This window comes from Xenopus laevis, chromosome 8S (genome assembly GCF_017654675.1).
Source record: "Xenopus laevis strain J_2021 chromosome 8S, Xenopus_laevis_v10.1, whole genome shotgun sequence".
NCBI classification, from domain to species: domain Eukaryota; kingdom Metazoa; phylum Chordata; class Amphibia; order Anura; family Pipidae; genus Xenopus; species Xenopus laevis.
This window is the reverse complement of record NC_054386.1, coordinates 8712000-8784088: the sequence shown is the minus strand read 5'-3', so window position 1 is coordinate 8784088 and position 72089 is coordinate 8712000. Positions and strand designations below refer to the sequence as shown.

The following is a 72089-nucleotide window of genomic DNA, read 5'->3' as shown; positions in this document are numbered from 1 at the left end:
ATATCACTGTACTCCTCAAATTCCCCCTTCCCTCCTCAGGTTCTATAATTGCGTAGGGCACTGCACATGGGCAATAGGTCCCCCATTCTGTTGCATACACAAGATTCTGGGGTGATACACAATTTGTTTTAATAACAGCATCCATAAAATGGCTTCAGCCTGCTTGCTGTAATTGTGTCATTCCAAGACTAAAGGAAACAAAATGTAAATAATAAATAAAGTGTAAGTAAAAGTGTTAGGCACCCCAAGTGATTGTATTGACTTACCTGAAACCCCGGGCCGGTGCTCCTATCAGCAGAAAATTGCAACGGCCCGGGGTTATACCAGTGAGCACCACGGAGCAATCCTCTTCCGGCTTCTTCTTTCTTCAAATTTCCCAGGGCAGACGCATGAGCAGTAGAATGAAATAGCGACTTTTTAGTTAAAGTTCGGCTCTTCACTCTAATGCGCATGTGCAGCCGCCAGAAGAAAGAGGAAGACTCACTGGTATAACCCCGGGCCGGTGCAGTTTTCTGCTGATAGGAGCACTGGCCCGGGGGTTTCAGGTAAGTAAATACACTTACCTGAAACTTGGGCGTGCCTAACATTTAGGGATGCACCGAAACCAGGATTTGGTTCGGGATTCGCCAAGGATTCGGCCGAATCCTTGTGCCTGGCCGAACTGAATCTGAATCCTAATTTGCATATGTAAATTAGGGGCGGGTAGGAAAATCCCATGACTTTTCGTCACAAAAGAAGGATTTTTTCCACTTTTTCCTTTCCTAACCCTAATTTACATATGCAAATTAGGGTTCGGATTCGGTTCGGTATTCGGCAGAATCTTTCACGAAGGATTCAGCCGAATCCCAAATAGTGGATTCGGTGCATCCCTACTAACATTTGCAACCCTCAAGCAGGTCCAGGCTGAGAATTAAAATAGGCCCTGGAATTTCAGGTACACAGAGGCCCAAACAGCCCAACCAGCCCACTAAAAACTCACTTTCTATGGCACCTTATAGCAGCCCCTCTGGCATTTGCCAGAACCCAGAGATTGCCAGTCCGGGCCTGCCCCCAAGCGCAAGACGACTTTCCTTCTCCTTTAACAAATGTGGGATTCCTTCAGGCCAACGTTGCAGGGCCAAACCAGTGCAGGTTTGAGCAACAGACGTCCACAAACCCGAAATCCAAAGTAGCTGTTTAATTTAATGTAGGATAATATCTCACAATCACCGAATTGGAAGGTCAAATTAAAGGGATACTGTCATGGGAAAAATCATTTTTTTCAAAATGAATCAGTTAAAAGTGCTGCTCCAGCAGAATTCTGCACTGAAATCCATTTCTCAAAAGAGCAAACAGATTTTTTTATATTCAATTTTGAAATCTGACATGGGGCTAGACATATTGTCAATTTCCCAGCTGCCCCTGGTCATGTGACTTGTGCCTGCACTTTAGGAGAGAAATGTTTTCTGGCAGGCTGCTGTTTTTCCTTCTCAATGTAACTGAATGTGTCTCAGTGGGACATGGGTTTTTACTATTGAGTGTTGTTCTTAGATCTACCAGGCAGCTGTTATCTTGTGTTAGGGAGCTGCTATCTGGTTACCTTCCCATTGTTCTGTTGTTAGGCTGCTGGGGGGAAAAGGGAGGGGGTTGATATCACTCCAACTTGCAGTACAGCAGTAAAGAGTGACTGAAGTTTATCAGAGCACAAGTCACATGACTTGGGGCAGCTGGGAAATTGACAACATTTTCCCATGACAGTATCCCTTTAAGGATTTTTCCACAGCACTCTTGCGAATGTGTTCCTAAAATCCAATTCAGGGAATGAGAAACTAGTTGAAATACCAACCCGAAGACCAGATTTTTTGCACAGACAGACCTACTGTGATTAAATGATATTCCAAGATGGCCTCTAGAAAAACCCAACGTTATCTCTATCTACATTTAATTTTTACTTTGGCAAGTACAAAAGAAATAGTCAGCCAACAGCCAGTGAACAAGCAATAAACCACAATCTTACAGAACCTTGAGACTCACTAGAATACAACACGTGTAATTTATTGTTTTACAGAAAGCCAGTTGGATGGTTTCCAGTGCTGTAACCTGTAACCATCCTTATTATAAAACATTGTCTCGCTATCTTCATCTCTGCTCAGCCTAACCTCCCAATCTTTCTTCCCTATGTTTCCTTCAAGAAAGGTCACCCATGGAACTCCTAATAATGTAATATTTGATCACTTCCCTTCCATTAATTTCCTTACTATATCAATTCAATCTCTATCAGCAGGGCAGGAAGATGCCTTGTATTCCCCAGACCAGATAAAGATCAAACTTCCCTGCCAAAGTGACATTAAAGGTCACAGATAATGATTGAGTCTCTGTAGTAGCTTGTGTCAAGTGTATCACTAATGAACCTCAGGCATGTGGGAGTGCCGCTAATTCTATGAGAATTCAAACACTAAAATTCACTTTGCTTTTATCCAATTATGCTGAAACAGCCTGATGTGGCCGGGCTGCGTGAATACGTTCAAAAAAAAAAAAAAACTTTACTACTCAACTGCTGCAGTCTATATAGGCCTGTCAAAAAGGGCCAAGTGCTGGAATAAAGCCCCCAACTCCAAAGGGCACTCAATTCAAAAATTCAAAGATATATTTCCAGTCAATTCTCAAAGTTAAAAAATCACTTTTTATTCATCATAAGTATTAAAAAAGTAGGCATACAGACCAACCGATACTTCCGCCCTACGCGTTTCGCACCCACAGGCACTTATTCATAGGCATAGGGCACTTATTCATAGGGCATGCCTATGAATAAGTGCCTGTGGGTGCGAAACGCGTAGGGCGGAAGTATCGGTTGGTCTGTATGCCTACTTTTTTAATATTTATGATGAATAAAAAGTGATTTTTTAACTTTGAGAATTGACTGGAAATATATCTTTGAATTTTTGCATGAATACGTTTCCAAATCCTAAAGTGAACGATGCTGCATGTTTTACATAAGCAAATTGCACTACCCATATGCTTTCTATAATTCTGTTGACCACGTCATAAAGCAAGAAACATTATTAAATGTATTTCTAGTAGGGATGCACCGAATCCACTTTTTTGGATTCGGCCGAACCCCCCGAATCCTTCGTGGAAGATTCGGCCGAATACCGAACCGAATCCGACCCCTAATTTGCATATGCAAATTAAGGGGGGAAGGGGAAAACATTTTTTACTTCCTTGTTCTCTGACAAAAAGTCACGCAATTTCCCTCCCCGCTCCTGATTTGCATTTGCAAATTAGGATTCGGATTCGGTTCGGCCGGGTAGAAGGATTCGGCCGAATCCGAATCCTGCTGAAAAAACTTCGAATCAAATTCGATCGAAAACCTATTCAATCGAAAACTGACCCATTCGGACAAAAAAAACCTTTGATTTAATTTTGGCTGGTCTTTTTGAATTTTGGAGTTTTTCAAATTCGAAATTCGACCCTTGATAAATCTGCCCTTTAGGTAGGCAGGACTTACAGGCTATTTACCCAAGAGAATATTTCTGAAACAAATAAAAAGATAATCAGGGTTTCAGACAAAACCTTTTATTTTATAACAGCCAATAACAGCTGTCATATGCAATATTTTGATCACAATAAATGTAAAATTGTGTTAAGAAACCAGAGTAATTCAGTTCTGGGAAATAAATCTGCAGTTTAAAACAAAGTTAATGAAAGCTGCCAAGCTGTGAACTTGGATATAGGGAAAAGCACTGCAAAATGTCTGTGACTAAATAAATAAAGAATCTGAATCATTAATGGTAACCTCATGAAACAGAATTTAAGTCATTCTTAGGGGCAGATTTATCAAAGGTTGAAGTGAAAATTCGAATGGAAAAAAATTGATTTTCGAGTACTTCGACTAGGGAATAGTCCAAATTTGATTTGAAAAAAATGCGAAGATTCGAATTTCGAAATTGATCATGTACTGTCTCTTTAAAAATTCGACTTTGACCAGTCACCATGTCAAACCTGTACAATTCGAACATGTTTTCCCATGAGAGTATCCCTTTAACCAATCTATCAACAAGTATTAGGTTTCTGCACTCGTTTGGGTATAAATACAGTAAAGGCGTGGCAGGAAACACGTAATTCGCTCCTGCTCATTCATAGTAAGTTTCCATGGTAGAAAAGCTTTCATTTTCAGACATTGTTCAAAGCTCTGACGTCAAACTGCTCATATTCCCCAGACTGGAGCATTGTGCAGTTCTAGCTATTCCAGATGGCATAAATAATTATTAATAATAGCCGTTACCTCTTCCTTTACAGCAAAAGAAACCCCCCCTAAGAGACATACGCGAAGATTCGGGGAGATTTAGTTGCCCGGCGACAAATAGCCTCTTCTTTGGGCGACTAATCTCCCTGAAAAGCCTTCACGCCGGCTAGAATCGAAATTGCCGGCGGGATGGCATTTGGAGCACTTTGTTTTCCGAAGTCGCCTCACGAGGAAACTTCGGAAAATGAAGCGCTCCGAGTGCCATCCCGCCGGCGATTAAGATTCTAGCTGGCCATTTTTGAAAACTTAATAAAAAAATCTATTATACAAAAAAAAAAGATTCTGGCGAGCTGGCGAGATTAGTTGCCAGGCGACTAAATCTCCGCAAATCTTTGTGTGTGTCTCTGCCCTTAGTCGCCCGGTGACAAATCGCCTCTTTGGGCGGCAAATACATAAGTAAAATCAGAAAAAATCTTGAAAATCAGGTTTTTTCCCGTAAGGCTAATTTTCGGGAAAATGTAATAAATAAGCATAAAAAACCTGAGTGGGCCTCCCACAAAAAGGCTGAAAGGGATACTGTCATGGGAAAAAAAAATTTTCAAAATGAATCAGTTAATAGTGCTGCTCCAGCAGAATTCTGCACTGAAATCCATTTCTCAAAAGAGCAAACAGATTTTTTTATATTCAATTTTGAAATCTGACATGCGGCTAGACATATTGTCAATTTCCCAGCTGCCCCTGGTCATGTGACTTGTGCTCTGATAAACTTCAATCACTCTTTACTGCTGTACTGCAAGTTGGAGTGATATCACCCCCTCCCTTCCCCCCCCAGCAGCCAAACAAAAGAACAATGGGAAGGTAACCAGATAGCAGCTCCCTAACACAAGATAACAGCTGCCTGGTAGATCTAAGAACAACACTCAATAGTAAAAAACCATGTCCCACTGAGACACATTCAGTTACATTGACAAGGAAAAACAGAAGCCTGCCAGAAAGCATTTCTCTCCTAAAGTGCAGGCACAAGTCACATGACTGGGGGCAGCTGGGAAATTGACAAAATGTCTAGCCCCATGTCAGATTTTAAAATTAAATATAAAAAAATCTGTGTGCTCTTTTGAGAAATGGATTTCAGCGCAGAATTCTGCTGGAGCAGCACTATTAACTGATTCATTTTGAAAATTTTTTTTTTTCCCATGACAGTATCCCTTTAAAGATGAACCACTCCTTTAATGCAAGATGTAGTTGGCAGGTCTGTGTGAACAGGAAAGCAGGAGCTGGGTGGAGAACTGTGTGGAGTCCAGAGAACAATGCTTGTGTTCTGCTGAGTGCTTTCTGCTGTGATGTCGAGGAAATAAACACAACTCTAATGGTTACCGCTCTAATGCCACAATCAGGAACAGACTGGAACTGGACTGTGTTTTCTCGTGGAATTATCGGCCACACCAGTCTAAGCCGCGCATCTCATTTTTAATGCTCTACCTCATTAGTTTAACATCACAGACCAAAGCTTCCGAGCCAAACCAGTCTTGGAAAGGTGGGTCAGATTGGAATCATTTGCACAGAAGCTTCGCTGTTAAACACGGAGAACAAGCAGACGTCTCACAGAAAGGCTTTTGTCTGAGGTTTACCACAAACTCTGCACAAAACACTTCCATTGAGGCTGAAGATACAGGCAGGGCTTCCAACCACGTTTTCAAAAAACGATTGCACAATAAACGCTCTGTGGGCTGACATATCCGCAACATCTGATCCCAACAACAAACAAAAAACGTCAACCAGGCTCCATACTGATCAAGTTATTTTATCTTTTACATTTATTGTTTAAAAGGAAGCTATTTTCGCACAATTGGCAAAGCACATTTTTAAACCCCTACAGCAATTACGATTTAAGAAACAGCAAGATTGTTTTCCTCAAGCACTGGTACTTTTCAGAATTCAAATTGCTAAAAACGTTCATACCCTTCACATACCTCCCAACTGTCCAGTTTTTAGAGGGACAGTCCCGCTTTTGACAGCTCAACCCGCAGTCCCTCGTTTGTACTGGAAAGTCCCGATTTTCTCTGCGCTGAACAGCCAGAAAAAGAAACAATGTTTCTAACTTAATTGGCTTTTGGCAGAGAGCCCAGAACAGCCACAGCTGCAGATAATATACTTTTTTAACAATTTCGAGATAAGCATACAAGTAATTGTAACAATATAACACAAAAGGTCTCTTGGGAGAAGTTAGACTGACAGCTTAAATTCACCTTCATTAGCAAAACTGTAATAACTGAAAACAAACCCACAGAAATATGTTCAAACTTTTATAACCTGGCAAATTTTGTAAAATGAACATGGTACTTAGAGGATGTGATCACAAAAAAATAGGCATGGTCAAAAAAAATTCACCGCACTGCGCGCAGCAACTTTTTTATCCATCTTTTTATTTCTAAAATGTTGGGAGGTATGGGAAGGCTGCTATTAGATATGAATGAAGTAAACTCTGGCGTGAAAAGTCACCTGGAGATAAGAGTGCGAGCGAACGATATCGGCGGTCTCATTCGCTAGAGAATTGTCGCCAACAACTGTTGGTGAATTGCCGATGTCCCTGCGAATGGGATTCCTGGCGAATTTACGCTATCGTTGGCCAGGAAGTGCTGTCATTGTAAACTGGAAGTGACGAAGCAACACTGGTTGGTATCCCTGTATGTATATATATATATTTAATCCTTATTTAGCCCAAAAATATAGGTAGAGGTCTGACAAAGTCAGATGACAAAATGTTAATATTGTTTAAGAAAAAAGAAACCCCACCAAATAGAGGGTTACTATATCTATACAAAGAAGACTCAAAACAAAAATTACAAAACCAAAATAATCAATGAGGATAATAATTCATTCATAAAGGTGCCGATTAATAAATTAGGTAAAGTGCTAGTGCAATTAATTAAAGTGAGAACGATCAGTCTAAGGACTGATAAAAATGGATTATTCCTGAATCAAAAAGGTGTGTTACCCCACCAGTAGATTCCAATAACACCCCTTAATAAATAAGTTCATTCATTGATTAATATATAGAGTATCCTGAGTAGTGTGTAATAAATAAATTAATTAATTAATAAAATGGTTAAATTCATTCATACAATCTCAGAATAAAACGGGTCTGTCTGGGTAAAACCCACAAGCGTCACTGATGGGAGTGCACTTGTGGGCGTCGTCCTCGTTGTAGGGAGGTCCTGGTTGAGGATTAAATGGTTGGAATAAACTGGAAGTGACATCATTAGAAGTAGGTGTGATCAGAAAAAAAGGAGTAAAACAGGAAGTGCTGTCATTGTAAACTGGAAGTGACATCATTAGAAGTAGGCGTGATCAGAAAAAAAGGAGTAAAACAGGAAGTGCTGTCATTGTAAACTGGAAGTGACATCATTAGAAGTAGGTGTGATCAGAAAAAAAGGAGTAAAACTCGCTATTGAGAAGACCCGACCCGCAACCCGAAGAACCACCGACCCGCATCTATACCCTCTCCCGAAACTTCTACCTGCAACTGGCAGGGTACCGCAGGTTTTGCAGGACTTTACCTGGTCCAACCATTCAGGAGCAGATTCATCCCCCCGCTGCAGTCTGAGGCTGCTTGTGGGGCGTGTAAATCAACAGTTTTCCAGGTGCAAACCACTTTTGTCTCATATAAATACTGTATATACCCAGAAGCACTACCTGCCTGCCATATTGTCTGTGCAGCGGTATAATGTATTGGAAGAAAGTGAGGCCTGAAAACCAGAGAGATATATTTTCCATCTTCTCACAAATTCATTTTCTCACTATCTGCCAGTGTGCAATTATTAATGCTGAGCCAGTGGAATCCGCTCCTGCTGCAGTCTACTTTACATTCAGCTCATGGAAGCACTCGTACCATTTGCATTTAAACTATATAGATTTCCAAGTTTATGCAAGACTAAAAGGATGGCTTGTAGGCTCATTTATACTAGAGACGAAGTTCACCCAAAATCTTCAGTATTTTCTGTTCTTCTGTTCTCCATACATTGCTTAGTCTAGCAACAAACCCTTTGCCTGAATTTAAAGGGCTACGGTCATGAGAAAAAATGTTTTTTTTTTTCAAAATGCATCAGTTAATAGTGCTGCTCCAGCAGAATTCTGCACTGAAATCCATTTCTCAAAAGAGCAAACAGATTTTTTTATATTCAATTTTGAAATCTGACATGAAGCTAGAGATATTGTCAGTTTCCCAGCTGCCCCAGTCATGTGACTTGTGCTCTGACATTCTTTACTGCTGTATTGCAAGATGGAGTGATGTCACTCCCCTCCCTTTCCCCCCCAGCAGAACAATGGGAAGGTTAACAGATAGCAGCTCCCTAGATAACAGCTGCCTGGTAGATCTAAGAACAACACTCAATAGTAAAACTCCAGGTCTCACTGAGACACATTCAGTTACAATGAGTAGGAGAAACAACAGCCTGTCAGAGAGCAGTTCCATTCTAAAGTGCTGGCTCTTTCTGAAAGCACATGACCAGGCAAAATGACCTGAGATGCACCTACACACCAATATTACAACTAAATAAAATACACTTACTGGTTCAGGAATGAAATTTTATATGGTAGAGTGAATTATTTGCAGTGTAAACTGTGTAAAACTGCCCGATTTTATGAATTAACTTAGCAACTATAAAGCATTAAAAATGTCACTTAGGGACATGGCACAGGGGAAAATGTGTCACCTGCATTTAGTTCTTCTATACCACAAATGACAAATCTTAATATTGCTTTCCCACCCGCTATAATGTAAACGTCCGTAGGGAAAATATACAAGTTGGTTCGGCTTTCTGAATTTGCCTCCTAAGGAAACTTCAGGTGACCTCAGAAAACAAAGTGACCCGTTTCCCAATGGTGATTTACATTATAGCCACCGAGAAAGCATTTTCGGGAGAATGGTCACCCACGGTACCGCATTTTTACTGCAGGTCACGAATCTCCCTGTGTGCCATCAGTTATAAAGATACTCAGAAAAACCAACAAGCTATAGAATCCGGCAGTTTCGGGAAGGGCAATTTCTCTACAAATACGTAGGAAATCTAGTGACTTTGATAGCCAGCAGAGTTTCAGATCAGTGCTTGCCAAACAGCGGGAAAATTTAATTATAATTAATTCAATTAATTAAATTCAATCAAACATTGTTGGGGTAGCGGTTTCTCCCTGACTCTGCACGTTTAATATCCGCATGTTTTCATACTGTTTTAATAATTAAAAAATACAGGTTTGGGACCGGTTATCCAAAATGCTCGGGACCTGGGTTTTCCGGATAACGGATCTTTGCGTAATTTGGATCTTCATACCTTAAGTCTACTAGAAAATAGTAAATAAACCCAATAGGCTAATTTTGCTTCCAATAAGGATTAATTGTATCTTAGTTGGGATCAAGTACAAGTGCCTGTTTTAATATTACAGCGAAAAAAGGAAATTTACTTTTAAAATTTTGGATTATTTGGATAAAATGGAGTCTATGGAAGACGGCCTTTCTGTAATTCGGAACATTCTGGATAACGGGTTTCGGGATAACTGATCCCATAAGCTGCTCAATGTTTCCAACATCCTGGTTCTAGCAAAGAATCGGATCGGATCACCATTGTACACATAACCCACTGCATAATGGATTTGAGCTTTTCTGTAAGCCAAAGTAGTCACAAAAATGGGTGGGGGGGGGGGGTTGGTTATGCATTATTTGTCATCTCTAGTTACAGGAGAAAGAAAGGCATTTTTACTTGGGGGAGGCAAATGTTAGGCACACCCAAGTGATTATAGTGACTTACATGAAAACCCAGACCGGTGCTCCTTTCAGCAGAAAACTACACCAATCTGGGTTTATTCCAGTGAGCACCACGGAGTGATCGTCTTCCGGCTTCTTCTTTCTTTGCGCGGCTGCACATGCGCATTAGAATGAAAAAGCTGAACTTTAAAAAGTCGCTATTTCATTCTACTGCGCATGTGTCTTCCCCCGGGAAATTTGAAGAAAGAAGAAGCCGGAAGAGGATCGCTCCGTGGTGCTCACTGGTATAACCCCGGGCCGGTGCAGTTTTCTGCTGATCGGAGCACAGTCCCGGGGTTTCAGGTAAGTAAATACAATCACTTGGGGGTGCCTTCTCCCAAACGACTTTCCTTCTCCTTTAAGCAAATTGGTCTAATGTAAGATATACGTGTAAATGAGAGCAATGCTGTAACCAATTATAAATAAACAAATTATGGATATTTTTTAAATCACAAGTAGAATGTATTTTCATTTAAAGTTCTATTTATTTTCAGATATTGAAAGTAGGTATATATGGCCAATTAACGACTGGACTGGAATGTTGGGACCTCTCCGCCTTGCCCATCACTGTGAATGGCATAAAAGAAAATCCATCAGCTCAAGTGAACAATTTTCGCTTATACTGTATGTATAAACAGACACTCGGGGCCGGATTTCATGAAGCAGCCGCCCCAAGGCCGCATGTTCCCAGCGTCGGCTTTTCTTGCATGTCACCCCCCAGGCCGCCGTGCTGCACTAGTGCTGGCCCCTAGGTATACCACCCAACCCACGCGAGCAAGTGCTCGCTCTCAAGCACTGGTGAACTCAGGGGGTTATTTACTAAACTCCGAATTAGGGATGCACCGAATCCAGGATTCGGTTCGGGATTCGGCCAGGATTTGGATTCAGCCGAGTCCTCCTGCCCGGCCGAACCGAATCCGAATCCTAATTTGTATATGTAAATTAGGGGTGGGGAGGGAAATCGCGTGACTTTTTGTCACAAAACAAGGAAGTAAAAAAATATTTCCCCTTCCAACCCCTAATTTGCATGTGCAAATTAGGGTTCGGATTCAGTTCAGTATTCGGCCAAACCTTTCGCGAAGGATTCGGGGGTTCGGCCGAATCAAAAATTTTTTTTTTAAATAAAATTAGACTTAAAAAAATCACACATTTTTTGGGAATTTATTAAACCCTGACGATGGAAAAGTCAGAATCTGAAAATCCAGCATCTTAGACCTGTCAAAGTTGCATATAAGTCAATGGAAGAAGTTCCAAAGTTTTTTTGATGTGTGCTGGGTTTCGTGCAATACCCCAAAGTTTTTCGGGTGAAATCGTGAAAATCGGGAGGGAAAAATTTGAAAAAATTGTGAAAATCGGATTTTTCCCGCAAAGCAAATTTTCGGGATAAAGTAATAATAAATAAGCGGATTTGATCGGAGTTTGTAGCAGAAAATATTGAGATAAATTCGGACTTTGATAAATAACCACCCAAGAGTCCCCAGTACTCCTTAGGGATGCGGATGGGCGTCAGGCCGCCTCTAAAATCTTGCCGCCCTACGCCAGGGCCTTGCCACATATTCCCAGTAGCAAATTAATAATTTTCAGTAGCAAAGTTCTTCAACGTCACAGGCTAAATATGCACAGTCTGTACTTACAGTGTAAAGTACTGCATTAACAATTATCAAGAGCCTTAATAAAGTAAAACAATACTCTGCGGGACTTGAAAAGAACATAATAAGTTATTATTAGAAACATCGTATTTTTCCACCTTGAAAAAACATTTTGGATGGGAAGGAAAGCAGCAGAGTTTCTAAATTCAATCATACAAAAGAAGCAGAAATGACTTGCAGAATTCGCTTGGCTGTGCCCCAAAGGCCTTCAAGATCGCCTCACTAAAGCCTCCAGAATAACCTTTCTACTCTGGCTAATGCACCACCTACATAACAAAGGCAGAACAACATAAGCAAAGACTTTGGCACTTACTGGAAAATCCCAGCGAGGGCAAAATAGTTGTGATGCTCTGAATACTCCCTGTCTCCATACAGAAATATCTATTGTGCATGTCGAGCATTAGTTGTACAAAAAAAGAGAACAAAGAACATCAGTTCCTCAAGTTATGAATAACACATTAGAAATTGCATTAATCTACGCATCATGGAAAGACTATGACTTAGTCAGCAAATCAACTATTTGATTAGGAATGCAAAAATTTACTGGTGCCACTGCTAGCTGGTGTGTTTGCTTTAGAAAAACAACAATCATTTATATAAAAAGCTGCTGGGCAGCCATTCAAGCACAGGATACACAGTAGATAACAGATAAGTACTACTATAGTTTATATAAACAAGCTGCTGTGTAGCCATGGGGGCAGCCATTCAAGCACAGGATACACAGTAGATAACAGATAAGTACTACTATAGTTTATATAAACAAGCTGCTGTGTAGCCATGGGGGCAGCCATTCAAGCACAGGATACACAGTAGATAACCGATAAGTACTACTATAGTTTATATAAACAAGCTGCTGTGTAGCCATGGAGGCAGCCATTCAAGCACAGGATACACAGTAGATAACCGATAAGTACTACTATAGTTTATATAAACAAGCTGCTGTGTAGCCATGGGGACAGCCATTCAAGCACAGGATACACAGTAGATAACAGATAAGTACTACTATAGTTTATATAAACAAACTGCTGTGTAGCCATGGGGGCAGCCATTCAAGCACAGGATACACAGTAGATAACAGATAAGTACTACTATAGTTTATATAAATAGGCTGCTGTGTAGCCATGGGGGCAGCCATTCAAGCACAGGATACACAGTAGATAACAGATAAGTACTACTATAGTTTATATAAACAATCTGCTGTGTAGCCATGGGGGCAGCCATTCAAGCACAGGATACACAGTAGATAACAGATAAGTACTACTATAGTTTATATAAATAGGCTGCTGTGTAGCCATGGGGCAGCCATTCAAGCACAGGATACACAGTAGATAACAGATAAGTACTACTATAGTTTATATAAACAAGCTGCTGTGTAGCCATGGGGGCAGCCATTCAAGCACAGGATACACAGTAGATAACCGATAAGTACTACTATAGTTTATATAAACAAGCTCCTGTGTAGCCATGGGGGCAGCCATTCAAGCACAGGATACACAGTAGATAACAGATAAGTACTACTATAGTTTATATAAACAAGCTGCTGTGTAGCCATGGGGGCAGCCATTCAAGCACAGGATACACAGTAGATAAAGGTAAGTACTACTATAGTTTATATAAACAAACTGCTGTGTAGCCATGGGGGCAGCCATTCAAGCACAGGATACACAGTAGATAACCGATAAATACTACTATAGTTTATATAAATAAGCTGCTGTGTAGCCATGGGGGTAGCCATTTAAGCACAGGATACACAGTAGATAACAGATAAGTACTACTATAGTTTATATAAACAAGCTGCTGTGTAGCCATGGGGGCAGCCATTTTCGGGTGGAAACATTTGTGCAATTTGTTTTTTTTCATGGTTTTTTCCCGCAAACAAAAGGGAAGGAGATAAGGAGTAAGCCTATGAAACCAATGTCTTGGTCTTGGCAACCTCATCCATATAAAAGCTAATGGCATTGGAGAGTATCAAGCTGGAGTCCAGGGAACCAATTTTTAGACCCAACCTTCTGACCTGAACCGCAATCTGCACGTTTACCTGCTTTGATCCGCTAACTTTGACGCCGTCGTCGGAAACCGCCACCAGCATCAAAATTTATTTGGCGCCGGAGAATTTTTGCCAGCGAATTTTCACTGCAAATTCGCAAATTTATTCACTATCCCTTATTAACTGATGCGTTTTGAAAATAAAACATTTTTCCCATGACAGTTATCCCTTTAACGCTGCTAAAGCCCTCCACCATCATTGATACTTTATCTAAAGGTCTTCCATTGTTTACACTGACACCAATGTCTAAAATATTTGTTACACATTGTTCACAGTTTACGGAGCCTAACTTATTTGAGATTATACAAAGAATGCACAAGGGAAGGGCACACATAGGTTGGGCTTTATGTGTTTATACAACATGGGTGGTATCCAACTGGTTTGCTATGTTTTCTGTATCGTTTCAAAATTACATCAGATATAATAATTTCTATGATTTATTATATAATAATATATAGCCATAATAAGGGGTCAAACATCCCACGAGGAGATAGTGTGACTTCAGGTATTGTTCGGTGTGCCAGGCATCATCTCTCTTTCTAGAGTAGTCAATGACGTTAGTTATAGACCATTAAACTATTCAACCACAAATCCTGACCTAACCTCATAACCAGTGATTTGTCTGAATGTAAATATGGTCAATTAAATCACATGTCCATCAAATGATATCTGGCAATGGATATCAAAGAGACGCCAGTGTAAACTACTCTGACAAACCACTTTTGCCAAAAAAACTTTTTTGTTTCAGGAAAGAACTACTAAACCTTCGGTCTGGCTAAGGCTTTAGACCAGTGATCCCCAACCAGTAGCTCGTGAGTAACATGTTGCTCCCCAATCCCTTGGATGTTGCTCCCAGTGGCCTCAAAGCAGGAGCTTATTTTTGAATCCCAGGCTTAAAGTCAAGTTTTAATTGGATAAAAATAAAGTATAGTGCCAAGTAGAGCCTCCTGTAGGCTGCCAGTCCACATAAGGACTACCAAATAGCCAATCACAACCCTTATTTGGCACCCCAAGGGACTTTTTCATGCCTGTGTTGCTCCCCAACACTTTTTACATTAGACTAAAATCTCTAGAGACTGTAAACCCTTCCTAAGGAGATTCTCTGGATGCCTTGCAAATATTCGCTCATCTGACTGAACATAATTATGAGCAATGCCACTCAAAACCCTTGCAATGCTGGATACTGGATTCAGTTCCCATCAGGGTTGTGTATGTCTGTCTATGTAAAGCACATTGAAGGCTCACTCTAATTTTAAAACAGAATTATGCTTAGTACATATGAATACCTATATTAACAAAATGTTATGGCACTATTCTTTACAGTCTATAAGAAAAACAAAAGAGGTGTTCCTATTATGGAGAGGTCCTTGCACAAAAATATTTGGGGAGATTTAGTTGCCCAGCTACAAATCGCCTCTTCTTCTGGCGACTAATCTCCCAAAAAGCCTTCCTGCTGGCTAGAATCTAAATCGCCGGCGGGATGGTACTCGGAACGCTTCATTTTCCAAAGTCGGCCAAAGTTTCCTTGTATGGCAACTTCGGAAAACGTAGTTTTCCAAGTACCATCCCGCCGCCGATTTACACTCTTGCCCGTCGGGGAGGCAGTTCAGGGAGATTAGTCGCCCGAAGAAAGACCGATTTGTCACTGGGAGACTAATCCCCCAAGTAGCTTGTGTGTGTGCCTGCCTTTCTGGTTCAGAATGATTAACTCTGCCAATACAGTGTCACACTAATGGACTGAGAAGTCAGGAATAGGAAAAGGGCGTTTTAATCACCATTTGCTCATACATTGGTCAACCTTCAGACGATCTAATCCTTTTAGTCAGGTATTAATGGTTACAGCAATTGCATCACTAGAACAATGAATCTGTTTCCTGATTCCAAGCTTGAAAACTGACTCAGTGCAAATGCAGACAGAGTGCATTAGTTAACCAAATTTCAATTAGTCCGTTTTGTACTTGTCCTCCATCCAGGGGGCAAATTCACTAAGACGCGAAGCGCTGAACGCTAGCGTTAATTCGCTAGCGTTTGGCATTTTCGCTACTGCGCAAATTCACTAACGAACGCTGGCATAGTTTCGCTAGTGTTACTTCGCAAGCTTACGCCAGGCGAATCTTCGCTAGCGACGAAACTACGCAAATTCACTAACTTGCGCAGTGTACTGAACGCTACCTTTTACGCTAGACTTCCTTCGCCACCTCAGACCTGGCGAAGCGCAATAGAGTAGATAGGGATTGTTTCAAAAAAAGTCAATTTTTTTTCTAAGTCCCAAAAAACGCTGGCGTGTTTTCTACATGATGGCTGATAGGCTGAAAAAGATCGAAAAAATTTTGGGGCTCCCCTCCTTCCCCCCTACATTTCCTGACTCATGGCACCTTACCTAGACAGTGGGCACATGTGTAGGGCAAAATAAAATTTTTATTTGCAGATTTGAAGGTTTTCTAGGCATTTGTAGTGCAGATACGTGTTCCTCCATTGAAATTTGAATTTCGCGCCGTATGCAAATTAGCCTTCGCTAGCGCAACTTCGCTTTATATAGCGAATCAACGCTAGCGCAACTTCGCGACCTTACGCTACCCCTGTGCGCAACTTCGGATTTTAGTGAATTTGCGGAGCGCTGGCGAAACTACGCCTGGCGAAGAGTGGCGAAGTGTGGCGAAGTGCGGCGAAGTTGCGCCTGGCGCAACTTCGCATCTTAGTGAATTTGCCCCCTGTGTTTCGAAATTTGGTTGACCAATTGAAAAAAATCGAAACAACAAAGACACACTTTGGCTTAAAGCAGTGATCCCCAACCAGTAGCTCGTGAGCAACATGTTGCTCTCCAACCCTTTGTATGTTGCTCCCAGTGGCCTCAAAGCAGGTGCTGGTTTTTGAATTCCAGGCTTGGAGGCAAGTTTTGGTTGTAGAAAACCCAGGTGCACTGCCAAACAGAGCCTCAATGTAGGTTGACAATCCACATAGGGGCTACCAAATGGCCAATCACGGAACTTATATGGCACCCCAAGAACATTTTTCATGCTTGTGTTGCTCCCCAACTCCTTTTACGTCTAAATGTTGCTCACGGGTTCAAAAGGTTGGGGATCCCTGGCTTAAAGAGTAAAAGTAAGGACAATAAAGAAATCCTCCGGACTCATTAAAGCAGAAACTTGACTCATGTGTATAATATCCGTCTCTACGTTATCGAACTAGACAGTTTGCCACATTAGTCTTTATTAGCTTCATTAGTCTGATCCAACTGAAAATATGAACTAATTGTAGCACATCCCCACTTTTAAGGTGGTCATACACGGGCAGATTCAAGCTGATGATTCAGGCCCCTTGGACCCCAGCCGACTGATACATAGTTGCAAATTGGGTAAATGTCGATTGGGCAGGATTGATCAGACCGTCAAACAGTAGTTGATGCGGCCCTTGCTCTGACGACTCGTAGAGGGACAAAAAAAAAAATTCCCGCATGTAGCGCAGCAATTTTTTGGACCACACCCCTTTCTGTGGCCACACCCCCTAATTACCATGTTTGTTTTACAAAATTTGGCAGGTTATGAAAGTTTGAAAATATTTCTCCTTATCTAAACTGTGTTTTTGTGTCTCAAAATTGTTACAAAGTATCTTATTTGCACCTGTTAGCTGTTCTGGGCTCTCTGCTAAAAGCCAATTAAGTAAGAAACTTTGTTTCTTTTTCTGGCTGTTCAGTGCAGAGAAAAGAGGGACTTTCCAGTACAAATGAGGGACTGCGGGTTGAGCTGTCAAAAGAGGGACTGTCCCTCTGAAAAAGGGACAGTTGGGAGATATGGGGTAAGACCTGCTCATTTAGTGACCTTGCCAAACAAGTGGAGCTTAGTGATGTCGCTTTAGTACAATGCACTGACTGGACTCATGAAAATGCCCCCATTCTACTACATAGTGCGTCTAGAAAATTTTGCCAATGGCCCTTGTGATATTAAGTGATATTTCTTGAAATGCAGAAAGCCTTAAACAAAGTTAATAATTATACCATGTGTCAGACTGATTGAAAATAATCTGACTCAGACTATACAATATATCTGCATCACAAACGGGGCCAAATAATGCAAGTAAAGAAGAAAAAAAAGAACTGAAACACTAAATTAGTCTTGTGTAAATACAGGAGTGGACTCCAGCTCTCAAAGAGAACAATAGGTCGAGATATAACCTTTCTTTAAGGGGAAATACACAGTTTAAGGGCAGAGACACACGCTCAGATTGGAGGAGACTAGTCGCCCCAACAACAAATCTCCTCTTCTTTGTGCAACTAATTTCCCTGAACTGTCTTCCGCTGCCTGTAAATCTACAGCAGGATGGCGGTTCATTTTCCAAAGTCACCCGAAGATTCCTAGTGAGGCAACTTCAGGCGACTTCGGAAAACAAAGCGCTCAGAGTGTCATCCCGTTGGCGATTTATATTCTAGCGCCATCGATTTACATTCTAGCAAGCGGGATGGCAGGGGAAGGCAGTTCGGGGAGATTAGTCGCCCGAAGGCTTGTCGGTGAACTACAGCGATCAAAATGTACGCCATATGTTATCTGTATTAAGTAGATATCACTAATGAACCTAGAAGCCAGCAACTTATCCACTAACGCATTTCCACCAACAGAGAAAACACCTTATTTGGTTTTAGCCAAAGGAGGCCTAGTTGTGGCAATATAAATAGATGCTTAGTACATATAAACTAGATATATAATGGACATCTCAACTTCAAATAAAATAAAAAAATTAAGAAAAGACTTTAAAAGCTTGTGTATAATAATAAATTGTATTTAAATAATACATTTATTTATAGAGTACTTACATATTCCACAGTGCTTTACAGAGATGATATTATTTTACAACGGGGTCATTTTGTAATGAAATGTGAACTTGTCAAAGACTTTAGGACTGTTGTTGAGCACCTATCAATCAAAAAATTCTAAAATCTTTAACTAAATCAGAGGTGCGGTCACAGAAATTACATTGGCAAAGCGAGTCATGCCTTATGCCAGTTGGGCAGTAAAAGCCAGTCGTGCCAATCCCTCTACCCCAATGTAGCTAAAGGCACTTAGTGCCAAGAGTTAGATGGGTAAGGTTTCCCTCTCTATGGCTATAATTCAGAATATCCGCAGGGTTGAGAGCAGTCAGAGTGAAATAACTACCACCCACACATCTCCAACAGCAAGAGTCTTTCCAGATTACCACTGAAGCTCAGAAGAAAAAAAAGGAGGGGGTATATTAAAAATAATACAGGGGCCAGAATCAACAGGTATTGTTTGTTAAGTGGATTCTAGCCAATGTTAATTTAACACATAGTACGCAGAGACAAGCATTGTGTAGAATGAAAACACAGTTAAAGGGATCCTGTCATCGGAAAACATGTTTTTTTTTCAAAACACATCAGTTAATAGTGCTGCTCCAGCAGAATTCTGCACTGAAATCCATTTCTCAAAAAAACAAACAAATTTTTTTATATTCAATTTTGAAATCTGACATGGGGCTAGACATTTTGTCAATTTCCCAGCTGCCCCTGGTCATGTGACTTGTGCCTGCACTTTAGGAGAGAAATGCTTTCTGGCAGGCTGCTGTTTTTCCTACTCAATGTAACTGAATGTGTCTCAGTGGGACATGGGTTTTTACTATTGAGTGTTGTTCTTAGATCTACCAGGCAGCTGTTATCTTGTGTTAGGGAGCTGCTATCTGGTTACCTTCCATTGTTCTTTTGTTTGGCTGCTGGGGGGAAAAGGGAGGGGGGTGATATCACTCCAACTTGCAGTACAGCAGTAAAGAGTGACTGAAGTTTATCAGAGCACAAGTCACATGACTTGGGGCAGCTGGGAAATTGACAAGTACAAGTACAAGCAGGCAGCTATGACGTGGCTCATCTTCCTGCCACGGGTAAGGTGCTTGCTGACAGCCATTTTAAAGAAGTTGAAGGCAGTAAGCTTAGCTTCTCAACAGCTGCTCAGAGCCCTCGGAGCATGTGAGTGTCACAGACACTTTCCAAGATGGTGACCCCCCTGTGACAAGTTTGAAGTCCTGGATCATTGCTGCTATTGACAAGCTGAAACTTTGGGCTGGTGCAATAAGTTCAGTAAATAAAATATGGTATTTTTAGCCATATTCATTTTTAGGGTTTAGTTCTACTTTAACAGCTTTGGCAGCTGTCAGCCATATATAATGCTGGGCTCCTCAAACCATCTGAAAGCAGACTCTGCACAATGTTACCCTGCAACCCTAGTCCAGTATCCAGTGCAGATCTGGCAAACAGAATGTTGGGGTTTCTTGCAAATCAAGTACTTTATTCTGAAGTATTCGTTGAAAGCAGGTGATGTTCTTCCCCAAGTCTTTCCTGTAAAATGGGTTCTTCATACAGAGTCAGGTACTGCCAAACCATCCACTCTTTTACAAATCAGCAACAGTATCACTCTGGAGATTCACATACTTCAAAAAGTCATCTTTTTATTTTTTTTATGGTGAAGTGCACTTTACACTAAAAAAGATGACTTACGTGGTTCTCCAGTACGTGGTTCTCCAAAGTGATATTGTTGCTGATTTGTACAGACATTTTTCCATGCTCCAGGCTCATGTTAGGAGATGTTCAATAGAGAGTTGAGGTCCAAGTGGGACAAGAGAGAATATGATTTTTACTTGTCAGGAGAGAGAAGAGTTGTAAATGCCTATTTAGGCAGGTCATCCTCAATTTACAAAGGTGAACACTCATAGCTGGTATTCCCATACCAGAATATTCTGATCTGCAACTCCGCTGCTGGCTGATCTAATGACATGTCTAATTACTGTTTTGCAATCACAAAGAATCTAATTGGAGATTGTGACAATTCAACATAACCTAATTATATTGAAGACTTGCAGGGCAGTTAGCTCAGTGCAATTGGCAAGACAAAATCACACAAAATCTGAGGCAAACTGTAAGCTTAATGTTTTGTGAATGAAACGTGCCACCAAAGTATCTCTACCCCTGCAATACTCTGGGCATTCAGTTAAAGGGGAAGTAAAGTCTAAAATAGAATAAGGCTAGAAATGCTGTATTTTGTATACTAAACATAAACATGAACTTACTGCACCACAAGCCTAATCAAACAAATGATTTATGCTTTCAAAGTTGGCCACAGGGGGTCATCATCTTGTAACTTTGTTATACATCTTTGCAAGACCAAGATTGTGCACATGCTCAGTGTGGTCTGGGCTGCTTAGGGATCGTCATAAATCATCAAAACAGCACAAGTCAAATAATATCTGCTATAGAAGTCGATACAGCAAGACTGATTAATAATCAGAATATACAGACTGCACTGGGTCCTGTGTTGTCATGTAATCTAATGTGGATTTTATAATTTTTGTATTGTTTAATACAAACTTTCTCCAACTCTGCAGAACCAGTGGCTGCAGCAAAATAATCCTCCAAATAGAATCCCAATTTATCTGTTTAAATCTGGCTCCATGATCTTTGTCCCTGCAGCTGGAGTTGGAAACAGTAAAGGGGATGTAAAGGCAAACATAGAATCCAATACAAATCTCTACACAGTCGCCGACTGCTCTACAGGGAAACAAACAAAGCTGCTTGAATTCTGCATGGCTGGGAAGTAAGGCAGAGGCTCCCCCTGCTGTTCATATGTATGATTGTTTCCCTGCAGAGCAGTTAGGGACCGTCTGACAATTCCTATCCACAGCAGTAAATGAAGGGAGAATTTCACTGCATACAGTCAGGTTTCTTATAAAAACGGTACACATTTTTTAATTAAAGTATATTAGAGATAAGTTAATTTTTCATTAAAGAAAGTAAAACTTGGATTTTGTTTTTTTTTTTGCCTGTACATGCCCTTTAAGGACCCATATGAAGGTTGACACACAGAGAAGCACTAGAGAGCTAAAAAAAAAAAACCTGTGTATATATAAGCAGGATATTTCAGTTACAGATTCCAGACAATTGTCTGCACGACCTATTATCACACTAAAGTGACGTCTTTGCATTGAACCTTGCGTTTACCTGTGAGGACATAGTAAATAAAAGAAAATGTTGGCTTAGGCAAAGCTTCAAAAATGAAGTATTTTGAGAGTGCAGGGCAAAACAAAGTATTAGAGGTGCTAGAATTGAAGCGACCAGACACAATGGTGTAGCATAGAGCCTGATGGGAATTCTTGCCCTGAGGCCAAGTGTCAGAGGTTAAAAGGTTCTTAGAAAATGTGACACCAACTATTTGCTACAATCTCTAAGGGTTTGGTCTGTCTGTCCAGATAAACATCTTTATACCATTTACTACACTATATGAGGCATCTTTCAATTAGATTGGTCATGACAGCAACACTGTGTTGCTTTGACTCCCTGTAGCCTCTATAATCCTACACCCACGAGGCAGGAATATATGTGTGCATGGAAGCTTCGCATATTAGCAGCAGACATATAAAGGTTTGGGAAACTGCAAATCCTACATAGATAATTATGATCTCTTATTTGTATAGTTCATTTATATAGCACTTTAATTATACTGTTCATCATTCACATCAATTGTACACTGACCCCAATTAGTAAAATAGTTCCGTTATTGTGGTTACCCTTGAAAAAGTCCAGTTTTTTTTTTTCAAACTACAAGGCAATAATATTTAAATTCAAATATTTTGTAATAACAAAATGCTATGGCTATTTGGGACTCCTGGCTAACTTCTGTAGGGGTACATCTTCTGGTGGCAGACGGGGAGATTAGTCGCCCATCTCTACTGCGGGCGACTAATCTCTCTGAAATGCCTTCTCGCCAGCAAGAATTAGAATCGCCGGCGGGATGGCATATGTATCGCTTCGGAATTCTGAAGTCACCCTAAGTTTCCTTGTGAGGCAACTTTGGAAAACAAATTACGTATGCCATCCCGCTGGCGACTGGGTGGTCAACTAATCTCGCTGGGCGACTAATCCCGTCTGTCACCACCCTTAAAGGGGTTGCTAACCTTTGAGATGACTTTTAGGGGTAAATTTATCAGAGTGAAGTTCCGCCACTAGAGTGAAATTCCGCAGCTCTCAATTCATTTCTATGGGATTTTGAAAGGCGTATTTATCAATGGGTGAAAGTGAAAGTTCACCCTTTGATAAATACGCCTATAAAATCCCATAGAAATGAATGGAGAGTGGCGGAATTTCACTTTAGTGGCAGAACTTCACTATTAACTTCACTCTTTGATAAATATACCCCACTGTATGATGTAGAGAGAGAAATTCTGAGACAATTTGCAATTGGTTTTCATTTTTATTTATTTAAGATTTTTGAGTTATATAGCTTTTTATTCATTAGTTCTTCTATTTGCATTTTAAGCAATCTGGCCCAAATTCCTCTAGCAACCATGCACTGAGTTGTATAAGAGACTGGAATATGAATGGGAGAGGCCCCGAATAGAAAGATGAGTAATAAAAAGTATCAATAGCAATAAATGTGTAACCTGTAGAAGGGGTCAGCGACCCATTTGAAAGCTGCAAAAGTCAGAAGAAAAAGGCAAATAACTATAAAAAGTAAATAATGAACAAATTGAAAAGTTGCTTAGAATTGGCAGTTCTGTAACATACTAAAAGTTACCATAAAGGTGAACCATCCCTTTAATGTTAGAATACACAGCTGCAGTTGCTGCCAATATTGCTCAGACTAACGCCAGACTAATGGTGGCCATACACGGGCAGATTAAAGCCGCCGTGCACCAATTCGGCATTTTATCTGCCCGTGTATGGGAGGCTTCCGACGGGTCTTCCCGATCAATATCTGGTCACGATATCAATCAGGAAGGTTTAATTTTTCAGGCGATCGACCCGTCAGAGCCCAGGGTCCTAGGGCTGAATGTTCGGATGTAGCCCTGCCATTGGTGGGCATATCTGGGAAAGAGCCGCTCGTTTGGCAATGTAGACAAATTAGTGGATTTTATAGTGTATGGCCATCTTAAGGGTCAGGGCACACGATCAGATTCGGGGAGATTAGTCACCCGGCGACAAATCTCCTCTTCTTTGGTGCAACTAATCTCCCCGAACTGCCTCCCCTGCTTCCTGCCGGCTAGAATGTAAGTTGCTAGCGGGATGGCACTCAAAGCGCTTCGTTTTCCGAAGTTGCCTGAAATTGCCTCACAAGGAAACTTCAGACGACTTCGGAAAATTAAACGCATCCGAGTGCCTTCCTGACGGCTATTTACATTGTAGCAGGTGAGAGGCAGTTCGGGGAGATTAGTAGCCCTGAAGAAGAGGAGATTTGTCGCTGGGCGACTAATCTCCCCAAATCTGAGCACGTGCCTTGACCCTGACCATTTATATGGTTTAGTTAGCACTTTGATTTGGACTCCATATGAGTGTTTAAATTGTCTCCCACTTGCTGTGTCAAATAAAGCATAAATCCTCTTACAGGGATACTTCAAGAGTGAGACTCTGTACAGCAATCAATCATGCTAATGCATTAAGTACTGCATCACTGGTTTTTCTTGCAAAATCTTAGATAAAAAACTAACTAGAATCACAGAATGATGGGGAATGTAAAGATTATTTTGATAACAAAAAGGTGTTGGCAGCGAGAAATGTTGGTTCTCAGCTTCTTGTTTTATCAACTCAACAAATAGGCATTCTTACAGAATGGAAAAAAAACATTGCCGTTAAATAACAAATTCAGTTCGGGGAACTTGTGATGACAATTTTTAGAATGCGCTTCACAGAGTTCCTAAGATGAACAATTTGCTAAGGGAAAAAGGCAACTGCAAGTGTAAAGCTAAAAAAGGATCTGAATTTAAAAGAATCTATTTTTAAGCCACAACAACTGGATATATCTCAGCATTCTTGAATGTACTCCCTGACTCTGCCAAGCACATGAGTAATCCACAGAAGGATAAAGAAAATTCCTCTTTGCTTGGTTAGGCTCCCCAAAGTGGCCATTGTATTATAGAATTCTTGCAAAACTTTATTTTATTATACATTGAAAACATAGTTAACTTACTAAACTGTGCAGATGCCATTGCAACAAGTCAGCAATTCGTTTTTAATCAGTTCACTCAAATCTCCTCTTCTTCGGTGCGACTAATCTCCCCGAACTGCCTCCCACCGGCTAAAATGTAAATCGCCGGCGGGATGGCACTCGGATCGCTTCGTTTTCCAAAGTCGCCCGAAGTTTCCTCGTGAGGCTTCGGGAAACGAAGCGCACCGATTGCAATCCTGCCACCGATTTACATTCTAGCTGGAGGGAGGCAGTTCGGGGAGATTAGTCGCCCCGAAGAAGAGATTTGTCACCGGGCGACTAATCTCCCCGAATCTGAGCGTGTGCCCTGACCCTTAGGCTAAGGGCACACTAGGCGATAGCGCCGCGATTTGACTCGCAATCGCTGTGGAAACTTTTGCGCTGGCGTCTATGGGGAATCGCGAGCGTAAAAACACACGCGGCGATCTTTTTTCTATTGTCGCTCGAAATCGCCTCGCTAGGCGATTTCGAGCGACAATAGAAAAAAGATCGCCGCGTGTGTTTTTACGCTGGTGATTTGACGCGATTCCCCATAGACGCCAGCGCCAAAGTTTCCCCAGCGATTGCGGATTAAAAGTCGCGGCGAAAAGTCGCCGCGAGTCAAATCGCGGCGCTATCGCCTAGTGTGCCCTTAGCCTAAAACATCAGAAAAGATCTAATTGGCTGCTATGGTCAACTGCACTAGTGAACTTAACACCTCTGAATGCAAATCAGTCCTAGTACGTATGATTTTGATCTAAACTATAGTATAAGGGTTAAACTCCACAAGAGAATTTGATTTTGTGGGTCAGATTTTATCGGATCTTGTCATTCAACACCACGAGATTTTGTAGGATCCTACAAAATCGGATCCCCACAGTTGTAATGTTAAGTCAGATCAGATAAAGTCGGCTATGTCCCTTTTTTAAATGCATATATTAAAACAGTTATGATCACCTGTTTAACATAGTATTGTAGAGTATACAGTATCCAATACAGGTCCGGTAAAGGATCTGTTATCTGGAAACCCATTATCCATAAAGCTATCCAAATTTTTAAAAATTATTTTCCTTTTTCATTGAAGTATTAAAACAGTAGCTTAAACTTGATCCAAACTAAGATATAATTAATCCTTATTGGAAGCAAAACAAGCCTATTGGGGTTATTTAATGTTATCATGATTTTTTGGTAGACTAAAAGTATGAAGATCCAAATAACGGAAAGATCCTTTATACAGAAAACCCCAGGTTCTGAGCATTCTGGATAACAGGTTCCATACTGTCCAGATTACCAGTCTGATCAGAATAAATAACACACCAAGAAGACTAAGTAGACCCTGGGCAGGCAAGGGTCTATATAGATTTGGGATGCTCGGGACCTGGGGTTTTCCGGATATGGGATCTTTCTGTAATTTGGATTTCCGTACCATAAATCTGACACAAATAATCCAAACATTAAATAAACCAGATTCCATTTAGGAATAATCATATCTTAGCTAGGATCAAGTAAAACATACTGTTTTGCTATTACAGAGAAAAAGGAAATGTGTTTTAATATTTAATAATATTAGATTAAAATTAAGTCTTAAGTCTATAGGAGACAACATTCCCACAATTCAGAACTTTCTGGATAATGGGTTTCCAGATAACGGATCCTATACCTGCAATACTGACAATGGCTTCAAAGAGAAATTATTTCATTTGCAATGATTAAACTTTTTATTTTATTTAATTTAGAAAAAGTGAGAGGCATGTTTGTATTTATTTGTACCCAATCCTGCTTGCTTTCTTCCTGTGCTTTTATTCTACTTCATTGTCACTTCAATTGTCACTTGTCTGAGGTCACTTTGTTCCCTTCACAACAAAGCAGCATCATGATTTAGGGTAAGGCCACACTGGGCGTTTTGGGGAGATTTGGTCGCCTGGCGAATAATCGGCTCGTCTTTGCGGTGACCAATCTTCCCAAACGCCTTCCCGCACTCTGCGCCGGCTAAACTGAAAAAAAACGCCGGCGCTAATCACACGCGGCGATTCGTTTTCCAAAGTCGCCCAAAGTTTCCTTGTGAGGCAAAGGAAAAGCAGGTGAGATAAGAGTAAAAACAATCACATTATTACAGTATCCTTCCACCTTTTCTTTGGTCTTAAATCAGTATTTGTTTATATAGCTAAACACTGATAAACCCAATTTGCTGCTAAACAGAGAGCAAGAATTCCCTTACTAGAAAAAGTGTCTGTATCTGTTAAAAAATATAGATAATAATAAGATTGGTGTTGTTGAAATGAACATTAAGCTTTATTTTCAGAGATAACTTTTATTTCCCCAGATGATCGTTTCTCTTTAAAGGGGAACTAAATTATAAAATAGAATAATGCTAAAAATGCTGTTGTATTTTGTATACTAAACATAAACATAAACTTACTGCACCACAAGCCTAATCAAACAAATGATTTATGCTTTCAAAGTTGGCCACAGGGGGTCACCATCTTGTAACTTTGTTAAACATCTTTGTAAGACCAAGACTGTGCACATGCTCAGTATGGTCTGGGCTGCTTAGGGATCATCATAAATTATCAAAACAGCACAAATCAAATAATATCTGCCAAAGAAGCAGATAGAGCAGAATATGCAGACTGCACTGGGTCCTTTGTTGTCATGTAATCTAATGCGGATTTTATTGTTTTTGTATTGTTTTAATACAAACTTTCTCCAACTCTGCAGAACCAGTGGCTGCAGCAAAATAACCCTTCAATGAGAATCCCAGTTTTTCTGTTTAAATCTGGCTGCATGATCTTTGTCCCTGCAGCTGTAATTGGAAACAGTAAAGGGAAAAATAGAATCCAATACAAATCTCTACACAGTCGCCGACTGCTCTACAGGGAAACAAACAAAGCTGCTTGCGTTCTGCATGGTTGGGAAATAAGGTGGGGGCTCCCCCTGCTGTTTGAAAGTATAATTGTTTCCCTGCAGAGCAGTTAGGGACCGTCTCAGCAGTCAGAGCAAGTAAATGAAGAGGGAATTTCACTGCATAGTCAGGTTTCTTATAAAAACTATACACATTTTTTAAATAAAGTATATTGGAGATACGTTTCTTTTTCATTAAAGTAAAAATGGGATTTTATTTTTTTTGCTTTTATACCCTCTTTAAGGATCAGTTCTGGTCCTGCAGAATGTCAGCACAGCATCGCAACTATTTGTTTATAAAGAATGAACAGATGATATATACATGCCGTTGGCTCCTACACAAAGGCGTGTGCCCTTTTATAACAACTACAAAGGCTTAGGTCATTTTCCATGCAGTTTGTATTATTGGAAACTACAGAGAGCTTTCTCTTCCTATGGCACAACAGTAGGTTTATATCTGATACTAACTGACATTTCTGCATAGCTTCAAGCGAGCAGAGCTCATTTTCATTCAGTAGTTTAAAACCCTGGATTGCTGGGCTTCCCGGTGTGTCACACCCAATTAGCAGGATACAAGTGCAATTATTCAGCTGCTGCGTCTGCTGAAGAAAACATTTTGCTGAGTCTACAGTCATCTGGGGATGACAAAATGCTGAAAGCATGTCAGGATCTGCCCAAACACTTAGAAAAAAGAAATTATTTGAATGCAGCACCTACAAGCTCTATAACTGGGGAGGAAAACAACCAGAAATGGCATTTTCTTAATTGAAATACTATACATTAATGCTCGTTTTAGACTGCAACATATTTGTGACAAAATAAATGGAAACTATTTTTTCAGTTTGAAGCCGGATTGATTAACTAAAAAAGCATATTAACTTTTTATGGCCAACAAGAAGCAAAACCAATGTATAGTGTACACACACACAAACAGGACCTGTTATCCGGAAACTGGTTATCCAGAAACCCGTTATTCAGAAAGCTCCGAATTACGGAATGGCTGTCTCTCACAGACTCCATTTTATCCAAATAATCCAAATTTTAATAAATGATTTCCTTTTTCTCTGTAATAATAAAACAGTAGCTTGTACTTGATCTCAACTAAGATATAATTAGTCCTTATTGGAAGCAAAACCAGTGTTTACATAATTTTCTAGTAGCCTTAAGGTATGAAGATCCAATTTAGAGAAAGATCCATTATCCAGAAGACCCTAGGTCCCAGGCATTTAGGATAACAAGTTCCATACCTGTATGTATGTGTGTGTATATATATATATATTTGTGAGCGAGAGATTTCCTGTCAAACAGAGAAATCAATTAAGTAAATTGAGTAAAAACATATACATTTTTGTCAGTTCACAAGTCCGTGTAGAAAGCTTGGTATTCTTTCCCTTGCACATGTAAGCAATGGTTCACCATTGGTATTAGTTCAATAAGGTGGTTATTAGATTAAAGCTGCCGATATCGGTACTTTAGACCAATTCGGCAGCTTATCTTCCCATGTATGGGGGCCAGGGCTGGACTGAGAGTCAAAATAGGCCCTGGTATTTCAGGTACACAGAGGCCCAATCAGCCTACACAGAGGCCCAAACAGACCCCACCAGCCCACTAAATACTGACTTTCTACGGCACCTTATAGCAGCCCCTCTGGCATTTGCCAGAATCCACAGATTGCCGGTCCGGGCCTGATGGGGGGTTCCGATGGGTCTTCCCGATCAATATCTGGCCACGATATTGATTGGGAAGGTTTAATTTTTCCGGCGATGGACCCGTTGGAGCCCATTGCTCCTCATAATTCAATAGCCCTAGGGCCAAACGTTCGGATGTAGCCTTGCCGTTGGTGGGCATATCAGGGAAAAATCCGCTCATTTGGCGATGTCGCCAAACGAGTGGATTTTATAGTATATGGCCAGCTTAACCATGTATATAGTTTAGTTAGCAGTTTAAGCCACGATATCGATTGGGAAGGTTTAATTTTTCTGGCGATTGACCCGTCGGAGCCCATTGCTCCTCCTTGTAATCCGATCGTTCAGCCCTAGGGCCGAACGTTCAGAATATAGCCCTGCGTTGCTGGGCATATAAGGGGAAAGATCCGCTCGTTTGGCAATGTTGCCAAACGAGCGGATCTTATATTGTATATTGTATAGTGTATGGCCAGCTTTACATATAGAAGTTGAAAACTGCAGTATAGGTAGTGTCAGGTCAAAAGGATACTTCTGACACTTTCATCATGGAACAGTAAGTGAGTGTGTTTATACCATTCTATAGTGTTTGTGCACGAGTCTCCTTTCCCACGTTGGTGTGAAAGTGAAATCCTCCTCCCAGTGACAGAGTTTTGTTTTGCAAGAACATAAAAAAACAATTACATGTAGCCTTTTTTTACATTTCAATTCCTGTCTGAATAGCTTTCAAGTAGGAATGTATTTCTCTTTCCAGACTTCCTTCCTGTTCTGTCTGTGGCTCTTACACAATGCCTCAGGTACCCAACTTTATAGCAACCCACGTTATCAAACCGGCACCATTATATTGGTCCAATATCTGCTCTACATAATCCAAAACAGTTCAGTTTGAAAAATGGCATATTTCTGGAAAATCAGGGTATGTTTTAAAATACATGGAATGTAAAAATCTATGTATAAAATATACATAAACCGAAGAGGCAAACAACTTAAAATTAATAATTTTTTTTCTTTCTTCATAAGACGATCAAAGGTATAATTATAAAACTGACTTTTCTCAATTATTTAGCATAGTATATTAAACGCAAGAACACAGTTATTCTATCAGATGACACCAGTTACACCTACTGCTTTCCTTTTGGACAATAAATAAAAGTAGCAAAACAGTGCCACCTACAGTACACATCTTATACTGGATAAACCAGAATGCAAAGGCAACTTATGAAGCATAATGTGAGGTCTACTCTAAACCCCCTTTAGCCAAAAGTCCCAACTGGCCCCCCTCCCTGCCTCCCCCCTGCACAGTGTTACCCCTGAATTGTGTCTCCTCTAGAAATGCTGACCGAACATGCAGAGTCAGTACAGCGGAGCAATCTTCCAAGTCGCGGCAACTGCGCATGCGCCAAAAGTAACAGAAATTGCCACAGGGACCCGAATAATACCGAAGAAAAGAATAGAAAATGAATAGCTGAAGATGGTGCTTGTGAGCTCCGCTGAGCTGACTCAGCATGTGCAGTAAGTATTTCTAGAGGGGGCACAATTCAGAGGTAACACAGCAGGAGGGAGGGGGCCATAGGGGACTTTTGGCTAAAGGGGGGTTTAGTTCTCCTTTAAAGCACTCCTGATGAATGAGAATTTTATACAAACGAACACCCCTGATTAAAGGAGAACTAAAGTCTAACTAAAGAAGTAGCTAGAAATGTTGTACATTATGTTTTGTGCTTCTGTACCAGCCCAAGGCAACCACAGCCCTTTAGCAGTAAAGATCTGTGTCTCCAAAGATGCCCCAGTAGCTCCCCATCTTCTTTTCTGCTGATTCACTGCACATGCTCTGTGCTGCTGTCACTTACTGAGCTTAGGGAGCCACTCACAATATACAGTACACATAAAATAGAAATGTCACAATATAAGGCTGATTAGTAATTAATACAGATAATTACTACATGGCAGCACAGAAACCAGTGCAATTAGCATCAGAATTTAATAATCAGCAAACCTGTTTAATATTACAGCCAGGGAAGCTCATTTTCTGCTGGATAATTAGTGACGAGCCCTAAGCTTAGCTTCTCAACAGCCAATCAGAGCCCACTGAGCATGTGAGTGTCACAGACACTTTCCAAGATGGTGACCCCCTGTGACAAGTTTGAAGTCCTGGATCATTGCTGCTATTGACAAGCTCAAACTTTAGCCTCGTGCAATAAATTCAGTGTATAAAATATGGCATTTTTAGCCATATTCATTTTAAGGGTTTAGTTCTCTTTTAAGAGAAGTGTTTTAAGGTCCCCATAGACGCGACGATTCTTCTTGCCGAACGACCGATTTTAGGGAAGCCCGACCAATCCTTCGAAATTATCGTGCGGTTAGTGGTATTCGAACGATCGTACATCTTACGATTTTTCAGCCGACATCTGTCGGGAAATTGATCGGCCAGGTCAAAAAATCTTTGTCGGTCCCAGTGCAATCTCTCTATGTTTGCAGGGCCAAGCAGGCAGCTCCCCTTTGTTTTCCTGGTAAATTGGTCTTTTTAGTTGATGGTAGATTCGTACGATCGTTCTGAGAAGATCGTGGTCTCGCGATCAGGATCTGATCTTTTAAAAATCTTAACATCTATGGCCAGCTTTAGTGCTTGCCAAGCTGAAGAGACCAATGCAACATTAGGGCCAGTGGGTTTTTATTAATGATCCAAAACAGTTGCAGTAAGGTACTGGAAATTCTCTGCCATGAGCCTAATTCCACAACCTCTAAGGGTAGAACTCGGCGGTGTGGCTCAAGCCGATATGTCGCCATGTGATAAAACGCATGCGACGTGCCGGATGTCCTGAAGATACAGGAAGTGAAGGAGAAATCGCAGGTATGAACTACATTTATCCGACAGCTTTAGCGCGGCTTCCGGTCTTTCCGGAGCGGCTTCAGGTCAGCATGAACTTTCGAGAACAGCCAGGCCCACCTTTACCCCCAGTACAGTTGTACCCCCATGTCCCCCTGATGGTGGTCTGTTAGTGTGATCACGATCAGTACAAGAAGCCAATAAATAGATGCCACAGCATTACACTACTTCAGTATATTAGGTTTTCAGTGTCCTTTGTCATTTATTAGGACATTAACAGAAACTTTGTCTGACAACATTGTGAAAGCTTATATTAGGAATACAAACTTGCCTTAACTTTGCATCTATTCTTATATATGTATTACAATTTTGACAACATATAAAACGTTATATTCCGTCTTTTACATTTTTACAGACAACCCTGATTCAGACATACCAAGTTATAAAATATTTACCATCTAATACTTTCCCGGTAGCTATAATTGTCCGCCATTAGAGCTCTACAGTGTATGAGAAAGGTCTTACGATTCCCATAGAGGTCACTAAAGTGTGTATACAGATCTGCATTATTGTAATGTTTATGAAAAACATTATTCATTATCTAAACCTTTATCTCCAGTTACTAATTTAAGGACTAATTTACATGGAATATGATTAGATAATGAGTGTTTGCTTGTGCCTGAAAACAGTGTAAATTGAGTAAAGAAAATTGGGAGAAATTATTGTTTGTCTTCCTTGTAAAAAAAAAACAAAAAAAAACATTTACATGTTATACATGCTTGAGGTAAGTTACTGCCTATATGAATATGACCTTTTATCTGAAATGGGCATTTACAATTAGGGTAAGGGCACACTGGGCGATTTGGGGAGATATAGTCGCCTGGCAACTAATCGCCTTGACTTTGCGGCAACCAATCTGCCAGAACGCCTTCCCTCACTCTGCGCTGGCTAAAATGAAAAATCGCCGGCGCTAATCACACGCGGCGATTCGTTTTCCGAAGCCGTCCGAAGTTTCCTTGTGAGGAGATTACCCTTAGAGGTTTAACTGAAAGAGATTGTTCTGAGGCAGAACTAACAAAGACAGTGAACTTACTAGGTACACAAATGTGAAATATTAACCTCTAATATTAGTCAATAGCAAGACTATTTTATGATTATAAAAAAGTTAAATTAAGGGATGGCACTGGTAAATTAATATTTTAAAAAAAAAATTGCAAGTTGGGGGGTGGGGGTATTTTCTGGCAACAGCTAATGGGTCCCCTCTATGCATTTCCTATATTAAAGGACTATCTACACGTAGATCTGGGGTGTAGGAGCATGCATTAATATTCACAGATACAAGTTTAAATGATTCCATGTACTATGAGTAACTTAAAGGGATACTGTCATGGGAAAACATGTTTTTTTCAAAACGCATCAGTTAATAATGCTAATCTGCACTGAAATCCAATTCTCAAAAGAGCAAACAGATTTTTTTTTTTATATTCAATTTTGAAATCTGACATGGGGCTAGACATGTTGTCAGTTTCCCAGCTGCCCCCAGTCATGTGACTCGTGCCTGCACTTTAGGATGGAACTACTTTCTGGCAGGCTGTTATCTCTCCTACTTAATGTTACTGAATCGGTCTCAGTGGGACTTGGCTTTTACTATTGAGTGTTGTTCTTAGATCTACCAGGCAGCTGTTATCTTGTGTTAGGGAGCTGCTATCTGGTTACCTTCCCATTGTTCTTTTGTTTGGCTGCTGGGGGAGGGGAAGGGAGGGGGTGATATTACTCCAACTTGCAGTACAGCAGTAAAGAGTGACTGAAGTTTATCAGAGCACAAGTTACATGACTTGGGGCAGCTGGGAAATTGACAATAAGTCTAGCCCCATGTCAGATTTCAAAACTGAATATAAAAAAAATCTGTTTGCTCTTTTGAAAAATGGATTTCAGTGCAGACTTCTGCTGGAGCAGCACAATTAACTGATGTGTTTTGAAAAAAAAAACATGTTTTCCCATGACTTCCCTTTAAGAAGTGACCGTAATTTCTTTCAGTAGGATGCACCTCTTGTACAGTTAACTGTATTTATAAACAAAAAGGTAACTTTGGAGTGCACATTGCTTCCTACCTCCTTAAGTTATATTGTATGTAACAATACATGCTTTTTGCATTAGCCTTCTCTATTTAAATCCATAGGGGTTTCATCACTGAGAAGTCCGAATGATGTGCGGACTATGCTTTTTTAAAATGCTTCGCATTATAATGTGACCTCATGTCTTTGCGCAGGTTAAATTTTGCACCACAAACACCACATGTGTAAAGATGAATATCCATGTGCTCTTCCAAGAGTTCATTGCTTGAGAAAATCTGAAAGCAGACTTGGCATATAGTTTCCCCAGCTGCCAAGTGAGAAATCATGTGACGGACATGGTCATGTTTTCGGAAGTTCCCTTGGTCACATAAGGAGCACACGTACCTGGCCATTCCCGTGTGCATATCATTATGCAGTCGAAGCTGGCGCTCTCGAAGAAATTGCTTTCCACAAGTCTGACAGGCAAACTGCTTTTCTTTAGTGTGCACTGTGTAATGTTCCCGTAAGTGACAGCGCTGATAAAACCCTTTACCACAAATATCACAGAAATGCTTTCTTCTGTGATCTCGCTCATTCTCATCTGAAACAGAATGTCTGTAACCTTCATGATCCAAACACTGAGACATGTGCTCTACCACCTGATTTTCATTCTCAAACCTTTGGCCGCAGTTGGGACAGCGATATGGACAAGCTGAATGTTTATAAATTTGCTTTTTTGGACTACTATTTCTAATTAGAGTACCGTCATTGACATTATCCCATATCTCACCAAGCATATCACCCACTGCAGAAGGTTCCTCTATAGCCTCACCATAAAGTATTCTTCCTTCACTGTTTCTAGAACTGCCTTCCATTAGCTCCTGTGGCTCTCCACAGCGTTGTGCATGCTCCTGTAACTGACGGCCCTTCACCAATATTTGCCCACATTTTCCACAGGCACATATATTTTCTATGTGTTTAGATAAGTAATGAGATGAAAGATCGTCATCTGTAACGGTCAAGCCGCAAAGCTCACAGGAAGTCTCATGATCATCCTCTGCTGGTGCATCTTCTCTGCTATTCACAAATCGTATTCCTTTTCTGCCGTTTCTCTCTTTTTGTTGTGTATTTTGGCTATGAACATATTTCCCCTCTTTGCTGTACCGTTCATCCACACAGTAATTACTAAGCGTTTCATCGGCTTCGTCTTCCAAATCGTCAACATCCGACGGATCAAAGTAATCTTTATCTGATATTTTAACAATATTAATATCATCCATTTCTACAAGAGAACAATCATCTGACTCAATTTTAATAATTACTGGGTTTTTATCCGTAGTTTCGACAACTGTGTTTTTCATTTGCTCTAAATCAGCCAAAAAATGTTTTGCACTTCCAGGTGACAGGGAATCCTCATTAGATTGACTGGAGTCAACTTTACACCTGCCCTCTTCCAATGGGGACTGTTTAGGATTTGGCGACCCTTGTTCATTCTGTTCACTACCACCTGCTTCTTTGCTTTGATATGTGTGCCTGTTGGTGCAGGTTAATGTATGCTCATCCAGAAGTCTCTCACAACTGAATACAAATCCACAACTGTCACAAGTAAAACTCCTTCCAAAACGCCTGGACCCACGCTCCCTTGTGTTTGACAATTTTGAGGGAGTAATCTTTTTAACAACCTCAGACATCTGTTTTTGGAACAAGGGCTTTAAGCCGCCGTCTGCCCTTTTTTCTTGCTTCATATTTAAAGATAAGGCAGGGTCTGACATCCATCGATTTGGCTCTTCTACAGTCTTGGATGCGGATTCCTCATACATACGCACACCAAAAACCATCTTACCACTTAGGCTACTAGAGGCTGTAGAGGAGCATTTTAGGTTGGAAGAATTCACATCCTGTATGTCCTCCAGGCATTCAGGGATAACATACAGTTGAAGATAGCTCATTGCTTCCTTTAACTGATCAAAATCTTCAGGGAGGTGAAGTATTTTTCCCAAGTACATAAATTGCAAAATAAGATCAAAGCATTGTGCACTAATCTTCACACTGCTGAGATTTATTTGGGAAACGGTGTTCTGGTGATTTATAAACATCATTTTAAAGTAAGAACTACAAGCAGCTAGAACAGCCTTGTGGGCTTGAAAGTAGATGTCATCAATAGCAATACAGCAGTCACAAAGAAATCCCCATTCCCTCTGATTGTAAAGTTGCTGGAGAACATAACTACAATGACTAGACCTGTCCATCTTCTTGATTTCCTTTTACTTTGTCAATATCTAAAAAAAAAAGAAAATGTATATACGTGATTTATTAGCACTTTATAATCAATAAATACAAAAAAACTATTATTTGTAAGATTTTGCTCAGCAAACTGTTGCCTGGCCACATTTGGTCATTAAACTCAACTTCTACCTTAAGGGTCAGGGTACACAGGCAGATTTAGGGAGATTAGTCGTCCGGCGACAAATCTCCCCGAACTGCCTCCCCGCAGACTAAAATATAAATCGATGGCACTCGGAACGATTCGTTTTCCTAAGTCGCCCAAAGTTGCCTCACAAATAAACTTCGGGCGCCTTCAGAAAACAAATCGTGCCGAGTGCCAACCCGCCATCGATTTACATTTTAGCCAGCGGGAAGGCAGTTCGGGGGGGGGGGATTAGTCGCCCCCAAAGAAGAGAAAATTTGTCGCCAGGAGACTAATCTCCCCGAATCTGCCCGTGTGCCCTAACCCTAAATGGATTCTGTCATGATTCTTATGGTATAGTTATTATTTCTAAATTACACGGTTTGCAAATAATTTACTCTACCATGTAAAATGATATTTGGGGAGACTAATGGGGTGGGATATCACTCCAGAGTGACTGAAGTTTATCAGAGCACAAGTTACATGACTGGGGGCACCTGGGAAACTGATATGTCTAGCCCCATGTCGATTTGCTCTTTTGAGAAAAAGATTTCAGTGCAGAAGTCTGCTGGAGCAGCACTATTAACTATTAGTATGAGTTTTGAAGAAAAGAAAAAATTCCCATGACAGTATCCCTTTAAAATCACTTAGACTGTACAATTACTGCAAGATCTACGGGCCAGGGACCTTTTTCTCGACCCTAACCTGGCCTGGCTAGGGTTGCCACCTGTCCAGTTTTGACTAAGACAGCCCGGTAATTTGAAGGGCTTCCTGGGTCTAAACTGCCTGCCCGGTTCTCCAAATTTGGAAAACCGGGCAGGATTCTGCAAGACTGACACGGCGATCGTCCAATCACGAGTCATAGCCACGCCCCTGTCATCACAGCCCGCCCCCTCCAAGGGGTAAAAGGTGGCAACGATAGGTCCAGCCCACTGTTCCCCCTCTATTTATACACCCGTGTGAGTCTATAAATTTAAGCAGCACCAATTTAGTTCAGCGCGTGGGAGCTCTGCCGAAGTAACATCTGAGACGCACAAATCTTCATCAACAAATGGCTTTATTGTGGCAAGCAATGTGAAAAAGTGGCAGACCATACAACTGAGCTAACGCATTTTGTGCCCAAACTGCCGGCACTTCTTCAGAGCTAAAGAACCTAACCTGCCCCCTACCAACCCACACCTGGCCCGGCTAGGGTTGCCACCCATCCGGTTTTGACCCAGACAGCCCGGTAATTCAGAGCTGAAGAAGTGCCGGCAGTTTGGGCACGAAACGCATAGGCTGAGTTGCACTGTCATTGCCACTTTTTCACAGTTTGCCACAATAAAGAAATTTATTGATGAATATTTGTGCATCTCAGATGTTACTACGGCTGAGCTCCCATGCGCTGAACTAAATTGGTGCTGTGTTGATACGGGATTGCGAACCTGCATAGTTCTTGCCGGATCCCGCTGGAAGGGAGACGAGCTTCGGTAACACAGGACAGGTGAGCTCTACTTTACACGTTTTCCCCGTTATTTTGTTGCTAGGTTGCAGGTGGGGAGAGCAAGAAAAGAGCTCAACCCAGCCCTGAAGATTTTGTGTATCAGTAGTTACTTGCCCTCCCTGTACATACGTTTATTGTACAGTGACGTGGGTCCTTAGTGTTTTATAAATAAAGTCGTACATAAACTGGGGTGGTGGCTGCTATTTTTGCTAAAAACCTCCCCCTTTTCTTCTGTACATACACAAACTGGATGGTTTCATCAGGAGCAAATAAGCATAGAGATGTGTTATAGTTGCCCATTGCCTGTAGGATGCGTGTAGAGTGCAGATAGGGTTGCCATCTTTTCCTAAAATTTTTACGGGCTGGTGGGGGCGGGGCATGATATATAAGGGGCGGGGCTGCGTTTCGGAGATCGCCAGGAGGACAAAAGTTACGTTTCCAGGGGATTAGGGGCTGCCAAGGGGTCTTGATAAGGGTATTACACATTTACTGGCAGCTACTTTTCTGGTAAATCTGTAATACTGGCACCGGCCGGGCTAACCCTAAGTACAGACATAATGAAACAGTAGCCATAGGGGCCAGGGTTTGGCATTGTGAAGACGGCTGTGGCAAATGCCAGAGGGGCTGCTGTAAATGGCCATAGACAGTCACTATATATTGGGCAGCTGTGTAACTGAAATGTCAGGGCCTTTTTTTATTGAATCTGTGGCTCTTATGATGGGGACAATGTTTTGGTTGAAATGCTCTAATGGGCTGTACGACATAAAACAAAAGAAAAAAAATGCATTTCGGATACAGCAGAACGTTTCCAGTCTCCCTCACAACAAAGTCAGTAAAGAGAAATGACGCAGACTAGTTTGTCCCTACGGGCAGACGCAGAGCAGAAAGGACAACGCGTACAAACACGCCCCCAAGCCTGACCAGCTCTCCGCCAACGTCACAACCTACGGCCAGCCAATCAGGGAGCCCCTGAGAGCAGCACGTTGCGCGTCCCCACAGCTGTCAATCATTCGCATAACCCGGGAACTCTCACGCTCCGCTGCACATTTAACCCCTTCCGCACCAGCTCTCATGTCAACACACTTAATAGCAAAAGCCCAAGTGATGTAGAAACTAGTGCTGACAATCCGATCTTGTGGTTTAAAGGGGAAATTAACAGACAGTTCACTACTTACACTCGCGCTGATAGTCGGCTGCAGGTAAATACGGCTGTTTCGCGCAGGGATGACATGGGCTGGACTTGCTGAATGTCTCACGAGTAACCGGAAGTGAAGCTCGTAGTCGCCCGGAAGGAGGAATTGGTCCTGTCAGGAGCCCGAGTCCACCGTCACTATCAGCGCCGACTCAATGAGTCAGTGACTCTCCCCTTCCCACCGTCCGCAGCCCCGGGACTACTGAGGAGAAGAGGAGGCTGTACCGCACTTCTTCCGCGTATCTGCTCCCTGCGCTGCGTGCACACGCCCCCTGCCGGCCATACGCGCAATTCACTCAGTTTAGGGAATTAATTCACATTTATGAAAGACTGTGCGGCGCCCCAGTGATTTCTCTCACCACATCCTGTAATTATTAGTCATTACCACTCGCACAGTCATTGCTCCTTACAGTAAAATTCACAAGACACACCGGGGCCGCCATTAGAAATCACGGGGCCCTACAACAACATTTTTGATGCCCCGCCCACCCCAGATCCCGCCCACACCACAGTTAAAGGACCACACAGACATCAGCGCTAAAAAAGCTATTGATGGTCAGGGCCCCCCTACAAGTTAAAACAAATAAAACAAAACATTGGGTCCCCCTTACAAGTAGAAAAAAAAATTGCTGCCCCAGAGAATATATATATATATTTTTTTTTTTTAAAAAAACATTGGTGCCTGGGGCCTATAGATTATTAAAATAATACATTGGTACCCAGGGGATTAAAAAAAAAAAATTGGTGTTCAGTGGAATTGAACTCGTGGCTTCAGGACTTCAACTTCGCCTCCTTTTGTGCTGGTCACAAATCACAGAAAACTAGGGATGCACCCAGAGGCGCTCCACCAATGAGGCGAGTTGAGCAACTTGCTTCAGGCGGCAGCGCCCCCCTGGTTGCCAGGGGCAGCAAAAATGCAGCTCCTGGTAACTAAGAACCGAATTTCTGGTTTTCAACCCGGAAATTCGGCTCTTCTAGTGCAGAGAGCGTAATTGCACTCTTTGCACTCAGCGACATGGACCGCCCCTGCCCTCTCTGGTGAGGGGAGGGGCTGCAAAAGAAGCCCGCCTCAGACCGCCTAATTGCATATGCAAATTAGGGACGGGGAGGGAAATCACGTGACTTTTTGTCACAAAACATGGAAGTAAAAAATGTTTTCCCCTTCCCACCCCATATGCAAATTAGGATTCAGTTCAGTAATCAGCCGAATCTTTCACGAAGGATTCAGAGGTTCGGCCGAATCCTAAATAGTGGATTCGGTGCATCCCTACAGAAAACATATTTTTTTTACCAGCAACAAACCCTGTCCCCCCCCCCTCATGTCACTCAACCAGTGCAAGAGGCAATATTCGGGAATAGGTTTGTCACCTGTTTGGTTTTGACCCGAATATTTCAGTTTTTATAAGGCTTATTGGGGTCTGAACTTTCTGTTTGCTTTTCAGCCTTATGAAACCCGAACAATAATCTGGCCAATACTGTACATGGAAAACATTTACTAATACGAAGATACTCACCTTTTTTATTATTACAGATACAAAAAAAAAGCAAATCAATCAAAAATAAGAATGTTTTTTTTCTTAAAGGGATACTGTCATGGGAAAACGTTTTTTTCAAAACGCATCAGTTAATAGTGCTGCTCCAGCAGAATTCTGCACTGAAATCCATTTTTCAAAAGAGCAAACAGATTTTTCTATATTTAATTTTGAAATCTGACATGGGGCTAGACATATTGTCAGTTTTCCAGCTGCTCCCAGTCATGTGACTTCTGCTCTGATAAAACCTCCCCCCCCAGCAGCCAAACAACAGAACAATGGGAAGGTAACCAGATAACAGCTCCCTAACACAAGATAACAGCTGCCTGGTAGATCTAAGAACAACACTTAATAGTAAAATCGATGTGCCACTGAGACACATTCAGTTACAATAAGTAGGAGAAGTAACAGCCTGCCAGAAAGCAGTTCCATCCTAAAATGCTGGCACAAGTCAAATGACTGGGGGGGAGCTGGGAAACTGACAATATGTCTAGTGTTTTTTTATTTTGTATAATTTTTATTTTGTATAGTTTTCAAATTGTTTGCCTTCTTCTGACTCATACCACTGCCTGGTTGCTAGGGTAATTTAGGCTCTAGAAACCAGATCAGTGCTGAAATTCCAAACTGGAGAGTTGAACAAGATATTTTAATTTAATATTATTACGGCCACATGTTTGTTTTTTTTTATTTTTTTCAATAAATATTTTGATTTTGAGATTTATTTATGGGCGCTATTTTGTACAGGGTGGGGTGGGCCCTTAAAATGAGGTTTCCTGGTTGGCCCCAGGCATCCTATTTCTGACACTGCTTACAGAGCATTTGTTTTTTAGATGGGGTCAGCGACGCCCATCTGAAAGCTGGAAAGATTCAGAAGAAAAAGCAAATAACTAAAATAAATAATGAAAACCAATGGAAAAGTTGGCCGTTCTATTACATACTAAGGGGTAAAATTACTTATGGTCGAATATTGAGGATTAATTAACCCTCGATATTCAACTGTTGAAGTTAAATCCTTGACTTTGAATATCGAAGTCGAAGGATTTACCGCAATTCGTTCGTTTCGAAGGATTTTAATCCATCGATCGAACGATTTTTCTTCGACCAAAAAAAGATAGCTAAGCCTATGGGGACCTTCCCCATAGGCTAACATTGACTTCAGTAGGTTTTAGGTGGCGAACTAGGGGGTCAAAGTTATTTTTTAAAGAGACAGTACTTAGACTATCGAATAGTCGAACGATTTTTAGTTCGAATCGTTCGATTCGAAGTTGAAGGTCGAAGTAGCCAAAAAAACATTCGAAATTCGAAGTTTTTTTTATTCTATTCCTTCACTCAAGCTAAGTAAATGGGCCCCTAAAAGTTTACTTAAAGGGATACTGTCATGGGAAAACATTTTTTTCCCAAAATGAATCAGTTAATAGTGCTGCTCCAGCAGAATTCTGCGCTGAAATCCATTTCTCAAAAGAGCAAACAGATTTTTATATATTCAATTTTGCAATCTGACATGGGGCTAGACATCTTGTCAATTTCCCAGCTGCCCCAAGTCATGTGACTTGTGCTCTGATAAACTTCAATCATTCTTTACTGCTGTACTGCAAGTTGGAGTGATATCACCCCCCTCCCTTTTCCCCCCCCAGCAGCCAAACAAAAGAACAATGGGAAGGTAACCAGATAGCAGCTCCCTAACACAAGATAACAGCTGCCTGGTAGATCTAAGAACAACACTCAATAGTAAAAACCCATGTCCCACTGAGACACATTCAGTTACATTGAGAAGGAAAAACAGCAGCCTGCCAGAAAGTATTTCTCTCCTAAAGTGCAGGCACAAGTCACATGACCAGGGACAGCTGGGAAATTGACAAAATGTCTAGCCCCATGTCAGATTTTAAAATTGAATATAAAAAAATCTGTTTGCTCTTTTGAGAAATGGATTTCAGTGCAGAATTCTGCTGGAGTAGCACTATTAACTGATGCGTTTTGAAAAAAACATGTTTTCCGATGACAGGATCCCTTTAAAGGTAAACCACCCATTTAACTTTGTGCGGGCGACGATGCTTCCCATTTAAGAATGAAAAGCTGACAGCATGTACAGTAATAAACACCATCTAAATGGATGGTGAACTCATAGAGACAACGTACACTGGCAAAATCTGAACTAGCACCAAGTTGTAATATAACTACACAATAAGCCATAAAGCATGGTCACATGACTGTCCTCTTGTCGGTGCCATCGCGAGATTGTGCGAGAGCCGGTGGTTCCAAGCTGCGTTTCAAGTACTGGGAGGGAGAGCTTGCTGTGCACGGTGAGTGAGCGCAGGGAATCATGGGGGAGCGGGCTATGGTGGGAGGAGCTTAGGGAGTCGTTGGCCTCCGCCTACACCTCGGTTTCATTTTGAATGGTTGCGCTGATCTGAGCTTGTTTGGTGACGGTTTATTGGCCCGGCTGTGGCCGCGGGGCGGAAATGACATTCCACATAAGGACTTGCTCTCCTGCGCTGTCAATAAATCGTAGTTCTGAGGCGCAATTAGCGCCTGGAACTATTTCGGCGGCGTGTTAGTGAGATGCTTCCGCGCATTGAACATTAGCGAGTGCGGCTTTCGTTACATTCCTTGAATAAAATTGGGTTTCGTGCAATTTCTTGCTTTAAAATGAGATTTGCAACAAGTTGTAACTGTTTTTTTTCACTGCAGCATCTACTTATTATTTTAGTCTTTCTGCTTCATTGTACTGAGGCTCATTCATAAACATTGGGCAGTAACCCGGGCAACTCATCACTTTGGGGCACATTTACTAAGGTTCCAGTGAATTTTCGAAGTACAAAAAGTTCAAATTTCAAGGTAATTTTTTGGATCCTTCAACCATCGAACAGGATACTACGACTTCAAATTTACTTCGACTCGAAGTAAAAATCGTTCGAATATTCGACCATTCGATAGTCGAAGTACTGTCTCTTTAAAGAAAAATTCGACTTCAATACTTCGCCAACTTAAACCTGCCGAAGTGCTATGTTATCCTATGGGGATCTGCCAGAGCATATTTCTAAGTTTTTGGGTATCGAAGGAAAATCGTTCGATAAAATCATTCGAATCGTACAATTCGAAGTACGATCGGAATACGATCGTACGATGAATAAAATCCTCCGACTTCGAATGTCACAGAATTCTATTTGATGGTCGAATTTCGAAGTATTTTCCACCTCGAAATTCGACCCTTGATAAATCTGCCCCTTTGTGTTCAAGCTGCAGCTGTCTGGAAGAGTCCATCACTGGTTGGTTGTTATGGGTTACTGCCTCAGCGCAAATAGCCCAGTGCTTATAAACGAGCCCTTACTGCATTTCTATGTATAGTTTTATGTATAAAGTGCTGTATATGTAGGTAGAGTTGCACCTTTTCTAAAACAAATTACCGGCCTAAGCCCCGCCCAAAGTCCCACCCCTTGTGCCAGCAGCGCTTCCAACTCCTGAGTGAGCAGGGAGAGAGCTCACGAGAGGAGCAGCATGGGGAGCCTGTGTCGGTAGTACAGTAAGAACAATAATGGCACCTGTTCTCCCGCCCTCTTGTCTTTATGGACACCAGTCACGCTGCCCAAAAATCTCATCACGCGAGATTGTGACGTCACATGAGCGCCGTGATGTCCCAAGTGCCTCAGAGCTGGGAATCTGAGCAGGGATGGAGGAGGGAGCAGCGAAGCTACTTGATAATGGTGGTTCCTTTCCTCAGAGAGGCAGTGTAATTGAAAGTATTTTTTTAATACCGGCACCGGCCTTGAGACCCGTTTTTCCGGCTAGGCCGGTTAAATACCAGCTGGGTGGCAACCCTATATGTAGGCAGGGCCACCATCAGGGGGTACAAGTGTACCGGGCCTGAAGGGGGCCCAGAGTCACGAAGCGAGCAGAAGTTGAAGTCTTGAAGCAGTGAAAAGACCCAAAGTCACGAAGCGAGCAAAAGTTGAAGTCCTGAAGTGGCAAAAAGACCCGAAATCACGATAGCAGCCAAACTTGAAGACCCGAATCGGCGAGAAGAGCCGAAGTCACAAAAGCAGCCGAAGTTGAAGTCCTGAAGCGGCGAAAAGACCCAAAGTTACGAAAGCAGCCGAGGTTGAAGTCCTGAAGTGGTGAAAAGACCCGAAGTCACGAAAAGTCCCGAAGTTAAAGTCCTGAAGCGACAAGTTCAGTTCTGTTGAACACCAATGTGTGTTTTTGGTTTTTTTTAAACCCCTGGCCGCCAATGTATTATTTTAATAGTTTATAGGCCCTTGCCACTGATGTTTTTTAAAAAAATATTCCCTGGGGAACAGGGTCCATAGCGGGAGCTCCAATAAAGGGCCATTCTTGAAGATAATAATAATTTTTAGCCCAACCTCACTCTGATTGGGGGTAACAGTAGTTTTTTTTTTTTAAGAATTGCCCCCCACAAGTGCTAGGATACTCCTAGGAGGGAGCTCTTTAAAGGGCACTTTATCCCCCACCAAAGGTGCAGGCTAATAGAGCCTGCATTCCGGTCGGGGATAACAGTCGTTTTTTTTTAAAAAAAAAAACTCCCGCCAGCACTACGCTACCCACACCAGCAGCCATGTTGTGTCACTCGCATGCGCATAATGAGCAATTCATGGCACATTTTCATCATGTGAATGACCTGACATGCGGGTATTGTAGCGCTGGCGGGAGGCTTTTTTTTTTTTTTTTTAATAAAAAAACTACTGTTATCCCCAACCGGAATGTGGGCTGTATTAGCCCGCACCTTTGGTTGGGGATAACATTTTTACCTAACAGTTGCCCTTTAAAGGAGACATTTTGTGTACCATGCATTATTGTGCTTAAAAAAGTAGTGTTTCAGGCTGATTTATTGAATATTTCTACAAAAACCCTAATAATCCCTTCCCTTCTATTTCCTGCTTCCTGAATTCCCAGGTTGTGCAGGGGGGCCGGAGGCTCTCAGCTCACTGCACTGTAGGACAGGAACCAATCAGCAGCTAGCAGGACCTGATAGGGAACTGAAGCCTGTCTGTGCTTGTGTGACTGCATTCATAACGACTTTTTCTCTTCCACATATTCTTATGCCCATGCATTTTTATTCCCATAAATGGCTCCAATATATACTCACTTTACTATTTTTATTATTCTTTTTTAAGAAACTATGGATTCTTCTTGCCACAGTCAAGTCCTGCTCCAGCAGCTGAATATGCAGCGTGAGTTTGGATTTCTTTGTGACTGCACAGTTGCAATTGGAGATGTATATTTTAAAGCCCACAGAGCAGTTCTTGCAGCATTTTCCAACTACTTCAAGATGATCTTCATCCATCAGTCCAGGTTTGTTAGGACCGGAATATAATGACAGCTTCTCCAGTTCGAGCAGAAAAAACGCTATGGGTTCTAATGAAATGCACTTTGGGTTTGTCACATCCAAAGACATGCTTTCCACTTTGGCAAGACTTTAGTCTTCTAGGTGTCTAACCCCCAATCCTGAATTTCCTAAACAGATTTACATGCAGGTTCTCTATTTAAAGGGATACTGTCATGGGGGAAAAAATTTTTTTCCAAAATGAATGAGTTAATAGTGCTGCTCCAGCAGAATTCTACACTGAAATCCATTTCCCAAAAGAGCAAACTGATTTTTTTATATTCAATTTTGAAATCTGACATGCGGCTAGACATTTTGTCAATTTCCCAGCTACCCCCAGTCATGTGACTTGTGCCTGCACTTTAGGAGAGAAATGCTTTCTGGCAGGCTGCTGTTTTTCTCTCTCAATGTAACTGAATGTGTCTCAGTGGGACATGGGTTTTTACTATTGAGTGTTGTTCTTAGATCTACCAGGCAGCTGTTATCTTGTGTTAGGGAGCTGCTATCTGGTTACATTCCCATTGTTCTTTTGTTTGGCTGCTGGGACAAAAAAGGGAGGGGGTGATATCACTCCAACTTACAGTACAGCAGTAAAGAGTGATTGAAGTTTATCAGAGCACACGTCACATGACTTGGGGCAGCTGGGAAATTGACAATATGTCTAGCCCCATGTCAGATTTCAAAATTGAATATAAAAAAATCGGTTTGCTCTTTTGAGAAATGGATTTCAGTGCAGAATTCTGCTGGAGCAGCACTATTAACCGATTCATTTTGAAAAAAAAAAAATTTCCATGACAGTATCCCTTTAATATCTTGTAGACTTTTAACATTTTCCCTTCAGTCTAGTATTATTTACCCTTAACTTTTTCTTCCTACTGCCAATATATATATATATATATATATACATTTCCATATACACATATACATTTTAACTATTATGCATTCTGTAACAAACTACTTATTATGCGACTCAGTAGAGCAAACTATCCTTTCCATTGCTGTCACTTTTAATAAGAAACAAACCTTCCTAAGACATACATAATTACAATAGCGTTAAAGTATATGTTTTTTTATGTTTTTCTTTCTATAGTGAGTGTATAAAGATTCAGCCAACGGATATTCAGCCTGACATATTCAGTTACCTTTTGCATGTCATGTACACTGGAAGATGCCCAAAACAGTCAGTGGATCATGTCCGTTTAGATGAAGGAATAAGATTTCTCCATGCAAACCTTCTGACACTTTCTGCCAACGAGCCAATCAAAATGTTTTCAGCTGAAACGGTACAGTCTTCTAATTTATATGGGATCCAGATTTCAACAGCTCAAAAGCCAGAGAAGGAAAAAATCACTTTGAGAGAAAATCCCACAACCACCATGATGTCTTCTCCAGAAGAAGAACGCCCCCAGTTACAGCTGTCACTTGCTATTGGACTTGAAGGTGTCAGTCAGGAACAGCAAAGCTCAAATTTCCCTGTACAGTTTGGTAGCAGTTTGAAGTCATTAGAAGAGTTTCAGAAAACAACAGTGTTCATAAAGGAGGAAACGTGTGACCCTGAAGCTTCAAGATCACCTCCAGAAGATGAAGAATCTACTTTCACAAAAACTTCCAATAAAAATCATTCCTGCCATTACTGTGGTGAGAAGTTTCAATCTCGGGGGATTTTAAGGGATCACCTGCATATACATGTATCTGAATCCCTCCCATTTGGTGTCCCTGCATCTATCCTAGAGAGTGATGACTTGGGAGAAGTCCGTCCAATACTAGAAAACATAGAGAATACAGAAAGCTTCAGGCTTGGCAACATCCTTCTAAACAAAAGTGAAGAGTCATGTCAAAACTCAAGCCAGCCAGAGCAGTTGCAGCTCAACCAACTTTCTTTGCTGTCAAAAGAAGCAGATCCCATTGAATTAAACTGCAACTTTTCATTATTACGCAAAAGAAAACTGAGTTGCACATTGTGTGGACACAGATTTCTCAGTAGAAGTCAGCTGCTGGAACACCTGTATGCACACAAAATAAAGCCACATAAATATGGCAGGTACCAAAGAATCGGAAGAAGTCAGACTTTACAGACATACAGCAACAGTCTTACTGAAAACACACAAAGCCAACTGGAGACATCACAGGAGTTTCTTGAGGAACTTGAATCAAGTGTTCCCAAAGGACAAGCAGAAGCTGTTTTGGTAGATTAATGGGTTCTATAGACAATTGTGGATGGCTGTATTTATTTATTGTACGTTTGGTTTTAGTTTTTTTCAGAAAAGATTGAGATAAATTTGGACTTTGATAAATAACCCCCTTAGAGTTGATGCATTTAATTAGAAATATACGGCAACATGTATGCACTCATTATGATTCCACAGCATGGAACAAATTATTTGAGCAGCCGAATGGTTTCACCAGAACATTGTCCTGGTTAATATATGCAAACTGATGTCCCTAAATTGTACATATATGATAGTGTCATAACTGGGAATTATAATATCTGTTAAATATATATGACTAATTAAGCATATTGTTGCTCTTTTGTTTAGTACATGAGGGTTGAAATGGTTTGAGTTAAATCCTAGATTATCTTCTCTAAAGGACTGGGATAGGTGAGACAGGAAACTGCACAACTATATTATATAGTGAATAAAGTACCCCCTCTTGTAAAATATAAGGATATTATAAGTTACCGAGGAGTTTCATGACCATATAAAAACACGAGGCCGAAGGCCGAGTGTTTTTATACAGGTCATGGAACTCCGAGGTAACTTATAATATCCTCATATTTTACAACTGGGGGTACTTTATTAATTAAAATACACAAATTTTAGTGAGTCATGTGACAGAAATTACATCACTACTCACCGTTTATAACTGATGACATCACTACTCACCGTTTATAAGGATATAATTTACAAGATATTCATGGCTTTTGTGTATTATATATATATATAACCTTTGCTGATGGTTAATATATAGGAAGATTATGAAGCTTGCAAAAGAGTCTGCAAATCCTTTGCTAAAGTTCAAGTGAAAATTTGTTAGTGGAGTTATTGCAAGCACTGTAGATGTGCTACACCGAAGGATATTTCCCTTCAAAGCCCTGAACCAGAGGCGGGCCTTGCCAGCCGGGCGCCCTAGGCAGCCCAGTCAGTCAGGTCGCCCCCCATCCTCATATCTTGTGCACGCGCGGCAGCATCGGCGTTTGTGTGTGCGTGCAGTGGCATTCTTGTGTGCATGCGCGTCAGCAGCATTCTTGTGCACATGCGCGTCATAGGCATTTTTTGCACATGCGAACAAGCACCATTCACCGGCGCAAGTCCACTATGGATGTCGTTAAGGCTCTGAAGCGCCAGGGCCGCACTCTCTACTGCTTCGGCGGCTAAATCTGCTCCTCTCCCTCCCCCCGACTACTGATCCACTCGCACCCAGAGGCTCTTTTCAAAACCACCCACACAGCACCATTTACCGGTGCAAATCCAGTGCCAAGTCCGGTCTAGAGGTTAGTAGAAGAGGTAGCTGCCCAGCGCCCCCCAGTCGTTGCGCCCTAGGCAGCTGCCTCTTCTGCCTACCCCTAGTTCCGGCCCTGCCCTGAACAGCCCGAGACAAGTTTAACAGAATATGCAGTGAAGCGTCTGACTAGGGGTATGGCAATGTCAGGGGGGCCTATCGGCTCCCAGGGGGAGCAGCGCCGTTTCTGACGAAGGAGCCGTCTGAGGCGGCTCCTGCAATGCCGCCCTCCCTCGCTGGCTTACCTGTCGGGAGGGGAGGCAGGAACACTATTGCGGAGAGCGCAATTGTGCTCTCTCGCAATAGTACAGCCAAATTTCCGGGATAAAAACCAGAAATTTGTCTCTTAAAGGTGCAGGAGTGGCTTTTTGCTGCCCCTGGAATCCTCTCTGGCGCTGCTGCCTGAGGCGAGCAGCTCAGCTCGCCTTATTGGCAGAGCGCCCCTGAGGGGAGTAGTCTTTAAAGGAAAACTATACCCCCCAAACAATGTAGGTCTCTATAAAAAGATATTGCATAAAACAGCTCATATGTAAAACCCTGCTTCATGTAAATAAACCATTTTCATAATAATATACTTTTCTAGTAGTATGTGCCATTGGGTATTTATAAATAGAAAATTGCCATTTTAAAAAATAAGGGCTGCCCCCTGGGATCGTAGGATTCACTGTACTCACAAACATACCAACAAACCATACATGTTAGGTCACATGAGCCAATTAACAGACAGAGTTGTGTCTTTTGCTTCCTCACTTCTTCCTGTTACAGTTAGAGCTGCAGTATTTCTGGTCAGGTGATCTCTGAGGCAGCACACAGACCATCACGAAATGGTGGCTCAAGGCAAGAGATGTAAAAGGGCAAGATTTACTTAAATATATATTCCAGTTTGGTAAGATTCTTTAATATGCCACTTAATATGATATGAACTTTCTGTTGTTTAAGTGTTCATTTTGGGGGTATAGTTTTCCTTTAAAGCAGATCTATCTGTTTTCAGCCACAAGTCCCATAAACCAAAAAAACTAACACACTGAAGAAACAGTGGTAGGGATCAGGGATCAAGAGATGTGCATAATGTATGTAATAGTATGATCTGCCACCCTGTCCAATAATGTCATGCTGAGAGAGTGCTGGGCAAAAGCTCAGTTAAACTTTCTTATTATTCCTTTTCAACCAGTTAAGCACTAAAGTTAACTTTGCTTTGAATATACTGTATAGAAGCATTTCAGATCCTGTATAGGGCAGCTGATCCTACTGAACTTTTATTCCAGGGAGATACTACATCCAATTGTGCCCGGTAAAAAACCCATGCCATAAAAACAACAGAGCACTGTTTTTTGCTATTGTGATAATGCCGGGAACTTCTGCCAAGCTCTCTTACTTTCACAATATTGCACTTTATTTTTAGGCAGTGGTGTCTGTCAATATACCCAAACAAAAAACCCTCTTCATTTCTGTGCTCTCAGGGGAAACGCTAGGACCAAAATGAACTACTTTGTGCTGTTCAGAATTCATTCATCTGTTTGCAAATACAGGTATTGGATCCATTTCCGGAAACCCATTATCCAGAAAGCTATGAATTATGGAAAGGCCGTCTCCCATAGACTCCATTTTATCAAAATAATCCACATTTTTAAAAGTGATTCCCTTTTTAACAATAAAACAGTACCTAATACTTTATCCCAACTAAGATCTAATTAATCCTTATTGGAAGCAAAACCAGCCTATTGGGTTTATTTAATATTTACATGATTCTCTAGTAGACTTAAGTTATGAAGATCCAAATAACAGAAAGATACATTATCCGGAAAGCTCCAAGTCCCTCTGGATAACAGATCCCATACTTGTACATGCATCAGTGAGTGTCACTAGTCAGTGGAGTATGCTATATGAACTCCCTTCATTATCTATTTAGCAAAAGCAAGCCCTACACATAGGGGCAGATTTACTAAAGGGCGAAGTGATTGATTGGAGAAAAGAGAAATCCCTTCCTCATCAATTAAAACTAGGGATGCACCGAATCCACTATTTTGGATTCGGCCGAACCCCTGAATCCTTTGCGAAAGATTTGGCCAAATACCGAACCGAATCCGAACCCTAATTTGCATATGCAAATTAGGGGTTTGAAGGGGAAAACATTCTTTACTTCCTTGTTTTCTGACAAAAAGTCATGTGATTTCCCTCCCGCCCCAAATTTGGATTCGGCTGAGCAGAAGGATTCATCCGAATCCTGCTGAAAAAGGCCAAATCCTGGCCGAATCCCGAACCGAATCCTGGATTCGGTGCATTCCTAATTAAAACGTGTTTTAAATTAAGTGGAAGATTCTGTAGAACAACTTCATTAAAAGAAGTTGGATGATATATACCACATATTAATATAGAAAATTGTTATTATATTTGACAAGTCAAAAGGTTGTCTCCACGAGCGACACTTGTTAACATAAAATCATGTCTGTTTCTAAAGTGCTAGTGCGATAAATTATTTAAGTTCATTGACTTCCTCATCTGAGGCTTAAAGTCGTTAAGTGTTCAGCTAATAATTAAATTGACTGAGTGCTAAATTGATAAATAATCAAAAACGATTAAATTATGAGGTTATAAATCCTTAACATTTAATTACCACTGCTATATACAGCTTTAGATTATGCGGGGTTAAAAAAAAAATATCCAAATAGTAATTAGTAAAGTGATTAAGTGCCAAAATTAGAATTCCCAATTCATCCAAAAAAAAATAATGTAATTGCTCAGATTTCATATGTACGGTAAGTAGGAAAAGGAAATAATAGAAGGTGAAGTCCCGTGGTAACTGTCTATCTTCGGGACCCCACAAAGGTGGAGAAGTCAGGGCTTCTGGGACTGTGCTCTCAAAATGACCTTATCTGACTTGTGTAAAGAGATAGCTTTCCTACAAAACCACAAATTCCAGAGCACTTAATAAAGAAAACACATTGGTAGAATTATAGATTCGATTTCTGAGCAATAACCAAGAGAAAAAGAAATATCACTTCCAGAAAAATTCTTTAAACCCCCCCCCCAAGGTTTCTAGTAAAATGGTATGAACCATCAATATATAAAATCAGGTGCCCACGTGCATTTTGCAAAATCTTTTTCAAAGGGCGAAGTTACCGCCCGCAGGGATATTGCCGATTTACTAACGGGCACAGGTGCCAATTCGATAGCGAAAGAGGTAGGCGATATCACTCATTCACACTCTATTGGCAGGTGACAATTCGCTCTGGAGAATGGACGTTACTCCACAAATTCACTAAAATACGTATTTTACTAAACGTTACCTCTTTCGCCAGACTTGCCTTCGCCAGCTCAGACCAGGAGAATTGCATTGGAGTGTATAGATCTTCCTCATTCTTCTGTTACTTACATCATATTCTTTAGTGGAAAAAAGCATCAAAGTTCAAAAAACGCTGGCGTCTTTTGCTTTTTTTCAGCAAAAGTCCTTAAAATTTTCCCCCATACATTTTCTAACATATGGAACATTAACTATACAGTGGGCTCATGTGTAGGGCAATATACTAATGTCTTTATTAAGGTTCCCTGGACATGTAATTAACAGTGGAAATGTAATATATTTGCTGCAACATAAAGACGTCCATTTAACTTTAAACTTCCTGTCGTATGCAAATGAACCTGAGCGTAAGACCTCTAGCGAATTCACGCTAGGCAGAAGTAAACGCTTGAAAATGTTAGTCCGTTTAGGTCCTTATTTCCTGACAATCTCCTAGCAGTCTCTCCACTGCCCAAAGGATATCCAAAATAAAAAGGGAGAATCAGCGCCTGTGGCAACAGAAATTGGGAACTGATATTGTGTAGTATGTTCAATTTTATCAGCACCACCCAGTGCTTGCAAAGGTTAATATAAGGTGCCTACTTTACACTTCTATCAAGACACACCAATAGTACAATTATAGCTTTACAATCATGTTGGTGAATATAGTGAATAAAGTACCCCCTCTTGTAAAATATAAGGATATTATAAGTTACTGAGGAGTTTCATGACCGCTCATATATCCTCATATTTTACAACTGGGGTACTTTATTTATTATAATACACAAATTTCAGTGAGTCATGTGACAGAAATGACATCAGAACTCACCGTTTATAACTGATGACATCAGAACTCACTGTTTATAAGGATATAATTTACAAGATATTCATGGCTTTTGTGTATTATATGTATAAATCTCCAAATTAAGTGTCCAGCAAACGCCTCCATCAATTGGCCAAAGTGCCTACTTACAAACCATTGGTTTGGTACAGCATAGTATTACGAATCCTCACATGGGTCTCCCACCAGCTGCACACCTCTCCTCCAGTTCCAAGATGGAAACGAGAAACCAAATAGTATAATACTGTTTTATTAAAAATAAACCTTTTACATTCACATTGTGTTCTTTAAAATAGTCGCATAAAGTCCAATCTCCAGGGGCTGATCCTGCCGGCTTTATTTAGGTTCACCTTGTGGCATGTCTTTGCAGCCCTTGTGTGGTGTTTATACAAATGGCCTGTAGATGTCACTGTACACAATAGTTATACTGTGAATACACAATACTGTCTAGACTGCTTAAAAGTGAAAGTAAGATTTGCTTCCTGTTGTGTAATGGCTGCATGAATCTGCTAATAAAGCACTGTTATACTCTACTCATCCTCAGCTACCAAAACATAACACCTTGTACGACGTCTCCCTCGCCTAACGCGTTTCACTGGGTTAGCAGCTTCCTCAGTGGCCTCTAATAGAAGTGTAAAGTAGGCACCTCATATTAACCTTTGCAAGCACTGGGTGGTGCTGAAAAAATTGAACATACTACACCATATTAGTTCCCGATTTCTGTTGACACAGATGCTGATTCTCCCTTTTTATTTTAGAAATAAACGCTAGCGCAACCTCGCTTTGAATTGCTCACATTGCCGAAGTAACGCTAGCGAAAAGTCACCAGCGTTCAGCGCCCACAACGAAACTTGGCATTTTAGTGAATTAGCGTTGTCTGAGCGAATTTTCGCGAAGTGTATCGATGGGTGCTAATCGGTCGCCGGCGACTTTTCACCGGTTGGTGAATCTGCCCCATAGGGTCAGGTCAGCATCAAAAACAAAAAGCTTTATTATCTTGCATACTTGTATACCACATGCATCTAATTGCTGCATTTTATTTAACTTCATAGTCTGTTTTGCTACTTCCTTACTAGAAATAGCTATGAGATATAGCTAAATTGTTCATCCATGAAATGTACTGGATTCATGTCGATGATATTACCCCTAAAAATCGGTTGCAATAGGGGTTCCGAAAAATGTGTTGGGGAGCACCGTAACCTCTGTTGTACTGTAACCCTCTAGCAGTGAGCTAATAATTTGTGTTTTCTGGTACTAGCTGGAAAGGTTTAATTGCTGCACGCAACTTAGTTGGCAGCAACCCTGTGACAGGTCAGAGGCAAAACCACAGCTTTGTTGCTCCTCTGTATTGTGGGAAGAAATGGAATAAGTGAAACCATAAGCATTTCCATTTCTCATAAACACGAAGGCTCTATGGCAGGATTCCAACATCTCCAGACAATCTGTATTTGTCTTATTTACAAGTTTGAGCTTCTAGACATGTTCTACAGCTGGGCAGCAGGACACCCAACTAAGCAGTTAAATAGGCTCAGATCTAAATTTATACATTTTCTCTCGGCTAAATATGTTTTTTCTGTGGTTAGCAGCAACATGGAGTCAGACTTGATAGAACTGTGCAACTTCTCTCCTTCCTGGGAATCCCCGAGCCTGATCTTTCTGTATTCTAGGTGATATTTTCTTTGCATTAATGCCTTGGTCGCTTTATATACAAAATTCAGCAAATATGGTAAAAGTGGTACCTATGCTCATGTCTGTGTTTCATCATCTTTCTTTTACACATAAGGGACTGGTATTTGTCTCTCTGTACTTCATTAAACTCATTACAGGGTTACATAATGCAATGGCATGCACTTTTTTGTAAGATGGACAATAGTGTCTATCAAGAGCAGTGCCTGTTAGGGTTTTTTTTTATTAAGGGTTTGTTTCTCCTTTAAGTCTGCTAATGTCAGGCTTTTGACTCGACAGAACCAGCAGCCCTACAGTTAACTGAATAGGGGAAGTGCATAGACAGGTCTACAACTGCTAATGTCTTATAAAACATTTAAATACTAAGGGGCAGATTTACTAAGCTTTTCGAAGTTAAAAAAGTTCAAATTTCAAAGTAATTTTTTGGGTACTTCGACCATCGAATAGGCTACTACGACCTTCGACTTCGATTCGAACGATTCAAAGTAAAAATCGTTTGACCATTCGATAATCGAAGTACTGTCTCTTTAAAAAAAACTTCGACTTCATACTTCCCCAAATTAAAGCTACAGAAGTGCAATGTTAGCCTATGGGGACCTTTCACAGCAGTTTTCTAAGTTTTTTTTTTGATCGAATAGAAATCCTTCGATCGATCGATAAAAATCGTTCGATTCGAACGTATGATTTCTGTTCGATTGAATACGCTAAAAATCCTTCGGCATTCAAAGTCGAAAGATATAAATTCGAGGGTCGAATTTCAAAGTTTTTTTAACTTCGACCCCTTAGTAAATCTGCCCCTAAATGTGCATTGCAAAACTACCCAGAGGACCACTCTAAATAAGTTTATAAAAATTCTTTCTTAATCCCATTTAAAGGAGAACTAAAGCTTAAAAGGGGTGTTCAACTTTAAATTAACTTTAAGCATGATGTAGAGAGTGATACTCTGAGACAATTTGCAATTGGTTTTCTATTCGTGGTTTTTGAGTTATTTAGATTTTTATTCAGCAGCTCTCCAGTTTGCTCACCAAATTACCCTAGCAACCATGCACTGATTTCAATAAGGGTATGGAATATAAATAGAGGAGGGTCTGAACAGAAAGATGAATAATAAAAAGTAGCCATAACAATAAATGTGTAGCCGTTACAGAGCGTTTGTTTTTAGATGGGGTTAGTGACCCCTATTTGAAAGCTGGAAACAGTCAGAATAGAAGGCAAATAATTCAGAAACAAAAAATAAACAAAGAATTGACCAATTGAATAGTTGCTTATAATTAACCATTCTATAATATACCAAAAGTGAACTTAAAGGTGAACCATCCCTTTAACTAAAGTAGGCTAGAAATGTTGTTTTAGGGTTTCTATACCAGCCCAAGGCAACCACAGCCCTTTAGCAGTAAAGATCTTTGTCTCCAAAGATGCCCCAGTAGCTCCCCATCTTCTTTTCTGCTGATTCACTGCACATGCTCTGTGCTGCTGTCACTTACTGAGCTTAGGGACCCACTCACAATATACAGTACACATAGAATAGAAATGTCACAATATAAGGCTGATTAGTAATTAATACACATAATTACTACATGGCAGCACATAAACCAGTGCAATTAGCATCAGAATTTAATAATCAGCAAACCTGTAGCATCAGCTTATATTACAGCCAGGGAAGCTCATTTTCTGCTGGATAATTAGTGACGAGCCCTAAGCTTAGCTTCTCAACAGCCAATCAGAGCCCACTGAGCATGTGAGTGTCACAGACACTTTCCAAGATGGTGACCCCCTGTGACAAGTTTGAAGTCCTGGATCATTGCTGCTATTGACAAGCTGAAACTTTAGCCTCGTGCAATGAGTTCACTATATAAAATATAGCATTTTTATTCCCCATAATACAACCTTGTCTTAGTTAATATATCTAGCCTTACAGGAGATCTAGTTGTCACAATTTTAGTGATTTTCAACATGAACTTTCATTGCAAAGCAACCAATTTAATGGTTTTAATCGTATCTGAAAACGTAGGTGTTTCAAGCATCAATGTATTTCCATAGTCAGGGAGTACAGGGTAGAGTTCTGCACGGAACCAATTTTTAAGACCTGGACCTGACCCGAACCAGCAGCCCGCGACCTTACCGCAACCCGCTTATTTACCCACTTTGATCCGCTACCCGACCCGGACCCGCAACTGCCTTATCCGCAACCAACCCGCCGCCATCAAGCAGGAGGTGATGTTGCTGCAAACCGGAAGTGACGTCATCAAAAGTGGACAGGGACAGAAACAAGTTTTGTAAAACTTTAAAAGGAGTAAAATATAGACAATATCACATAATATAAGAAATTTAGATGAGACCCACCAGTGGCTTAACTACCGGGGGAGCAGGGGGTGCTATTGGGCCAGGGCCTGCACCCCCTCAGGGCCCCCCCGGCAGCTCGCACGCCACTCTCTTCTAAGGAAAATGCGGCCGCTTCCGGCCGTACGGAGGGGGGCGGGGCCCGGCTGCACGTCCCGCGCCAGGGCCCGTCCCCTCTAGTTACGTCTTTGAGACCCGGGACCCACAGACCCGAATCTATACCAGCACCTGAAAATCCTCCCCTCATTCCGCAGGGTGCACGTTTTTTTTTTTGTGGGTACCCAACCCGCTGCAGGACAGGGTGAACTGCTGTCAGGGGCCCTATTGCATAGGGGACCCCAACAGATGTAAAAATGTGATTTGCAGGTTGTGAATGGAGTCGGGTTTATGGGAAGTGGCCAGGGTCTGTGTGGATCATGAGCTTGATTGGGATGCATTGGGCTGGTTGCGCATGCAAAGATTATTTTATCTTTAATTGGGCCCAGCTCTATGTTTTACCCCACTGGGCTCTTCACCCAGGTGACCATTGGGTTAATAATAAGGCACCCGGGGGAAATTACTAACTTAGTAATGTGCTGCAGTTCCTGATGTTGGCTTTGTCCATAGAAACAAAATATGCAAATAATTTCCCATAGAAGGCAAAGAGCGTAATTTACCCGTAATGTTCAGCTCTGCAAAACAAATTGTCAGTATAAAGTTCTCTTGGGGTGTTTTAAGAATATGGAATGTATTATTAGTGGCCACAGAACCCTTTGGCAAAACACCTCTTTCAATAATAGTTATTTTTCTAGTTGTAGCTGTTTATGGTTCCCATCACAAAGGGACCTGAAGCAGCAGCTAGAAGCACACACTTGCTAATAAAAACATAAAATAGAAACGAGTTGCTGAATATTTACATACATACCATGAATGTTTTTTCAACTCAATGTACATTTTACCGAAAGTATAACCCAATACTGGACGCAATAAAATGATTACATTTAAACTAAAGTTTTTAGATAACCACCTCAATCACACATTTCTTATTATAATACTCCATGTATTAAATTATGGAGCAAATAATGGTTTGAGAATTGCTAGAACACATTTGAACTGGTGGAATTTAAAGGGATACTGTCATGGGGAAAAACATTTTTTGCAAAATGAATCAGTTAATAGTGCTGCTCCAGCAGAATTCTGCACTGAAATCCATTTCTCAAAAGAGCAAACAGATTTTTTTATATTCAATTTTGAAATCTGACATGGGGCTAGACATAGTGTCAATTTCCCAGCTGCCCCAAGTCATGTGACTTGTGCTCTAAAAAACTTCAATCACTCTTTACTGCTGTACTGCAAGTTGGAGTGATATCACCCCCTCCCTTTTCCCCCACAGCAGCCAAACAAAAGAACAATGGGAAGGTAACCAGATAGCAGCTCCATAACACAAGATAACAGCTGCCTGGTAGATCTAAGAACAGCACTCAATGGTAAAAACCCATGTCCCACTGAGACACATTCAGTTACACTGAGAAGGAAAAACAGCAGCCTGCCAGAAAGCATTTCTCTCCTAAAGTGCAGGCACAAGTCACATGACCAGGGGCAGCTGGGAAATTGACAATATGTCTAGCCCCATGTCAGATTTCAAAATTGAATATAAAAAAATCTGTTTGCTCTTTTGAGAAATGGATTTCAGTGCAGAATTCTGCTGGAGTAGCACTATTAACTGATGTGTTTTGAAAAAATATGTTTTCCCATGACACATTTCCCTTTAAGGAAATCATCCATGTGTTGTTCATAAGAGCTCTCGTTTTTAATTCTTGCCTGGAGTTTATTGAAACAGTGGCCCTTCATCAACCAGCTGCTGGATGGAGGCCTGGAGTACTTTTTTCACAAGGGTAGCAGCTGTTGCAATTAAAAGTGTCTCATATGGATCTGATATTAACAGAGATCTGCTTATGGCATCCTCCTCTGATGATACTTCACAGTCTTTGAGATTATTCCTGTAACCTTCATGCATGTTGCCACTCTCTCGAGTTGCTCCCAGGTGTTGAGGAACATAACTGTGGAACGATTTAAGGTCATTGGCCTCAGGTTTCGCTGTATTTTCAGAGCATTTTATTGTGCAGCAAAGTAAATCTTGTTCTCTAACAGGTGACCGATGTAACCTTGTATTATTCGATTTAATTCCGTCCTTGTCGCTGGCTAACAAACAAGGGGCTTCCCTTACATCCAGAGAAGGGCTCCTGACACTTTCCGCATTTGATTTTCTAAGTGATTTATGCAAATTTCTTTTATTTGTTCCTTGTGTCAGATGATTCATAACCCTCTTGAGTTTTGGTAAAGACTGGAATTCATCAGTAGGAATATACATGCACTGATCAATATTGCTATCAGTTTTTCCATTTTCAGCATCTAAAGATCTTTGAAGTTTATATTTCATTGCAAGGGTTTTATCACTTCTGTTACATTCAGATCTACTCTCAGATTCTTGAGATTCGACTGCACACAGTGCATCTTGTGGCGACATGCTGCTAGTTGCATGCTTCTTTCCTCTGGAGAAGTTCAAACAGGAGATCCTTAGGTTGGAGAATCTTTTCTTTTTAGAAACACTTTGAATACAAGAATTGTTTGAGTTTGTTTCATGGTTCATTTGGGGCTGCTGTTTTAGAGATGAATGATGTTTCTTTTTATGAGTTACCAACCTTTTCAATGTTGCCCATGTTTTTCCATGTTGTGTAGATTTATTTTGAATTTCTGATACTGAAGCTTGTCCTTCATCTTGGTTTGCATAATTCATTTTTTTATTTTCTGATTTATAATCATCGTTTGAGTCTGAAGCCTTTCTAAGGGCCTTGCTTCTTTTTTTAAAACAGATTTTTAATGGCTTGTGTGAATAACGTCCTTTCTGTTGACACTTCTTTGTGGATCTCTTTCTAGGTATTGACTCGGGATTTGATTCCTCTATCTTCTCCATAGCATATGTTCCATCATCAAGTTTTCTGAAGCAGTACCTTGCTTCTTTATTGGTATTCAGTTGATAGGATTCTGTAATGGAAGAGCTACAAGTAAACTCATTGGAAGCTTCCTCAAAACATAGACCTTCACACTTTTTGGTGACCGAACTATTAACGGACTTCTTTTCATGCGCTTTAAGGTCTTTAGATAGATTGTGGCCATTCTTTTTTTCTTTACCTTTTCTAAGAAACACCATTCCAGAATATCCTTTGGAAGCTTTTGTACTTCCATCTGTTTTCCCCATCAAGTCCACAGATGAAGTTAGATTTCCTCTTTCTGTGTCTTCCTTTGTGGCACCTGAAGAATCGCCTTTACATTCTGACATTTTGAAGTGTCTACAAAGTCAGTCAAAGAAAACATTTACGATGTCAGCACCAAGAATGCAACCAAGTGTTTCTGGCTGAATGTTGTATATTGTAATCCTGTGTTATGTAATGTGGTTTCTGTCTCTTCGGCACAACAGGTAAATGAATTCAAGCCTGCAAAACAGTCCAAAATACATTTATCAGCTAATATTCTAATTGTGTTTTGGTTTTTACTATCAGTTCATGGTTTGGTTTTAACATTTTATTCATTTTAAAATCAATTTGTTTAAAAATATTAGTGATGCACCGAATCCAGGAATCTGCCTTTTTCAGCAGGATTCGGATTTGGCCGAATCCTTCTGCCCTGCCGAAACAAATCCTAATTTGCATCTTAGGGGCAGGAAGGGAGATCGCAGGGGGTTCGGACGAATCCCAAATAGTGGATTCGGTGCATCCCTAAAAAATATAAATATATATTATCAAGTCTGTGAACTCCCCTATCCTATAAAACTAGTCCATTAACCCTACTTATGAAAACAAAGGCTAAATTAGCACAACTGGACAACAGATTACAGCATCACCCAGGATATATCCAGTTTTATTCAATGCAGTGTTTTGGGCTCCAAAGGTTAACTAGAAATATGTGAGTCTGCTTAGCGTCTGCCCTACATGCACTTCTGTTAATGAGCACATTAGAGAAATTAAAAAGCTTTCTCAATTCCTAAACACTTACACAATCTGAAGCCCTTATATGCACCATTTGAAACTGACTCTCAGTGGCTTAACTACAGAGGAAGCAGACCCTGTGGCTGCAGGGGGGCCCAGGACATAAAGGGGCCCTGCATATAATTCATATTGGTAAAACAGTTCAACCTCTAGACATTTTTGGGACCTGAAAAATGGGGCCCATCAATATCTAGGTACGCCATTGCTTACTCTGTTCATGTTACAGAGGTATAACTATAGAGGAAGCAGACCCTGTGACAGCTGGGGGCCCAGTGGAGAACAGACTGTAACAAAGAATGAATGGGAAATTATTGGATAAAGTAAAAAAAAATTGGGTGTGGAAGCAGGAAGTCAGCAGGCAAGAGTTGTAAGAGTCAACCAACCCCATAAGGAACTAGAAAAGAGGATTTAGGAGTGGGGAATGAAAGCACAGGATAAAAAGGAGAAGGTCAGAGAAAAGAAAACAAAAGGGGAAAGAAAAGAATAAAAAGGGGAATAGAAATGGTAAACAAGACACAGGAACAGACGGAAATATAAAAGGAGAAAAAGAAGAAGGGTGGGAGGCATGGAAAGGCAGAGAAAGACCTTGTCATAAGGAAGGGGTGAACATGGTGAAAAGAAAGAAAGAAAGAAAGAAAGAAAGAAAGAAAGAAAGAAAGAAAGAAAGAAAGAAAGAAAGAAAGAAAGAAAGAAAGGGGGAGAAAATTAAACTGGGGTAATAATAAATATACTTGTAAGACTAGGTCTCTTAGAGATCTAGCAACACAGTAGTTACTTGGTTTTCCTTGCTATAGAACAATATAATAATACAGGCAATAATCAGCTGTCTCAGCCAGGAGAAATTAAAATTATACCAATGTCACAGAAGCAGAAAGGTGAGGAATAGTTTTCTGCCATATATACAGTAATATAATGTAATTACCTATGTCTCATGACAAGATAAGTGTCATGTAGGTTATTTACTTGGTTTATCTTCTTTGTTACTGCTCGTAGGTATTTCCAGTTCTAATAGCATATGACATCCACTATGTTTGTACCAAACTGATTTGGGGGGCTGTTTGTGAAAAATACTATTATTGTTATATAAAAAAAACATTTATTTATTTCAGCATTTCTTTTCTTTAACTGATTTATCAGCTTTCGAAGGCCTTAAAATGCAGTGTAATTAATACATTCATTACAAGAGTTTTAAATATATTGATAATGGGTTGAGTGCAGAGGACTTTTGTAATTGTCTATATGTATTTTGTGGCCACAGCCTCATTGCACCCCCGCCTAATGGTTTTAAAAATTAGTGGTGAGCACAACTTTCCCTTGTTTGTTAAGAGTTTATGAAGTGCAATCAATTCATTGAATACCTTTAATCTGCTAATTTCTCTGCTGCAATGCAATGAAATGTGCAGCTTTGGTCTCTTGCAAGATCCAAAAATAAAGTTGTAGTAAATGAAAGAAAGTGTAATTCTAAGCAAACAAATTACCTTTAATTATGATGTTATTTTAAAAAAAAACAGATGAAAGCGGTATATGGGTGTTGCCTTGTATTCCCTGTCCTGCTGTTTTTTAATCTTGAAATAATATAGTAGAAACCAGATGATTAACAAACGTGCAAAGATGCGAGCAAAATTAATTCTGCTACATTGTTCCAATAGACAGAACCATCATTTAGAAATGGACATAAATAAACTGTCACTGCATATATACAGTAAATAACGTTAAATCCGTTGTGTATTGCTGTTTCCTTGAATTACATTATCTTATTCGAATATTCTTTTTGGGTTTACATCCACTTTAAAACATGATTTTTTTACATTTTTATTTTGCCATGGTAAAAGCATGTTTTTCTGAATTAAACGTGCTTTGTTCTTTTCATTCCCAGCACTTTTATAATACTAGCCTTTCGTCTTTTCAATAAATGAGCTTCTTGAGATCAGTCATGGGATGATGCATTAGGCATTAGACAACAGCTGCATGCGGGACATGATGGGAAAGTAAGGAAAAATAATTATATCGCAGCCAGTAAAGCATATCTATCACAAAGTCACAGCCATGCCAGGGATGCTTCTGATACTTGTGTATAATGTGAATATTAGTAGCAGTTGCGTAACTACTTGCCAGCGGGCCCTGGTACAGGATGGGCACCCAGGACCCCATCAGGCCCTACCCCCTATGAATTGTGCTGTTGGCATGCATGCTGCAAAATCTCCCCTGCCCAGCCTCCCACAATAACTGTTATCATGGCTCCTGTGGGCCCCAAGGGGGGTGCGGACCCGGGTACGATTGCACCCTTTGCACCCCTGGTAGTTATGCCACTGATTAGTAGATACATTATTTTGCTATTGTCCATTATTTGGTTCCACACTATTATGGAGGCTGAGAAATTTTACAGCTGCAGGCTTGCAGCAGCTCCGGCGTGCCAACAGTCTACACTTGCCAATGCCAGTGCTTTTAGTATCAATATCCTCTCTGTATTGATATATATGAATGTATATCTGCACTATCCCATCTGCCTGTCTGTACAGCCCTGTCTGCAGACATAAAGAACGTCTAAACATAGCAAGGGATAAAAACAAATATAATTTGTGTTATACTGTATATTTCAATAACTATACACAAAGTGATGATGACATGTAACCACATCCGTCTGATTATTTGGATATTCTACAATATTGTGCCATGCAAGTTGCATTGCAGTTATGAGTGCGGCCCATTCTATTCAAATGGTTAGGAAAAGGACAAGGTGCTCTAGAATTATATGTATAGTCACTCACCAAACATTAAAAGTGGTTCCGGGTGCACCAGCCCCCCCAGCTTTAAGGAGTGGTACAGCAAAACATTGGAAAGCAGAGCTGACCGGCACTCGAACGGATCCATTGGACTAGAGATATTCGGTTAAAAAATTATTTTATTGATAGAAAAGTTAAAAATATAGCTGTATCTCTATCCACCCTAGGCATTTCGCACCCCTCAGGGTGCTTAGTCATGGGCTCCAATAAAATAATTTTTTAACTGAATATCTCTGGTCCTGTGGATCCGTTCAAGTTCCAGTCAGCTCCGCTTTCCAATGTTTTGCGGCCCATTCTACTTTTGGCTGGCAGTGACACAGTGGGGCATATTTATCAAGGGTCGAATTTCGAATTGAAAAAACTTCAAATTCAATTTCAAAAAGACCAACCGAAATTAAGTCAAAGGTTTTTTTTGGTTGAATAGGTCAGTTTTCGATCTAATTGGTCCGTATTCGAATAGAAGGAATAGCGCATCCGAATTCGATTCAAAGTTTTTCCCAAAAAAACCTTCCATTTTTCAAAGTCCACCAATTGACTCCAAATAGGAACGGGACAGTTGAACCATTTAAACCGGCAAGAAAACATTTTTCTCAAACAAAAAGAAACATGTACTGTAGTTATGCTTCCTTTAGCCATAGGTACAAATAATATACAATAATGGGATGCATAATTCTTCATACTGTTAAGATTTGTATTCAGTTGTGGGCTACGTTGTTAATATCAAATAGAAATGATTAGCCTACAGAGCGTCACTGTACTGTACCTGCAATACTAAACAGATGCAATACAGTACTAGCTCAGTGGCAAGGTTAACAGAAATAACAGAAATAAGCAGTTCTCCAGTACAGCTGAAGCACAAACCTGCTGTTGATCTATTTTATTTCTCTCAGTGCCTGGACTAAAATGTTCCAGAAATGGCAAAATACAGCTTTTTCAACCAAGATTTTAATTTAATAGCTAGATAGCCGAACGGCTCGTTAACTCATACTGTGTGCCCAGTGAAGTTTGCCAATCATTTGCCAGTTGCACACACATTCATCACATACACTGTGCTAGTTTTAACTGCTTACATCCCACAAAACCCTATATAACCCCCCTGTCAGCTTGAGGTCCCTCTTCTATCAGTGTCTTTTATAGAACCACTGTCATTTTGGGATCTGATTGTTTTAATATGCATCATTGCTGCTTAATCCTCTGAGTATTATTGCATGTTATTTGACAGCACTGAAAGGTATGAGATGTTGCTTGTATTGCACCCGTGCGTATTCCTCATAATAAACACACTTTGGTTACAAGCCAGGTATTGCTTCCAAGCTCCCACCTATATCATCATTAATATACAAAGACGACAGTTGGGACAAAACAAAGCAATAATGCACAATATCATTCACCTCGGCATTCAACTTACACATCTCCCTGTATCCCAGTTCCAGCATCAATCCTTCACGTCCCTGCACAAGATCAGCATTCCTGCTCTCTCTGCTTCTTCTACCAGACAGGTCAGTGCTGCATTCACAGGCAGAGAGAAACTCCTACTCACAGGCATGCTATTGGTCATCTCCGTGGCAACCAAGTGATGGACACCTCCTTTTGATAATGGCAATAGCAAAGTTGTGAATAACAATCCCCCACATGTAGAGAGTGGGTTGCAGTTGAGGCAGAAAAAGCGAGAACATGCTTATAAACCTATTTAGGTGAGAGGTAAATTGATGTTGTGATATTGTGGTGTGATGAGACTATAGGCACAACTGCCACCCCCATCTTTATTAAAGGATCTGTAAACCTTTAAAATAAGTGAATGTAAAATTGATGAGGGGGCTATTCTAAGCACTTTCGTAATTTACATTCATTATTTTCTTAAAAAATTAAAAACATTTCTCACATCTTTCCTAAGCAAAAGAACATCAGAGCAGCCTCTTTCTTTCTCCTGACAACTTCCTTGACTAATTGGTGGTCAGACTGGTCAGAAACTGACCAGCAGGTGGCGCTGTTGTAACAAAACTCATTCATATTAACAGTACATGTATTACTTAATGTCTTGGAATAAAAAGAAAATAAATAATGAACGTAAAAGTGCAAAGAATAGCACCCTCATCAATTTTCCATTCATGTGTTTTAAAGGTTTACTTATCCTTTAACCATCCTCCTTCTGTACATTTGGCAGCATGAGTAGTGGGGCTTCTTGCTTTGGAACTGGTTTGCTAATGAAATGAATTTGAATGGAAAATGAAAGTCCACCTTCTATGTGGTTGCTCATTTGTTTAGCAAAGGAACCAGTATTGTTAGGTAGAGTGGTAGACCAGGTACCAAGTGAGCCCTCTAAGTCCTGGTCAGAACCAATTTATTAATAAGGGAAATAAAGGATCTCAGCTGGTCATTGAGTCCTATTTCCTGCACCCTGATGTGCATCTCTTTCTGCTCCTAGAATGGAGTGCAAAGAGCTGCACTTCTCACTGTGTTTTATCAAATGGAGGGTAGTAATTGGGTAACACATCAATCTAAAATCTAGCTTTCCATCATTAATTAAAGGGCTCCTTTTCAGTCAACAGCCAAACACTCAGACAACTGGGGTTTTAAGGGTGCAAACAATTATTTTCCCGTTATCCCTATGGTTTGGAAAGTCTCATTATCTTGCATGTATTGCCCAAAAGCAGTTATTGCCCCCCAAGCTCCCTAGTCCTTATCCTTTTGGCCACACTTCATTCACTACACACTACATAGCTAGACAAATGAATGCTCTCACCTGCTGGCATCTAGCCAGATTAGCAATAATGTAATTGCACAAAGCTGCTGTATGTAGTGGGAACGCACATAAAACCCCCAATGCACAAGAAGAAGGCAGAATATATTTATACAAATTGATCATTTCCATCATGGCTATTCTCCAGTCAAGAGTATCTCAGTGCTTACCCTTATTAATTAATCCAGGATTCGGTTCGGGATTCGGTCAGGACTCGGCCTTTTTCAGCAGGATTCGGATTAGGCTGAATCCTTATGCCCAACCAAAACGAATCCAAATCCTAATTTGCATATGCAAATTAGGGGCAGGGAGGTAAATCACGTGACTTTCTGTCACAAAACAAGGAAAGAAAAAAAATTCCGCTTCCATTTGCATGGAATTCGGATTCGGTTCGGTATTCGGCCGAATATTTCACGAAGGATTCGGGGGTTCGGCCGAATCCAAAATAGTGGATTCGGTGCATCCCTACTTAAAGGGGAACTCCGGCTTCCAAACCAAAATTTGATAAAGAGGCCACATAACACAGAAACGCCTAATATACCCATCACAGTTACCGGTTTCTTCAAAAAGTATGAATAAATGCCATTTTCTATGCTGAAATCCAGCTTTTTAACAGTTTTTCTCTTTCTGCATCATTTGAAATCCTGGCAGGGAAGGAGGGACTAAACACTGATGTTACAAATTGTAACAATTTCTCCACAGCTTACAGACAGCATGCAGGAACTACATAACCCACAATGCATTGCACTGGGATGTTCCTTTCCTTATTGAAATCACGTGTGCAGGGAATTGTGGGGTTTGGAGGATGCAGGCTGAGGACAGAAGGCTGTTGATACAAAGTAACAGTAGTCAGCCAGCTCAGCAAAGTAGTCAGACAGATCAGCAGGAGAGCAGGGGGCTTAGGGAACTGTCAGAAACCATTAAAAATCATGAAAAGTCTGCATTTTTTTAAATGATGTATATTGCAAAGTTGCTTGAAATTGTGTTTACTTTTCAAAAAGCTTAAGTTATGTTGTTGTGGCATTCCCCTTTAAGTTTTATGATGTCCTTTTGAGTGAACTGGAGCCCAAAATGACATTATAAAATAGAATTTTACATTCCTGGTACCTCATTATTCAGGACTATATTTTGATGGTTCTTTGTGCAAACAGGTATTAGTTAAGTAACTACAAAAACCCACACACCTTTAATAAGCATTTCCTTGAATTATAACGTTATCAATGAAATCTAAGCTTTACATTCTTTTTATAAAAATTGCCAATCCAGGATGGATATGTAGTAAGGTGAGCAGTATATCACAGGTGCATTTAACCACGGCAACTAGTTAGTTTTTATAGGACAAAGCAGTGAATTTTACCTGCTGATTGGTTAGAACTAGGTCAAACTTTACACCTGTTCCTGAAGTGCTTTACTGCATAAGGGGAAGACAAAACAATTTAGACATACAAAAAATGACATCTTACTTAAGCAGATACACACTTTAGTGTTTCCATAGTACTAAGAGATAGTAACAGAGGGCCTTTCTCAAAAGAGTTCACAATCTAAAGGTTAGGGGAATGAGACGTAAGGTCAGGGTGATTATCTTTAAAAGGATTCTGTCATGATTTTTATGATTTTGTTTTTATTTCTAAATGACACTGTTTACACTGCATGTAATTCACTCTACAATATAAAATTTTATTCCTGAACCAGCAAGTGTATTTAGTTATAATATTGGTGTGTAGGTGCATCTCAGGTCGTTTTGCCTGGTCATGTGCTTTCAGAAAGAGCCAGCACTTTAGGATGGAACTGCTTTCTGGCAGGCTGTTGTTTCTTCTACTCAATGTAACTGAATGTGTCTCAGTGGGACCTGGATTTTACTATTGAGTGCTGTTGTTCGATCTACCAGGCAGATGTTATTTTGTGTTAGGGAGCTGCTATCTGGATACCTTCAAATTGTTCTGTCGTTAGGCTTAAGAGTGACTGAAGTTTATCAGAGCACAAGTCACATGACCGGGGGCAGTTGGGAAACTGACAATATGTCTAGCCCCATGTCAGATTTCAAAATTAAATATAAAAAAATCAGTTCTTTTGAGAAACGGATTTCAGTGCAGAATTCTGCTGGAGCAACACTATTAACTGAGGCGTTTTGATTTTTTTTTTTCCTATGACAGTATCCCTTTATATTTCTTGTGTTCTTTTTGGTTTAGTTGACAGAAATATGTGGCTTACCTCTGCAACACAAGATTCCTTTTGTGTCTTCATCATTCTGCTTTCTGTTCCTCCTAGCAATGTCTTCTGTACTTAAAGGGATCCTGTCATCGGAGAACATGTTTTTTTTCAAATGCATCAGTTAATAGTGCTACTCCATCAGAATTCTGCACTGAAATCCATTTCTCAAAAGAGCAAACAGATTTTTATATATTCAATTTTGAAATCTGACATGGGGCTAGACATTTTGTCAATTTCCCAGGTGCCCCAGGTCATGTGACTTGTGCCTGCACTTTAGGAGAGAAATGCTTTCTGGCAGGCTGCTGTTTTTCCTTCTCAATGTAACTGAATGTGTCTCAGTGGAACATGGGTTTTTACTATTGAGTGTTGTTCTTAGATCTACCAGGCAGCTGTTATCTTGTGTTAGGGAGCTGCTATCTGGTTACCTTCCCATTGTTCTTTTGTTTGGCTGCTGGGGGGGGGAAAGGGAGGGGGTGATATCACTCCAACTTGCAGTACAGCAGTAAAGAGTGATTGAAGTTTATCAGAGCACAAGTCACATGACTTGGGGCAGCTGAGAAATTGACAATATGTCTAGCCCCATGTCAGATTTCAAAATTGAACATAAAAAAATCTGTTTGCTCTTTTGAGAAATGGATTTCAGTGCAGAATTCTGCTGGAGCAGCACTATTAACTGGTTCATTTTGAAAAACATTTTTTTTTCCCATGACGGTATCCCTTTAAGAAATAAAAGATATATAGTCTTTGGCCATGTGCCCATAGCATGCAACTTACAGCCTTGCCCAATCCCCACAAAGGAACTGCTAGCGGATCTTTACTGCAACCCACGGACAGCCATCATGTACCTTCCAGCCAATCCTGTCTGTGTTCTGCCTTATGTTCACTCTGGGACCCACCAGCGTTTGACGACCTGCAAATCACATTTTTTTTTACAGAAATATTAATTTGAATTCAGCCATCACTGGAGATTATAGGTGAAGCAATATCAATTTGTACAGATTTGTTTTTCTACTCCTTGTTCTGAATAGAGCACATTTTCAGAAAACACTTAGATGCGCATGCACGAATCTATAAGTGGCTGAGTCATTCTGGCAGACCTGAGACTGCTTTTATAAGGATATACTAACTGCACTGCTTGGGGGTTGGGGTGAAGATAAGATTGAAAACCTGCTGATATGTAAAGTAGAAATAATGGAGCACAGAGCACCTTGTTTTTCTGCATTTTCTCCTATTTGCTGCACCCTGATGTGCATCTCGTTCTGCTCCTAGAATGGAGTGCAAAGAGCTGCACTTCTCATTGTGTTTATCAAATGGAGGGGAGTAATTGGGTAACACATCAATCTAAAATGCGCTCTAACTTGCCAATCATTATGTACAAGGCTCCTTTGCAGTCAACAGCCAAACACTCTACTCTTTGCACCAGATTTAATGCAGTGTCAGCTGTAGGGTGCAGGTTACTTCACTAATACCACAGCCACCAGCAAGTGCTCTATGTAATGGTCCCAATTGGGGCACTTGGATGGTTGGTAGATGAGCCCCTATGTATTATTTTTCTTTTTTGCTTGCTACTAAACATCCTAAAGACACATTCATAAGTACTAATGTATAAAAAGCATTGTATAACTTGCATGATTTTAACAATTCTGTGCCCTCCCAGGATGTGAGAGAGCATGGAAAGATATTCCCATGAATTATAGTTATCGGTCATTTGGTCGGTTTTACCCATGTATGCACCGAATCCACTATTTTTAATTCAGCCGAACCCCCGAATCCTTTGCAAAAGATTCAGCCGAATACCGAACCAAATCCTAATTTGCATACGCAAATTAGGGGTGGGAAGGGGAAAACTGTTTTTACTTCCTTGTTTTGTGACAAAAAGTCATGCGAGTTCCCTCCCAACCCCTAATTTGCATATGCAAATTAGGATTCGGATTCAGTTAGACAGAAGGATTCGGCCAAATCCTGCTGAAAAAGGCCGAATCCTGGCCGAATCCCGAACCCAATCCTGGATTCGTGCATCCCTAGTTTTACCACTAGCGATTCACATTATTGCCTATGGAAAAGCTTTTTACTGGAGAGTGCAGGAGATTAGTTGCCCAGAGAAGCAGCGATTTATCTCCTGGTGTGTCACTGCCCAGGTAATGGCACATGGTAAGACTTGTTGCCTGCTACATATGCATGGGGCCGATTCACCAAGGGTCGAATATGAGGGTTAATTAACCCTCGATATTCGACTGGGAATTAAAATCCTTCGACTTCGAATATCGAAGTCGAAGGATTTAGCGCAGATAGTACGATCGAAGGATTCTTAGGAAAAGCCTATGGGGACCTTCCCCATAGGCTAACATTGAGTTCGGTAGGTTTTAGATGGCGAACTAGGGGGTCGAAGTTTTTTTTAAAGAGACAGTACTTCGACTATCGAATGGTCGAACGATTTTTAATTCGAATCCTTCGATTCGAAGTCGAAGTCGTAGTCGAAGGTCGAAGTAGCCCATTCGATGGTCTAAGTAGCCCAAAAAACACTTCGAAATTCGAAGTTTTTTTACTTCGCATCCTTCACTCGAAGTTAGTGAATCGGCCCCAAACTGGCGTGATAAGGCTT

The 72089-nt window shown here is 40.7% G+C and overlaps 3 protein-coding genes across 5 annotated transcripts; 1 reads left to right on the top strand and 2 right to left on the bottom strand.

Moving 5' to 3' along the window:
* Nucleotides 1-33988: 33988 nt before the first annotated feature.
* zbtb1.S (zinc finger and BTB domain containing 1 S homeolog) lies at nt 33989-39683 on the bottom strand. The gene is made up of 2 exons (XM_018232296.2): nt 39197-39683; nt 33989-36410 (listed from the first exon to the last, which is right to left on the bottom strand). Exon 2 carries the CDS (start codon nt 36378-36380, stop codon nt 34293-34295), a length of 2088 nt encoding a protein of 695 aa, XP_018087785.1. The 5' UTR covers nt 36381-36410; nt 39197-39683; the 3' UTR covers nt 33989-34292.
* Nucleotides 39684-42926: 3243 nt separating this feature from the next.
* On the top strand, nt 42927-48596 carry zbtb25.S (zinc finger and BTB domain containing 25 S homeolog). Of its 3 annotated transcripts, none has more exons than XM_018232047.2 (3): nt 42927-43045; nt 45875-46052; nt 47174-48596. In XM_018232047.2, exons 1-3 carry the CDS (start codon nt 42949-42951, stop codon nt 48276-48278), a joined length of 1380 nt encoding a protein of 459 aa, XP_018087536.1. In that variant the 5' UTR covers nt 42927-42948; the 3' UTR covers nt 48279-48596.
* A 10829-nt stretch (nt 48597-59425) lies between these two features.
* LOC108699757 (A-kinase anchor protein 5) lies at nt 59426-66136 on the bottom strand. The gene is made up of 2 exons (XM_018232295.2): nt 65945-66136; nt 59426-61201 (listed from the first exon to the last, which is right to left on the bottom strand). Exon 2 carries the CDS (start codon nt 61045-61047, stop codon nt 59536-59538), a length of 1512 nt encoding a protein of 503 aa, XP_018087784.1. The 5' UTR covers nt 61048-61201; nt 65945-66136; the 3' UTR covers nt 59426-59535.
* Between the last annotated feature and the right edge of the window lie 5953 nt (nt 66137-72089).

Excerpts from the sequence above, each read along its gene's own strand:
- zbtb1.S (XM_018232296.2), bottom strand. The coding sequence starts at position 36,380 with ATGGACAGGTCTAGTCATTGTAGTTATGTTCTCCAGCAACTTTACAAT.
- LOC108699757 (XM_018232295.2), bottom strand. The coding sequence starts at position 61,047 with ATGTCAGAATGTAAAGGCGATTCTTCAGGTGCCACAAAGGAAGACACA.
- zbtb25.S (XM_018232047.2), top strand. The coding sequence starts at position 42,949 with ATGACTGTCCTCTTGTCGGTGCCATCGCGAGATTGTGCGAGAGCCGGT. Across the intron at positions 43,046-45,874 it reads GGGAGAGCTTGCTGTGCACG|AAACTATGGATTCTTCTTGC; the intron begins GTGAGTGAGCGC and ends TTCTTTTTTAAG. Across the intron at positions 46,053-47,173 it reads ATCTTCATCCATCAGTCCAG|TGAGTGTATAAAGATTCAGC; the intron begins GTTTGTTAGGAC and ends TTCTTTCTATAG.